Raw genomic sequence first — 72089 nt, 5'->3', positions numbered from 1 at the left:
TGTTTATCCCTGGCAGGTATGAGAAAAACATGTCATTATACACTTTGTGCAATATTTAGAGCTGTGTGAATGCTGGAGTCCAATTGAGTTCACTCCAATCCTCTGTTAGAAGGATGATTAGGCGAAGATGGGGGGTTAGTGGAATCCACCCTTTATTAGATATACAGTCGACAATTGAACAGGAGTATGATAGGTGTGTGTATTTTCTGTACAAGGAAACACAAAGGAATATAAACATTACAAACATGGTATACAATTCTAATATGAGCCGCTAGATGGCGTCAAAACCGTAACAAATTAACTTTCTGGCCCAAATACAAATATAATTTACTAAATTATAAAGAACGATTTTATACAGTGTCAAACCTTTATTCGGGTCTAGAAGGACAACATTGCTCATGGAGTTTGATTTGCATATTCAATCTATTGCTATACATTGCTGGTCCACATATTGCCACGAGATTAATACCTTGATTAGGAATACTTTGTGGCAGGTCATCCCGACAACAATATGCAATGCACAACACACAAAATGAAATGTAAGTCTCTTACTTTGCATTCATGCACACAAAGTTGGCAGAGAAAATGAACTGGCGAACTACACATTAACGAGGAAGCACAAAAAACCGAACTTGAAAACAGTGCAAAAAACTGGGAGGGGGGTTGCGCGATGACGCAGCACGTGTCATCGCCCCAACTCTTCCAATGCACAGGGAGTTTTGCACACACTTCATTTAGTAAACAAACAACAGTTTGCAAAAGACCGGTCTTACAAATCGAACTTCCACTTGAATTGCAAATTATATTCTATCACGCTGAAGGGGCGGGGGGGGGGGGGGGCAAAACTGTTCTTTTTAGTTTTTCTTTTGGATTTATTTGCATTGCATGTATTTACTGTGAATGTTTCCATGTTGTTATTTAACGGAAGGGGAGTTGAAGTAATCTATATTCGAAATTCCTTTTCCAAAGCTTCAGCATTATCTACAAGAAGTTTCTTTTTCTATCTCTGGTGAAAACATGAGCTTTGATGAGAATGGAGACTCCATTCCATCATATGACCTGATAAACTGGCAGACAGATCCAGGAGGAGAAATTCAGTTTGTGAAAGTGGGCCTTTATGATGGGAGCAAACCTGCAAAGGAGGCTGGGAAAGAGCTGGTCATCCAGGAGAAGTCAATCATGTGGCCTCGCAATGAGAGCAAGGCAAGGTGATTAGATAAGTTTCAAGAAATGTGTTTAATTTTTTTATGTTATGTTACCTGCCATAGGTGTGTCACTGTACGGACGAAAGAGCAATGTAAAAATATATGCCTTTTTAAAATTAAGTAATGTTGAGGAAATAAGCAGTAGGTTTTTTTTTGTTTGTTTTTTTTGTTGTTGTTTTTGCATGATTGCATGATTTAATTAATAAGATCTAATCAATATATGAATAATTAATATAATTAATAGGCTTCCTTCACTGTGAAAGCTGCACATTGCATCATTAATAAGGTGTCCATAGCTTACTGTGTACTTGTTGTGGACACAACTATATTCCCTTACATTTAAAAGACTCTTGTTGCTCAGTTTTTGTTGTCCCATATTTGTTACTATTACAATGATCTATGTATAATTAATTTAAGATGACTGTATTCACTGGGCTACAGGTGGTTATGTCTATTTGCAGCGAAAGCTGTGCTCCAGGATTCAGGAAGGCTGTCCGTCAAGGGGAGCCTCTTTGCTGCTTTGACTGTGTACCATGTGACAGTGGCAAGATTAGTAATCGGACAGGTACAAATTTATCATATGTGGATGTGTGTGTGTGTGTGAAATATTTTTCATTCTATTAATCTTTGACCCTTATCCTCATTATTAAAGATTCAATACATTGTATGCCCTGTCCTGAAGATTACTGGTCAAATGCTGCAGGAACAAGGTGCATACCAAAGGCAGTTGAGTTCCTCACCCATGATGCAATGGGGATAGCCCTGACGGTGATAGCTGTGGTGGGAGCCTGCCTCACAATTGCTGTGTTGGTAGTTTTCCTCTACCACAGAAACACCCCTGTCGTCCGCATCAATAACTCTGAACTGAGTTTCTTCATTTTGTTCGCTCTGGCTCTGTGCTTTCTCTGTGCTCTGGTTTTTATTGGAGAGCCCACTTCCTGGTCATGCATGCTGCGTCACACAGCTTTCAGCATCACCTTCTCCCTCTGCATCTCCTGCATCCTGGGTAAGACCCTGGTGGTTCTGGCTGCTTTCACTGCCACTCAGCCAGGAAACAATGTGATGAAGTGGCTGGGACCCAAACAGCAGAGAGTCATCATCTTCAGCTGTACCATGGTCCAGGTGATGATCTGTGCTGCTTGGCTCATCACTTCCCCTCCTTTCCCCTCCAGAAACACCCAGTATCAGCGGTCCAAGATCATCCTGGAATGCACAGTGGGCTCAGATGTGGCCTTCTGGTGTGTTCTGGGCTACATTGGGCTCCTGGCTGGTGTTTGCTTTATTCTGGCCTTCCAGGCCCGAAACTTGCCAGGAAATTTTAACGAGGCCAAATACATCACGTTCAGCATGCTGATATTTTGCGCAGTATGGTTAGCCTTTGTGCCTGCCTATGTCAGCTCACCTGGCAAGTTTACCACAGCAGTGGAGATCTTTGCTATTTTAGCATCAAGTTTTGGTTTGCTTTTATGTTTATTTGCTCCAAAGTGTTACATTATCTTATTGAAACCAGAGAAGAACAGCAAACAACATCTGATGGGCAAAGAAAGATAGTTATATACATCTTTGGCCGCATTTACTTCATGTGTTGAAACCAAAAAAAAACAACAACAACATGGAATTACTGTAAATTATGTAAATAATGAAAATAATAGTAGATGCCAGTTTTGTTTGTAATAAATCACATCTAAATATATTTTAGTCTTTAAGTAGTCAACATTCAAAAATGTTTTTGTCTCTGTTCCTAATGACACATTTACTAAATATTAGTAAATAATACAAATTTTCTTTTTTAATTACATCTATGAAAGCCATATGGAAACAAACAAGTAGTTTCCTTTACATCTTAATATCTTATATTTCCAACCTACTTTCTCTGTATTATGACTTGATATGGACTACAAATAATATCAGTTATGACTTTGTGAATCACTGTTATGCTGTTACAACAACTCACAACTCAGACGTTGTCACGCCCTGGTCCCTCTGTTCTCCCTCTAGTGTTGGGTCTGGGTTCTGTTTTCACTGTTTTCTCTTGGTTTCCCCCCCCGTTCTGTCAGTTTTTGGTTCGGTCCTGTTTAGTCTTTTGTTCCATCATTGCTCTCACCTGTGTTAAGTAATTAGATCTCGTTTTGTTTGCTATAAGTACTCCTTGGTTTCCCCTGTTTCTTTGTGTTGGCATGTTTGGATATTTCCTCCTGGTCACGTTCATGGTCTTGGTCTGCTAAGGTTCTGTTCGCGAGTCTGTAAGTTTTGGAAACTCTTATTACTTTAAATAAAGAGAAAAAATTTATCTGCATGTGCGTCCTGCCTCTTTCGAGAAACGTGACAGACGTAGTGATATGCATATGTACTACTGTAGTTAGCCAAATGGCATGCTCCACAAACATTTTGTAGTCTATGCACTTTTACTAATAAATGATTCTATGCCAAATTAGTGTGTACCAGACTTACCACACATCTAATGTACTGGCTAAAACACAATGCATTTGTGTATGTGCCCAAAGATATAGCATACATGTGTATTGGTGGCAAACATAACACACATGTGCTGCAATACTGAGGGACTTAGTTTGACATACTGTGATGGGATTGTAAATTATTAAGCTACAATATCATAAACATGATATGTGAAGTCATAGTTCAACTCAGATAACTGACATTAAATATGGTCATGTGGGTAGTATTGCATAACTGTTATTTCTGCTATTTAATTAAACTGTGGCGAATTAATTTAAAATGATCATACATTTTCAGGGCAGTCTATTAAAATCTATTTTAAGTCTATCAAAATGGACAAATTAAGTTGATGGGAATATGAGATTCAGCAATCAAGATTTGAATTATTTTGTGCAGTCCATTAAAAAATGTGCAACTCAACTGCAAAAAGAGAAACAAGAGGACATGAAATAAAATGCAATTATGTTTAACAGTAGCAAAGTAAAGACAAACACCAAATATTTAAAAATCTACATAAAACTTGTCATGCCTGATATTGATCGGGAATCAGGTCCAACAGTTGTTTGAAGATACTGTCATAGTTGTTTGAAGACTCTGTCTGGTATTTGTTAGCTGCAACTCCAAGATACAAAGGTATCATAATATTACAACATGTAAAGGCTGGGAGCATCTGGAAAGGTTGGAATGGTGACTTTGGCACTGCTGACTAGCTGGGTAGGTATTATGCCCTGCTGTTTGACTGTAATCCTCTTGACTTTATTAGAGAGCAAAATTTGATGTGTACTGTCACAATTAAATGCTGTTTTGAAATGCTAGGTGTAGCTGCAGCAATGTACTATAGGGGTGTAAAGATTAACTAGTTTGAATCAGTGTATGGGACTCAACAATTATGATGACTGTAGGTGAGTTAGCACGATATGTCACAGTTCTCTTTTTGTTATTATTTTAAAACATTAATCATTTCTTCCCACTCCTCACAGCTAAGTGTTTTTGTTGAACACAGAATGTCACATCAGATGTCAGGTGACAATACCAACTTTATGATGTTCCAGCAAACATCCATAAATACCAAGTGTGAGCCTACTTTGAATTGACTGATTTTTTTTTACTATCTGGCAAAAAAAAAAAAACCAGACATTATGTTTTGTTTTGCCAGATAGTAAAATTGTAAGGATTTTCCAAATAGGATGTTTTCACGACCATCAAACTTGCAAAGGAGTCTACTGTAATGTGACTTACAAGATGAGTATTGTACCAGTTTCAGAAGAAGAGATACACACCCCTAATGTATTAAGACGGAAAAGGGAGTGGAAAAAAATGTTCACACAGACAGGCTGCAGAATATTCTCCACATAGGATGCCCTGTATTGTGATAACTACTTCAGAGTTAGACCACCACCACCAACTACTTCAAACAGCAACCAACTGAGCAGGTGGCCAAAATGGGCTCATCCACATCGATCATTGCATAGCAATTGTGTCTACATTGTTTTAGCAACAGCCATCCTGAACAAGCCATCAGTTAGGCCAGTGACAAATTCTAAGTCCAGTCTACTAGTTCTATTCTGCTTGCATGCTACAGTGCAGCATTACAACAGGAATGCACTTAGGTAAAAATACATACAAGACTTTGGGGAAGCGCAATGGCCAAAACAACATTGCTTTGAAGGAAAGATATTCTAATTAACCTACTCAAAAACAAAGATATAACAAACTACCCCTACTCCCAGTCTAAACATAGACAGGAGAAAATGATATCAAATAAAATGACTACCAAATCCCTACAATTTCCCAACTTATCGGCTCTATATATACTTGAAAAGAAAGTACATTAAAAACATGGAGACTTAAGTCTACACCATTGACTGGTCTACACACTACACTGATCTGGAGGGCAGTGGGACAGAAGGAAGAGCCACGGTGTGACTGCCACAGAGGCTGTTTTACTGTAAGTTTCCTCTCATTGATTCATTCATTCACTCATTTTCTAAGCCACTTATCTTAATTAGGGTTGCAAAAGGCAGGGAAACACCCTGGACAGGTCGCTACTCCGTCAAAGGCGAGACACACAGGCGAGCGTCTTCACACACAGGGAAAATGTAATATCTCCAATTCACATGACTTACATGTCTTTGGACTGTGGGAGGAAACCGGAGCTCCCGGAGGAAACCCACACAGATATGGGGAGAACATGCAAACTCCACACAGAAAGGACTCGCCCGGCCAGGAATCGAACCCAGCAAATTACAACACTCCCCATATTCTGCCAACCTAGAGTGGGGCAGAAGAGAAAGAGCAGCGAATGTGCATGCAGACACACACACACACAGAATGTTTGAAAACTCTTTTTGTGGCTGACAAATACAAAATAGGCAAAAGGAATTTCAAACTCAGGACACTGTCTGAGCCAAAACATATTCTTTGTGCCTATTATGTGTTTTTTATAAGCTGAATTACTGCATAAGTGGTAAAATACGCTCTGATTGATGTTAAAATAATCTCGCTGAGTTCCTAGATCACCACATTCAGTAACTTGGGAATCATTTATCACATACTCAGAGAACAGAAACACAGATGTAAAAATTTATTCCAGCAACTAAATTTAAACAGAACGAATCTAATGTTAAATAAATGGGGATTTAGGTGGTATTAAGACATATCCTCTATACATACACACATATAACGACATATATGCATCACATAAGAAGACCAACAACTAACGATAGACAATAACAACATCCCCCCTACATAAAGTATGTATGAATGAACAACTACATGAGTATGAGGTGTTACTCACGGAGAGGCATGCTTAACCAAAAGAAACAATCTGAGTGATGTTCTAGTGGAGTGACTTGCACACAAAAGGGTAGTGAGGAAAGGAGAGAAAAGGGGAAGACGAAGATCAGGTCCAGCCACGTTAAGGTATGAGAGGCTGGAATTACTGAGGTGATGTGTGGGGTGTCAACAGTAGCTGTCTGTAACCTTTTAACAGGTCTGGCCTGGACACAAAATGAGCATAAGCAACTTTGTTTACACAATATTCTAGGGGTGTAACGATGCATCGTAGCACAATACATCGCGATGCAAATACATGACAGTACACATCATATAAGTTGCACGATTCACATTATGTAAGTTGGACGGCTTTGGCCATCAGCTCCAATCACATTTTTGTATTATCATCATCACTAAACATACATTTTATTTCAAATATCTAGACATACAAATATATGAGTGGTTCTAGCATTGGGGGTACATTTCACATCTCTCATATAAACCTTTTGTTACTTTTCCCCCCAGAAATCTTTATTGAATCAGTTTTGAATAATAATACTAATTTTGTTAAACTTTCATTAATAATAATGCTTGATGTATATTTTAGGCACAATTTATACATAAAATATTAACTGAATGACTCCCACCCCACACATTACTGGCTATCTTCAGCTCCTGATTCATTCATTCAACTTGAATTAATATGAAATAAGTAAGTCTAATTTTCATTTTTTTTGTGCTTACTCTATTAACAGTTATAAAATCAACTGCACAGAATATCTATTTTGTGTATAATATGTAATTCTAGTCATAAAAAATATATTTTGTGTCTGTCCCAATGTTCTTGTCAACTCTGTTACCTCTGTTATTAAACCGCATAAAAATCTGCAAAGGGTTCAACAAAAATGCATGTGACCTGCACCCAGTGATGTCACTTCCTCTGGTGGGAAACATCTAGAAGGCAGTGAGGTATGTCATGCTTCTTCTCTCATTATACACCAACAATATAGTAATTGTTTGTCAAATCTGTTATTGTGATATTGCAGTGAATCTCATTGAATTAAAAAAAAACAACAACAACAATCTGATGAAAATCCATGAAATTCTCTTTTTAGACATGCTATGTGGTGTCTGGTTTGAGGTTAGCACATGGAATCAGGGCACAAAATGGTGGAAAATGTCAGCTCTGTTACAGTCAACTCTGTTAATGGTTTAAACAACTTTGTTGTGGAACTTATTATGGGAAAAACTATGCTGGTTCAGGTGGATGTGGCATTCGCCACTGGGTGTCAGTTAAAACATAGTGCGGAGGCAGGATGTCAGTCTGCTTCCTTTAACAAACAATAATGCAGCACAGTAACACATGGGCACCTTTTCTGGCAGTGCCACAGGGAATTTACAGGTATTCTGTCTGCAAATTAAACAGTCCAGTGTGATATATATTACTTAAACAAATATGCTGCTCATTACAAGAAACACTTCACACATAATCATGCGTCATTTCTAAAAAGGTGACACTGTTTCATTAACATGCATTGCGGCTATCATTTGGAATATCAACTGCGTAGCAACAGTGCCTCCATGTGACCGCACATTTACTTGGAAAGCGCTGAGTCATGCACAATAACAATGTATAGTATACAGTCGTAACTGCCACTAACTTAATGTAATAATGACGATATTTGGCTGAGTAATACACGTGTGTATACTGACATGCACAATGGTAACAAAACTAAGAGGTATACGAATATTCTGCATAACAAGTATGGAACAGCACTTAAACTGATCAATGGTTCACACTTGTTATAACTGAAAACTGCTTTCTGGACTGGTGCAGAGTGTACAATTAGTTAGTGAGTTCCCCTTTTTTCAACTTCGCTGAGTTAAGTGCGTCAGAGGTGTGGGATTCAGCGCCTGCGCAGAGCCTTTCATACAAGTTTAACGATAACAGAGTTGATGGTGAGTAACGGAGTCAATTGTTCCCAATTACATTTAAGAATGTTGCATTATTTTACATTTATTACGGATTCTGAGTCATTTTAATGTAAAGGGTACATTTGTGGTATACCATTCCAGGTTAAGGAAACTGAATAATTTCTGCTCTAGGTAGATGAAGCTGTCAGCAGCAGAAAGGCAATGTCAATACAGGACAAGCATAGGTATTGGAGAGAGGCCCAGTGGAGGTGCAGAGCAAGAAGGCATCAACTTGTAGAGATGACACCACCACACCAGACCTGAACCAGACCTTGAACCACCAATGTTAGATTAGTGCATGGTTAGATGAGTGCATAGGTCCATGAGTCTATATTTTTTTATATAGTTTATATATAAATATAAATATTTTTATATATTTTATATATTTTTTGTCAATTTATTCCTTATGTTTTTAGTGTTTCCCTTTTCCCTGTGCTCCCTCTGTTGGCTTGTCTTCTCTGTTTTGTGTGTGTGTGTGTTTTGGGGGCGTGGCATCTCTTTCTCTACTTCCAGATTGCCTACACACCTGCGATCAGTCATCTCATCACGTTACAGTATTTAAACCCCAGTGTTTCATCAACTCTTCGCCAGATCGTTGTTTCAGCCTATGCGATAGTGCTTGCTTCCCAGTCACTCTTTGGAATTTTCTTACTTTAGTTTTCGTAGATTACTTGTCTGTGTTTATCTCCCTGGGTTTTTTTTGTAAGGATTACTCCACTGCCACTCGGTATTTCCAGTGTGCCCTTCGCCTGCCTGTCACCCTTCAACTCCGGCTCCTTAATCCAGCTGCTCCGCCTCATTCACGGTCTTCAAAAGGCAGGACGCAAGTGCAGATAAGATTAAAGAAAAGTTTAATAACTACTGCACAGGTAGAAACAACAAACAGGTAGTAAGCAAAGCAAAACACGGAAGAAGTTACAGATTAAAAGAGGATATGCTCAGTAAACACGACAGAGGAGAAGACTTCGCAAAGACAGACTAGAGGCAAGGGGTATAAATACAGGGTGGAGACAGGTGAAAACAGGTGAGAGGGATAATGAACAGATGAGCCGGTGATTAGTAGACTGGCGACGCCGATCACTGAATGGTGGAATTGGAGGGGGGAGGTGTCGAAGTCGTCACAGCCTCACTCACAGCTCAACTCTGCAACCTCTCCCATCATCCGCTTCCTTGCCTGCTGCCTTCATCTCCACTACCTCCATTTCCGTCACCATACTACAACGTGTAGTCTCATTCTTCATTCTAATCCTGAGTTGTGTTTCTGCATTTGGGTTACCTTAGTAGACTGCCACATAATATGCTAATAAAAAGTATCAGACAAGAGTACCAAGACACTAAAGAAGAGAGAGTGTGTCAAATGATATCACAAATTGTGTCAGGAAAGATCACAAAAAATTACAAACTACAGAAAACAACACATACCTCACTTGGTTTCTCAATAGAGCGATTTGGTAAGGGGAACCAAAGAGAACTGTCTTTTCAAAGAAGAAAATATCAATCGACGCAAACCAAGTTCCAAAAGAAGGTACAGGAATTCTTTTTGAGAGATGATGTCAGCTGCTTGACTGCATGAAAAAAACAAACCATCACAAGGGGCAAAGCAAAAATGCAGGAAAGGTCTCTGAATGATACAGTAAAAAAATCTTCATCGCAAATCCCTTCTTGAGAATCCATCAAGTCAGCTTTCATATGCACTTTTCTGTTGCACGCGTCCATTCTGGAATGCACGTATGGAGAATGCGCCAAACGCAGAAGCAATGCTTATCAGCTCAACCATGACTATGCTGCTGAGAGTCCAGTGAGATTTGTTCAGTGGACAACTGACCTGGGAAAAAGGAGGAAGAAAAATAGACAAAGTGAGAAAGAATCACAACCAGTCCGAAAGACTGTGAAAAAGGAGATGGAGCGTTCTCTATTAGATATGACTGATATGTTTCAGAACCAGCTGAGAGTTTTCACAAGGCATCAATTCAACATTAAAAGGCAATACACCCACTACCATGAGCTCAAGAAAAGCATGAAGTCTCATGAGTGTTTGATTCACATTGATTTTTCTGAAAATTATGCACGCAAATTGTCAGCAGAGATTCAGGCAGTTCACTTCACATCCTCCCAGCAGCAGGCGACTCTGCGTACAGGAATCCTTTATGTGGGCGGAGTAGACAAACATTTGTGCTGACTATCTCAGCATCAAAAGAGAAAAGTTCATCTGCTATATTGACACACCTGTCCCCCACGCTAGATGAAACCCCCCATCCATCAGTAACTTTGCTTCATTTTTTTAGTGATGGACCATGCACCCAATACTGCCAGAAGGGCAATTTCTATATGTTTAACACAGAGTTATTCAAGAAGGGCTTCAAGAAAGGCACACAGAGTTTCTTTGAAGCAAGCCATGGAAAAGATGCTCCTAGATGGAGTGGGTGGGGTTTTAAATCAGAATCAGAATGTGGTTTACACCTACAAGGAATTTTCTTGGTATGTTGGTGCACCATACAAATACAACATACAAATACAAATACAAATACTATACAAGTACAAATACTATACAAGTACAACACTAAGTACAGTGGCTAGTAACAGTAGTGCAACACAAACAAAACAAAAAAATTCTAGTAGCAGTGCAAGGAGCTGTACAATGTACGGGGAATACTATAAATAAAATGTAAAAAGTATATTAAAGGAGTGTAACGACCTCGTCTCTTCCCTCACCGGTTTCAGCCACTCAACGATCTGCGTCGCCGGTTTACCAATCACTGGTCTGCTCGCTCATCATCTCCCTCACCTGTTTTCACTCCTGTGCACTCACTCACCTCTATATAATCTCCTCTGTTTTACCGGCACTTCGTGAAGTCTACATTTGCCACGAATGTATGCTGAGCGTTTTCTTGAAAGCGTAGCTATTTAACTGTTAATATCTTCTTGTTATACCGTTTGTATCCGGGTTTTGCTTTCTACCTCAAGTTTTGTCTTTTGCCTGTTTACTGGAAAGAACTGTCACTGCCTGTCTTCCCCTGACTATATCCAGTTGGGTTGTTGTAATAAATACCTCGTTTCTCCACACTTGTGTCCAGCTCTTTGGCAATTGTCTGACAAGGAGGTAGAAAAGAAAGAAAAATTAATGTTGAATATAAATGTAAAATGTGCAAAGTGGAATAAAATATAATATAAAATATATTTAAAGAATACTGATTAACTAGAATGTAAGAAGTGCAAAGTGAAATAAACAAATGACTAGACATTTAAGTAATACAGTAATAATAATAATATAACAGATAGGGGGAGGGGGTAGTGTCCGTGTCAGCAGGGGTCAGGGGGCTTATTGATCAGTTCTACTGCTGTCAGGAAAAAACTGTTTTTGTGACCCGTGGTTCTGGTCTTAATAGACCTCAGTCTCTTGCCGGAGGGTAGTGTTTTGAACAGTCCATGACCGGGGTGGGAAGGGTTGGCCACAATCTTTCTTGCTCGCCTCGAGGTCCTAGAGGCGTGCAGGTGCTGGAGGGTTGGCAGATTGCAGCCTCCTCTCTGCAGAGTGGATGATACGCTGCAGTCTACCCTTGTCCTTGGCAGTGGCAGCAGCATACCAGACCATGATGGAGCAGGTGAGGATGGACTCAATGACGACAGTGTAGAAGTGCACCGTCATTGTCCTTGGCAGGTTGAACTTCTTCAGCTGCTGTAGGAAGTACATCCTCTGTTGGGCTATTTTGATGAGGGAGCTGATGTTCAGCTCCCACTTGAGATCCTGGGAGATGATGGTGAGGAAGAGCAGCAGACAGATTGGTCAATGAAGGAAAAGACATTCCAAATGCCAAGCAATTGTATGACTGTCTACTGGCTGCCCACACCTCTGTACAGCTGTTCTATATTGATGAGTAAGCTGTGGACAAAGCTGTACAAGAGATGCCAAAACGACTCCCAGTGGTTCCTTCGATAATGCGCCCCCATCAGATGATCAGTCACACCAGGAACAATCATCTACAGAGATGTCAGCTGTCTCTGCTGCACTAAGCAGATTGTAGAGTGTACATGTCACAACACACACAGTTTTGAATTTGATGTTCAGCCCATCCTTTCTGTCACCACCAAAGAGCACAAAGTGCAGGCAATAAATAAAATCAACTGGGAAAGCAAAGATGTCATTGGACAGGGTAGTGTCATCAAATATGATGATGACATTTATCCTGGGGCCATTGTCAAGGTCAGTGAGACACATGCAAAAGTCATGTGCATGCACAATTTACAATTTAGCATTTGGCAGATGCTTTTAGCCAAAGCGACTTACAATCAGTGCATCGGTCGGATTCCTAATACCTCATAAGCAGACATCGCAATAAGACTGAGCGTCAATTTACTCCTTCGTATTGCGCCCCTGGAATTCTTTAACAAACATAGAAACAAGACTTTTTTTTCTTCTTTTTTTTTAAAAGGAAAGGAGGTTAGGCATTGGGGGATAGGTGGGTTCTGAAGAGGTGGGTTTTCAGTTTCTTGCGGAAGATGGTAAGGGATTCTGCAGTCCTAACTGTATGAGGGAGGTCATTCCACCACCGTGGGGCAATGGCGGAGAAGAGGCGTGGTCAGGAGGAGCGGCTGCCGAACCTTCATACATAAATACATATATACAAAGAATGATGTATTTATTGTATTTATTTGTTTATTTAACTGTTGTTATTATTATTTTTTCCCTTTTTTCCTTCCCCTTTTTTTGTTTTTTTTTTTTGTTTCATTTTGTTTTCTTTCCCTTTGCTCTTGCCCTTTTGACTTTATTTGTTGTTGATCTTGTTGTTATTGTTTTGATTTGTTTTTAATTGTTTATTGTTTGTTAGTTTGTAGTTTGTTTGTTTTGCGTAAATTAGCTGTGGCCGAGAGTAACAAACAAATGCAAATCAGCAACTCAACAGCTGACGTGACAGGAATTCAATTCAAACTCCCCAGTAAAGTAAACTAGCGACGCCACCAGACAGAGCACACAGTTCTGAACTGACAGAGAACCTAAGGTAAAGCGAACCCTGAAAGAATCTAGCACAAAGTAAGTTACAATGGTGAAACAACAACAGAGTACACAGAGCAAGCAGAAATCGCGGCTACTAAGGCAAATAACACGCAACAGAGACAAGAGAGAAACCAGAAATTGCGGCTACTGAAGCAAATTAAGCAAAGTCTTACTAGGATCCTGCTCTGAAGGAGAAGCAATCTGACTGGAAAACGATGCACACACTTGGGATACTTTGTGGTATATCTTCAATGATGTCCTCAGAATCAATCCACAAGTAACCTCAGTGACGGGACGTCATGTAGAAATAAACAAAGAAATATGGGCAGAAATTGCCAGTGACTGATTCGCATGCCAAGGGTAGGAGGGAGCTGGTATGGTGAAGTATAGGGGTGACGCTTCCTGAAGAGGTAGCATAATGACTATGAAAGTGTAGGCTCTCTAGCCTTTGACTAACAGGTTGGACCGTGGTTAGTGTGGTTTCCTATGGTCTAGGCAAGCTGCTTTCAATTCCTGGCTGCCCCTGAGTTTGCTACAATATGATGCCCATGAGAATAAAAATGTTTTGAAAGCTATTTTATTTCCCAGCGCAGTAATGTATGTGACACATGCAGTTATTATTGTTTTTACATTTAAAAATGGTTTTAAAAGTTTCTGATTTAGGCAGAAAATGTTGTTGTTTTTGGTCTTTTAACTACAGGTGGTCAACTCTCGTTCATATCAACTCTGTTACCATCAATGTCAACTCTATTTAAGGTCTTGCTTTAAAAATGATCATTACATATGTTTTATTGTTAACAAATTGATCAGTAGCTGTGTCACAACTAACATTATTACTACATGAAATTTCAAAGCATTTCATTCATTTTTAAAGCTATTTTTAAAGAAAATGCACAGCATCTTGGCAACTTTTCAGTTAAATGTGTTGATATTTTTAAGTCTTTAACTTATTAGACTTTAAGTTGAATTAATGTATGTAGAGACAAATGTTCTCTTAGGGAAGACAGTTTTAAATTGTATTACATTTGTTGACCATATATATTTGACCCAATTTGTCTACAACAGAGTTTTTCTGTTAGTACATTGTTTTTCAGAAGAAATATTTTAAATCTTACAGGTTTAAGATCAGCAATTACTGAACATGTCAAATTTAAAGTTTGTTCTATGAGAATAAAAAAAGTTTAATGGAAAAAATTATTCCTATTTTTGTTTTCTCTCTATGCTTGAAATGTACCCACACTTCTGGAATGGGCCACATACAAACACCAAATATAACTACATTACACTTCATCAGCAGTAGTAAATAAATATATACAACAAAAGTAGTCACCTGTATCATTATTTGTGTTACAAGTGCACAAAGTCATACATCACGGTTCCAGCATTCCTATCGAGGCCTCAAGTTTTACATGTTTCAGTCATAGACATGTAGCCCTCCCACTAAGCTGATTTTTGATATGTCGTTACATATGTGTTGTGGCCCGTTACCACTCTAAACTATACACACAGCAAGGGAGGAGCTTAGATGGAATCCACTGGCAGGATATATGCCAAGGGTGTCTAAGAGGCCTGGGTTAGCCTATGGAAATGGCTATAATGCTGTATGGATGACCTCCCTTGCTTATCTACTATTAAAAATACGAGCCCCCACTTTGATGTTAACCATCAAAGATACAAATGGTAAATACTGTGTCCTACAAATGAAACCAGTTACACTTTAGTTATAAACCCACTAGAATAACTTGCACTCTAAACGACAACCTACAGTTCATTTACCACTTTACCACAACGCACATACAAATCAGTTAACTTTACCAACAATGACATTTATTTGGCCGCTCTCGCTATCAGTAGTCAACAGAAGTTACACACACGCACACACATATACTCACACAATAAACAACCAACAAGGTGACATGAAAATAAAATAAAATTCCCGGGTTTTAACATACGAAGGCAGTCTGGGGTACCCCTTAGTTGGCGCACATGTCGAAATGGTGGACCAAGGCACGTATCTTGTACTCACTGAACCATTTGACTGTTCACAAAAGAGGTACGGCAGGACCTCCACGGCTGAAGAGTGAAGAAGACTACGCTGTCTTTGCTGCTCCGTCCGCGCTGAAATCTAAGTGGCAGTCGTCCTTGACAAAGTCCGAGAAAACTCAGTGTCCACTGTTGTAATCCACAAAATGGCGAGCACTCGAACTCTTCTAATTTCGCCAACACCAAGCAAAAAAAACACCTCCAAAACTGTCCCGGAAAACAAATAGACACTGGGAAAAAAACAACAAAACGACAAAACAACACACGTACTTTGCCTTTCGAAACTTCTGGTTAACTTTGGAAAACTTTTGGGTTTAACTCAACACAATTCAACATTCTCTCTACGCTCATTTTTCTCTCGCCGCTCTCTCTAACTTTTTTTTTTTTTGCCCTCACACCTTCTCGAACTCTCTCTTTAAACGAGGCTAGTCCTCCCGGATACAGTTATATACACCAGCCTTGTCTAACTAGCAGAGGAGGAGGCATTGCAGTTATTTATAATGATAATCTAGGCGTCGTACAAAAACCTTTACATAAATTCAATGCGTTTGAAGTTCTTTTTACAAACATAACGTATATAGCCACAAAAAATAAGTCTACCCTGTCTATCGCACTAATTATTATTTATAGACCCCTATAGAACTCTGAATTCCTCTGTGAATTTGCAGATTTCATCTTAAACCTCGTTATTGCTTTAGACAAAGCTCTAATTGTCGGAGACTTTAACATTCATTTTGATAACCCAGAAGATCCTCTGAGAACAGTGTTTGTGTCCATTCTAGATTCAGTAGGGATTAATCAGAAGGTCATAGGGCCCACTGGCCACACCCTCGATTTTATACTAACACTCGGATTAAATGTAGGAATTATAGTCACACTTCCACAATCTGAAGCTATCTCAGATCATTATCTTATCTCATTCAAAATGTTTCTTAGTAATAATATATGCACCTCGCCACGCTATCGTAATAAACATACATTTACGCCAACTACTACGCAGAGTTATCAACTTTGATTGGATCACTGTCACATCCCACAGAACTTGATCAGGCAACTGAATCCTTAGTGTCAGCATTCCGCAACACCTTAGATAATGTGGCCCCACTTAAAAGGAAAATAATCAGAAAGAAAAAACTAGCTCCCTGGTATAATGAGCACACACGCACCTTAAAACGTACCACTCGAAAATTAGAACGTAAATGGCACCAAACTAAATTGGTATTATTCCAGTTAGCATGGAAGGAGAGCCTCCTGAGCTATAGAAAAGCTCTTAGTGCCACTAGATCAATGTATCTTTCCACCCTAATAGAAGACCACAAAAATAATCCTAGATTTTTATTTAATATTGCATCAAAAGTAACTGGGAATAAGAGCACCTCGGAAACAGGCACACCATCAATATACAGTGGCAGCGCCTTCATGAATTTTTTCATTAGGAAAATTGAAAATATCAGGCAAACAATTCAGACTATAAATTTAAAGGCAGATAATTTGATAACTAACACTGAAGATAACAATATAACTATATCAGATCAGCGATTAGAATGTTTTACTCCCCTTCAAGCGACCGAATTAACCTCACTAATTTCTTCATCAAAATCACCAACTTGTGTATTAGATCCCTTACCTACACGTTTCCTCAAACAGGTACTACCAGTAGTCGGCGAACCTCTTCTAAAAATAATCAGTTACTCGCTTAGCACTGACTACGTACCTAAATCTTTTAAACTAGCAGTTACCAAACCCCTAATTAAAAAACCTGACCCTGATCCCTGTTCATTGTCCAACTACAGGCCAATATCTAACCTCTCCTTTATCTCCAAGATCCTACAAAAGGCTGTAGCACAGCAGTTATGCTCATACTTACATAGGAATAACATTCATGAAATGTATCAGTCAGGATTTAGGCCTCATCACAGCACAGAGACAGCACTGGTTAAAGTTGCAAATGACCTATTACTGGCCTCTGATCAGGGTTGTGTCTCCCTGCTTGTGTTGCTTGACATCAGTGCAGCCTTTGACACCATGGATCATACTCTTCTCCTTGATAGACTAGAAAATGTTGTTGGAGTTGAGGGAACAGCCCTCAAGTAGGCCCTATGGCTTAGGTCCTACTTGACTGATCGTTATCAGTTTGTTGATGTAAATGGTGACTTCTCTACACATACTGGGGTAAAGTTTGGAGTCCCACACGCCTACTTAGATCTGTTTTAGACCCACTGCTTTTTTCTTTATAGATGCTACCTCTAGGTAATATTATTCGTAAACACGGTATTGGCTTCCACTGCTATGCTGATGACACACAGTTGTATGTCTCAGCGAAGCCAGACAAGAGACACCAGCTTAACAAAATTGAGGAATGTATAAAGGATATTAGGCACCGGATGCATACTAACTTCCTCTCACTTAACTCTGAAAAGACAGAAGTACTTGTACTAGGATCCCGTGCAGCTAGGAGTAAGCTTTCCGATCACATAGTAACTCTGGATGGCCTTTTTTCCTTCATCATGTGCAGCAGTAAAAGACCTTGGTGTAATTATTGACTCCAGTCTTTCATTTGAAGCTCATGTAGATAACATTACCAGGATAGACTTCTTTCATCTTAGAAATATTAACCGGATAAGAAATGCATTGTCATTTCAAGATGCTGAAAAATTGGTTCATGCTTTCATTACCTCTAGGTTAGACTATTGTAATGCCTTACTGTCTGGATGTTCTAATAGGTGTATAAATAAGCTACAGTTAGTTCAGAATGCAGCAGCCAGAGTTTTTACTAGAACCAAAAGATATGATCACATCACTCCTATCTTATCCACACTGCACTGGCTCCCAGTCAAATCTCGTATTGATTATAAAATCTTACTATTAACCTATAGAGCACTAAATGGTCTTGCGCCACAGTTCCTGCGGCAAACTCCTGGTGTTTTATGATCCACCACGCCTACTTAGATCAAACGGTGCAAGCTATTTGTTGGTACCTTGAGTTGTGACGGCTACAGCAGGAGGCAGAGCCTTCTCTTACAGAGCCCCACAGTTATGGAACAGCCTCCCAATTAATGTTCGAGACTCAGACACAGTCTCTATGTTTAAGTCAAGGCTGAAAACGTATCTGTTTAGCCAAGCCTTTTGCTAATAGCTCTTTACTAGGTAAAGGAGCAGATCTGGAGGGTTCTCGGGCATAGAATGTTTGGTGAACTGGGATGTTTGGATGCTGTCGCCCCCCCACTCTAACATGTTCACTCAGGTTTGTTGACGGTGGAGTGGGTGGCCGCCTTGTGTGCCAGTGTGACCTCATGTCCGTATTACCTTCTAGCTCTCCCTTTTAGCTATGCTGTAATAGCTAGTCTTGCTGGAGTCCCTGCCTGCACTCGGCACACGATGTACATTTTCCCTTAACCATTATGTGGAGATTAACATCTAACAATGTCTCTCTCTCTCTCTCTCTCTCTCTCTCTCTCTCTCTCTCTCTGTTGAGCCACACATGCTACTCCTGAGATACCAGTGATCCTGACTCCTCCTGCTCTCTGGACCGATCCATCCTGGTGTTATCATCTTTCATCCCCCTGTCAGCCTCCTGTCAGCATCGCCATCCCCTTTGTCCATGCTCTAATTTACTTGCAATTGTAACTGCCTGCTGGGTCAGCACCTATTGCACACCTGTCTGGCCAAGGAGAGGTCTCCTCTCTTTGTGGTCCCTCTCAAGATTTCTCCCATTTTCCCATTTCCCTTTTGGGTTTTTGGGGAAGTTTTTTCTTGCCCGCCATGAGGATTAAGTCGGGGGTGCCGTCCTGTTTTGATTTTGACTGTTGTGTCCTGTAAAGCCCTTTGAGACTGTAAACAGTGATATTGGGCTCTAAATAAACTTGAAACTTGAGACTTGAATAGGATCAGGGACTGGAAAACCAGAGGTGAGCACAGCCTCTGTGGCGATAGGAGCAGGATGAGGACAGACTGGGACAGGGTCAGGAGCAGGTACGGGAAACCCAGAGCCGGGTACGGCCTCAACTGCAACAGGAGCAGGACCTGGAACAGAAACAGGGACAGGGACAAGACCAGGAGAGGTGGGCTGGAGGTCAATCGGGACGTCTTTTTGGACGTCCTCTCAGGCTCTTAGGGGGCTAGAAACAGAATCAGAGTGGGCTCTGGGGCAGCAGAACCGCAGCAAATTGTGGTTTGGAGCACCAAGGTGATAGGCAGCAACAAGGAGGCTTCAGGTGTTGAATGTACAGAGCGCGTTACCCGACCCGGAATTGAACCCCACTTGACAACTCCTCCTTCAAGCCACCCCGGTCGCAGAGTACTTCCAGTTTCTCTAATTTCTCCCCCTAACGCCCTGAACTGGCGGTCAAAGGTGAGGAGAAACTGGGCGAGGAACCCCTCAAAGCTGGCTTGGCAGAAGAATTCTACAAGACATGGTGTGGACGCCATCAAGCATTCCAGTGCCCATGACCCCAAGCAACCAATGATGATAACTGTTTTTTCCTGGTCCCCATGGCTACTCATGTGTGCAGAGTACAGGGCACATTCCTCTATGAACTCCCTGCACTTCTCAGGGGATTCATCATATAAGTCAGGTTGCTGGTCAAACTGATGCTGACTTGCTGCATCCAGAACTATCTCTGGCTTTCTGTCACATTGTGATAAAGAGGGGTGGTTTTAGTGATTTGGAGACCCCAGGCAAAGACCAGTGTGAGGCCTCCATTTTGCTTATGTTTTAAAAATTGAAAGGTTCTGTCTTGCATTGGAAATAGAAACCATTTACAGTAAAGCTATATACAAAAATGTCCTTCAGTTGAAGAGAATAAACTTAAATTTCAATGATGCTGCATTCACGATTCTTCATGTATCAACATTACTGCAGTTTACTAGGGAAACGTGAATTATTACTTTACAACAGTAATTTGCACTGTTGATTCGAGAATTTATGGTATGAGTATGTCAACATAATTAGCACATTTCTGTTGCTATTCTGTTTTTTTTTTTTTTTTTTTTTTTCCAAATCAGATATACAAAAGCTTTACATGAGATTTAACTTTTTAAGTTGATTAAGTGCCATCCACTTTTTGGTTGTCCCAGGACACACACATACACACAGTCATTTATCCCCTCTATCCTCATTGTACAGCTACATACTGTCTCTTACTGTTCCATGCCTATTAAATACCCGAGCAGAAAAGAACCACTGCCAGTTAAGTCCATGCTACTACTGTATATTCCATCACAAAAAAGAGAGGATCACAAAGTAAGAAATGGAATAACATGTTTTGGTTTAATAATGCTGTAGATCACATCCACTCCATACTGGTCCACCACAAAGATCATTTAGAGAAAGTCAGGGCAGCTATACTTAGCAGCATCTCTATATTCACCAGCAGCAGATGAATGAACACAAAAGCTATCTAGATATATTGACTGGACCAGTTGAGATATCCGTTACAGTGCATGCTACATATATTGATTCTACACCTGTGATCATGCTGAATCACTAAAATGCAACACATGTAATGGAGAATAAGAGAAATTAATTATCATATGTGTTTGGCATTTAAGGTAGCTTGCCCTGCTAACTGTATCATGGCTCATTTGTAGGCGGAGGATTACCACTGTGTTACAGTAACAGTGATTATAATTGGTTTGTTAGAGTAGGAAGTACTGTCTGTTCTTGCAGTTGTCAGTTCTTTAAAGCCAATGTAGCAGTGAAATCCATTGTTCCTCTATTTTCTGGAGGTTCATCAAAACTATGCACATTTTTTTTTACTGGTTTTATGTACAGGTATATGTATATATGTATAGAAGTTACTTTGGGTGTTTTCATTACTGTTAAAAGGTGCACTGATTGGTGGAGCACACCATTGCTATGCAACTTGTGCTATAGCGTTTCCACAGTTGCAAAGTGGACGCTGTGAGGAGGAATGGGAGAGAGAGAGAGAGAGGCCGTGCGTGTGCACATATTAACTGCCCCATTCTGTGTTTAGTACGCTGCAGATACCCCAGTCCTGTGTGTTGATTGTTTCATTCAACCCTGCCTTGTCCCTTCATTTGGTCACACCCATTCAACGTCTGCTACACCAATGCAGTTAGAAAGCAGTACCTTTTCAGGAGCTGTGTCTGTATGGAATCATTACCATACTGGTTACACTTCTTCCAGTAAAGTTCACACAACTGTACTTGTACAAATTTCCCTACTGCTGCTAACTGAGTACTGCGCCTTGCCTACTAATTACCAGTACCTCTGTGGCAGACATATTGAACACACTGTGGAAAGGACGTTGATTAGAAACGCAGCTCCATGTTACCCAGAAACTTACGACTGTGTTTGTGTGCGTTGTTGTTTAGTTAGTTTAAACTAAAGTATGTTTAGTTAATAGTCATCACTATTAGGTTTAAGAATTTCTACATCGTTTGATGTTTATCGCATGTAAAGTTGTTATTTATTTATACATTTACCTCAGAAACGTGAAGTCATTTCACTTGCTACCTTATGTGCATTCGATGCTAATATTTGTTGTGATATATTGTGCAATGGCATTGTTACTTTAAGTTCTGCCTTCCTTAATGTATCACTTGTAAGTTATAAATGTGTTTGTGTCAAATATTGCCGCTCTTAATAGTCAGAGTTGACCTAATAACATTTACCACTAGTAATATGCCATGTACCTCATTCTTGCTGTTGCCGCAGAATATAAGCTAATACACCTTTATTTCGTGTGCAGTATTAAACAGATTTTTAGTGGTAATTCTGTGTAATAGCATTGCAACAAACTGTTAAGTGTTGTACTGTACCTTGTTATTCCGTTTCCTCAAATGTCTATTTTTCCTCTCTTTTAGAAATCACATACATTCACATATCTACACCTGTTCTGTACAAATAAGTCATTTGGATTGTCAACTCATCTGAAGCCTGGAATACGCTTCATTTCTCTGACCAGACATTAGACTAGTTTGGGCACAACCAGTATTCAGTAGCGCTACATATTTCACAGTACTATTCACGCAGTTTTAGAAGAGATGCGCCACAACTATCGTGAGATATGGTGTGAATCCTACACATAATCCCTGGTTTGAGCTGCCTACTGATTGAGTGGAATGGCACTCCAAGGAGAGAAAAAAGAAAAGACAAGTCAGAGGGAAGAGAAAAAAACAATACAGGTTGAGCATCCCTAATCTGAAATTAAAAACACTCCCAAATCCACAACTTTTTGAGCACTGACATGATGCGACAAGTAGAAAATTCTACACCTGACCTCACTTGCCCATGTGGGGCTTTGATGCCCTGTTGAAGCCAGTTTTTTACCAACCATTGTCAACACCAGACCTAAGTGCATTACTCACTGTGTTTTTTTGCTCATTCTCTGCTCTGTGGTATAAAGATATCATTGAAAATGTCAAAAAGGGCAGCAGATACCCCTATTGATAACAGTGATAAGAAAAAGAGGAAGCATTTATGTTTATCTATAGCACAGAAAGTCAAGCATATTCGACAGTGGTCCCATAAGATTATGATGGAGCTGAAAAATTCGTATCGCATAGTGAGGTCGTAGCCATCATAACGTCGTAGCGCAACACTTTACTCACATGTTTGTGGTGATGCTGATGTAAACAAACCTACTGCGCCGCCAGTAGTATAAAAGTAAAGCACATACAATTATGTACAGTACATAATACTTGATAATGATGATAAACAACTATGTTACTGGTTTATGTATTTACTACACTGTACTCTTTATCGTTATGTAACCCACCCAATGTCACTAGGAGTACTTTCACCACAGGTTTAGCTATTCAATTAAATGAATAAAGGAAGGGAGGAGACTTGTGTACCAGTATTAACTCACTTTAATAAATTACTATTCAAGCTGAAATATGGGCTCAGAGTTATGTAGTCACAATATATTTATTTATAATACAAAACACAATAGAGATGACAAAGAAACAAAAAAAAGAAAGAAATTAATAAAGATTTATGGAATAAATCATAAGGTGAGCTCCAACAGGTCAGCTGTGGCTAAGATCCCCCAGAGGGATTACACTTGGAATATAACCTGCAATAAGGCAACTACATGGGCAATTCACTACACATTAAAGGAGAGCCAAACCTCTCTAGCAATTCACTACACACCAAACAGGAGCCAGGTCACAATGGCAGTTCACTACACACCAAACAAGAGCCAAATGGCAAGGGTTAATCACTACACAACAAACAGGAGCCAAATCACAAAGGCTATTCACTACACATCAAAGGAGAGCCAAACCTCTCTAGCAATTCACTACACACCAAACAGGAGTCAGGTCACAATGGCAGTTCACTACACACCAAACAAGAGCCAAATGGCAAGGGTTATTCACTACACACCAAACAGGAGCCAAATCACAAAGGCTATTCACTACACATCAAACAGGAGCCAAATTAGTCTAGGCCCCATACACTCAACTCACAACACACATAAGAAGTGCAAAGGCCTAGCGTACTTCCCCCTACAAGTCACCCCTCAGCCACAGCATAGACCCAAAAAAAGTAAGGAAAAGAAAAGAAAACCTCGCCAAAATACCAAACAAAAAATTGGAGGTGGTTTTACAAGTTCATAATTCTACTATGGCAACAGGCTAAAAGCTAGCAAGCGCCTGGTAGTCTGCTAGCCTATCATACATTTCATAATGTGATATGAGTAGGCTTAGCCTAATTAGTGTGTGTGGCAAAACCGCGGTGGGAAAAACAGTGGTTACATCAACCGTCTGGAGAACAAAAATAAGAGCAAAAAGAAATAAAACACATAATCAGCTTCAAGCCCATTGAATGGAAGTTTTAAAAAACAAGTATACATATATATATAAATTACCAGACTACCTTAACTTCTGTAGTCTGCCCTGGCTGTCCGGTTAGGCAGGGCCGACGTGAGTGTTTGTAGCCTAACGGCAGCAATAAATAACATTACGCGCTCAATCCATTAAATATGCAAAGTAGCCATAAATACATTTATAAATAAAGGATTTCTTAAATACACATGTATAAATTACCTCTGTAAACTTATCAGTGCCACAGAAGTTACTAATGTGCTGTCCCCCCTCTGTTCCAACGTCGCCTCAAGGAAACTTTTGAAGACGCTACTTTTCCCCCTAATGTTATAATCCACTAGACCACCAACCCCGTCTTAGCTTGCTGTTTTATCACCGCCGGCACAGCTATAAACACAGATGCTTTTCGTTCCGGCGTTTGCCGCGTGAACGAGATTTAAAACAAACAAAGGGAAGTCCTAAACGCCGTGAGCTACCGGTGTCGCGTCATGTCACGTGACCGCAGTAGAACCACCTGACACATGTAACACATACTGCTGTGAACACCTCCCCCCATCACAGTTATTTTAGAGTGTACTCTTTCTACTTATAAAAAAGGTATGGCAGTATGCCGTGTTACACCGGCAGCAACATCTCGTGCTTACCGTGTCTCTGTACAGGTTTGTAGCCTAGGAGAAATAGGCTATACTATATAGTTTAGGTGTGTCGTATATGATGTTCACACAACGATGAATTCGCCTATTGACGCATTTCTCAGAACTTATCTCCCGTCATTAAGCGAAACACAACTATATTCCAAAATCCGTAAAAATCCAAAATCCAAAACACTTCTCGTCACTGGCATTTTGGATAAGGGATAATCAACCTGAATAATTAAAGCAGAAGAGAAATTGTACAATGAGTAGGAATCAAAAATAGATGCTTTAGGAATGAACATTGGCCTACTTCAAATTTTCAACAGTTCCAAGATTCTTGTTTCGATCTGAGTGTGACATTAAAAATAACTGTTTGGTTTATTAACAGAAGATATAAAGATATATTTGCTGGATATTTATGTACGGTAAGAACAATATATACTAAATTCTGTGTTTAAATTTATGAGGATCAACACTGGGAAGTATGTAACACATTACACATTCTTGCCTCAGGTTGTGAATGCAGTGTAGCTCCACTCATTTCAATGAAGACTTAGCATTGTTTAAGAAATTATACTGAATCAGTCAATTCTTCCAGCAAAACATTAAAAGACCATTATTATTCCTAGACCACTGATAATGACATTTTATAGGTGTACAAGACAGTTGGGAAAATATGTTGATCCAACACGGTCTCTAAGGATTATGGTTGCTGGTGATGTCATATTGCAGTCCCACCTGAGGAGGTACCAAACACAAATGCATGCTGAGTGGTGTACATCTGGCATATAAAACAGAGCTTTGTGTCTCGTTCTTTGTTGTGTGTACCTAAGGATGACTCCTCTGCTCCTGTGGCCTCTTTTCCAGTTCCTAGCTGCCCTCAATCAGTCTCCAAACCCTCAGTGCTCCCTGAAAGGAAACTTCAGACCAGGTTTCTTGGCTAATGGAGATTTTATTATTGGTGGCCTTTTTCCTCTTCACTATAACATGGAGATGCCAGACTTAAATTGTACCTATAAACCAGGGCCAGTGCGTTGCAATGGGTGGGTGGCCTGTTTTCTTATTTTTTCTAACTCATTTTTTAAAGGTTTAACTAAATACAGTATTATTTGAAATTGAAAATGGATTGAAATATTTCTGTGGTGTTTGTTTTCATGTCCATTCACTGTGTGCAGATTTGACCCCAGGGCTTTCCGCTGGGCTTTAACTCTGAGGCTGGCAGTGGACCAGATCAACCAGAGGGAGGATCTGTTACCCAACCACACGCTGGGCTACAAAATATTTGACTCATGTGCCTACCCTTTAACAGGGCAACGTGCCGCTCTGGCTGTTCTGAACGGACCAGCAGAAGTTAACAGCCCTATGTGTTCTGGTTCCAGTCCACTTCTAGCTATCGTTGGTGAATCTGGGTCGGCCCAGAGTATTGTAGTCTCCAGAATTTTGCGACCTTTCAGGATTCCAATGGTGAGTTTTAAGTAGGACCTCACACCACTGAATGCTGGTTAGCTGACTTAATGTTCAGTGACATGTAGCATGGCAGCAAATGTTTGAAAGTAAGAACACAAAGTGTGTGACCATGTGTGATCGAAAAGAAAATGACAGAAATATGTCAAGATTAAGTGAGAGATAAAAAATTAGCAGTAAAATAGCAGTGTAAAAAATCTGGATAAACATTTTAGGAACTTGTATCTTTGTATTTTTTGTGCTTGTCTTGGAGTTATATAAATAGAGATGGCATTTAATGCTATACAGCACTGAGTCTTGGGAACTTGTGGGGGTTACTCCTCATGTATATTCCAGATCAGCTACTTCTCCTCCTGTTCCTGCCTTAGCAACAGAAGGGAATTCCCCACATTCTTCCGAGTGATTCCCAGTGATGATTACCAGGTAAAAGCTATTGCTCAGCTACTCCTGCGCCTCAACTGGACCTGGGTGGGTGTGGTGCGGGGCGACCATGAGTATGGGCGCTTTGCACTGCAGGGTCTGCTGAGGGAGCTGGAGGGCACGGGCATATGTGTGGCTTACCAGGAGATGATCCCCCTGCTCTATAACCGCCAAAAAGCACTGGAGATTATCCATGTCATGAACAGCTCCTCTGCCCGTGTGGTAGTAGTATTCTCTGCCGAAGGCGAACTCACACCCTTTCTAAGGGACTACATGGAGCAGAATGTCACTGGTATCCAGTGGATTGCCAGTGAGGCTTGGGTGACTGCATCTGTATTCACGGGGAGTGAGTACTACCCCTTTCTAGGGGGCACAATTGGATTTGGGATACGCCAAGGACAAATCCCAGGGCTAAGAGATTATCTGATGACAGTGAACCCAGTGACATACCCCTCCAACCCTCTGGTGAAGAAGCTATGGGAAACTCTTTATGACTGCTCTCCCTCCTCCTCCTCCAGCAGAAATTCCATTCTGCCTCCCTGCACAGGCCAAGAGACTCTGAACAAGCAACATTCTGCGTACATAAATACCTCCAGCCCTCGTATTTCTTATAATGTGTACAAAGGAGTATATGCCATAGCTCACTCACTTCATAATCTTATCAGCTGCAGGCCAGGGAGAGGGCCATTCAGCAACTTTTCATGTGCAGATGTCAGGAATATCTACCCATGGCAGGTACCATTAATTGTGCATTTTACAAAATAGAAAAAAAACTGACTACATGTAAATGAAACAATAATGACTGTGTTTCTGGTTCTTTTTCTACATCTCATAGCTCCAGCACTACCTTCAAGAGGTCTCCTTTACTATTTCTGGAGAGATGATGGAGTTCGACATGAACGGTGACTCAATTCCATCTTATGACTTGATCAACTGGCAAAGGGGCTCAGCTGGAAATGTTGAGTTTGTCAATGTTGGCTTGTTTGATGGTGCACAGGATCCTGGAAAGGAGCTGGTCATCCAGGAGAAGGGGATTGTGTGGGCTGGTCACCAAGGCGAGGCAAGCTGCTCACAATGTGTATTTCAATACATGAGGTGCCATCTATTGAAGTTCTGTAGAGTCAAGTGGAGGTAAGTGTGGGATGGCATAGTAAAACCATAAAGCATTGATGTTGCTGGGCAGTGCGCATGAATTTGATATTATGGATTTCGTGTACTTTGTGTGTGTACTTTGTGTGTACTTTGTGTGTGTGTGTGTGTGTGTGTGTGTGAGAAATTTGCACCAATCAGAAGTCACAGCACTCAGTTTCACTGACCAGAACATGAGACCATGTATGTATCACAAGCAGTTTCAGCCCAAGGAAAACTCATTTTAATCTTTATTTGCATACTACACCATTATCTCCATGCACTGCCTGTCTCATCAGTCTATATATTTGGCATAGCTTAAGTCCTTCCCCACCTGACTCTGCCTTAACCAAACATTAAGTCATGTCTTTGTGAGTGACATGCTGAATTTATCTGCTCTGACTACATTCTCTGGGACTACAGGTGCTGGTGTCTGTTTGCAGTGAAAGTTGTGTTCCTGGATTCAGGAGGGCTGTCCGTCGTGGGCAGCCTCTTTGCTGCTTTGACTGTGTACCATGTGACAGTGGCAAAATTAGTAATCGGACAGGTAAGAGAAAGAACAAATTTATTGTGTGTGTGTGTGTGTGTGTGAAATATTTTTCAGCCTACTCATTTTTGCCCCTTATCCTTATTAAAGATTCAGTAGATTGCATGCCCTGTCCCGAAGATTACTGGTCAAATGCTGCAGGAACAAGGTGCATACCAAAGGCAGTTGACTTCCTCACCCATGATGCAATGGGGATAGCCCTGACGGTGATAGCTGTGGTGGGAGCCTGCCTCACAGTTGCTGTGTTGGTAGTTTTCCTCTACCACAGAAACACCCCCGTCGTCCGCATCAATAACTCTGAACTGAGTTTCTTCATTTTGTTCGCTCTGGCTCTGTGCTTTCTCTGTGCTCTGGTTTTTATTGGAGAGCCCACTTCCTGGTCATGCATGCTGCGTCACACAGCTTTCAGCATCACCTTCTCCCTCTGCATCTCCTGCATCCTGGGTAAGACCCTGGTGGTTCTGGCTGCTTTCACTGCCACTCAGCCAGGAAACAATGTGATGAAGTGGCTGGGACCCAAACAGCAGAGAGTAATCATCTTCAGCTGTACCATGGTCCAGGTGATGATCTGTGCTGCTTGGCTCATCACTTCCCCTCCTTTCCCCTCCAGAAACACCCAGTATCAGCGGTCCAAGATCATCCTGGAATGCACAGTGGGCTCAGATGTGGCCTTCTGGTGTGTTCTGGGCTACATTGGGCTCCTGGCTGGTGTTTGCTTTATTCTGGCCTTCCAGGCCCGAAACTTGCCAGGAAATTTTAACGAGGCCAAATACATCACGTTCAGCATGCTGATATTTTGCGCAGTATGGTTAGCCTTTGTGCCTGCCTATGTCAGCTCACCTGGCAAGTTTACCACAGCAGTGGAGATCTTTGCTATATTAGCATCAAGTTTTGGTTTGCTTTTATGTTTATTTGCTCCAAAGTGTTACATTATCTTATTGAAACCAGAGAAGAACACCAGACAGCATCTGATGGGCAAAGAAAAATAGTTGTATACATTTTTGGACACATTGGTTGCATATTCTGAAGCTTAGAAATCAGCACTTTCCCCTCCCTCAACATCCATGGCTGAAGTGCCCTTGAGCAAAGCACTGAACCCCCAACTGCTCCCCGCACGTGATCATGCTGCCAACTGCTCCTGTGCCTGGTGTGTGTGTGTGTGTGTGTGTGTGTGTGTGTTGGCTGCCGGGTGTGTAAGATGGGTTCAATGTAGAGGTCAAATTCACTGCTCACTGCTCACAGTGTGTGTGTAATTACAGAGATTCTTTCTATTCTAGTAAAATATTTATATTAGTATCCATATATACTATACAGTCACCTAGAAAACTCATGAAGAAGAGCAAAATAGGTTGTGCTTATCAAATAAGTCAAGTAATAAAGTATTTTATGGTGAAAAATGAGAGGGAAACTATGTTCTCAATCATATTTCTATACAAATGGCCAAGGAAAAAGTGTTTGAACGAATAATGATTTCCCTTCTTGAAAGTCCACAGCTAGAGTATTTCAAAAGTCAGAGATATCTTGGAATTATCAGGTCTCAACTCAAATGCTATGAACAAATGAGGTGGAAACAGGGCTCTGCCCATGTACAGCAGTGATGACTTTGGTGCAGAAGAGAAGGAAATATACAGTATGTCAAGGGTGGTATGCCAAAAACACATCAAAGCCCACAAAGAAAGGCTTAACTGAATCAGCAGTTTGCAATGGTTATCGTACTGTGAAACAGTGAATGGTCTGCAGACAAGACTGATAGTGAAAAACAAAATAAACAAAAAAATATACAATGTAGAATGGTATATCCCACCTACTGTGTTCTCCAGTTTCATAAATCCCCACAAAAATTCTTGTTTCAGTTATCTTTTTAGGGAGAGGCAACACAATGTGCTGAACACAGTTACATAAATAATTATGACATTTTGAATATAAATGTCAAATTCGGTGATACTGTGATCTGTGTATGTATGTATGTATATGTGTACGTGTGTGTGTGTGTGTGTGTGTGTGTGTGTGTGTGTGTGTGTGTGTGTGGTGTGGTATATATATATATATATATATATGTGTGTGTGTGTGTGTGTGTGTGTGTGTAGTCATAGCCTATATATTATACGTACTAGCAGTAGATGATTTGTTATGTTTTTAACGGGGGGGGGGGGGGGCAGTGGCCAACAGGAGGGATGGCCCAATGGTCACTGACACTATAGAGCAATGTGTCTCAATCCTGCTCCTGGGGGACCCATGTTTTCCATCTTTCCCTGCTCTACCTACCTGGCTGAACTCACCAGTGGCACTTTTGATTTTTTGATAGACTGAACACACCTGATTTAATCAAGATCTTTTAATCAAGCATGTTAATCACACTAACCAGGTGTGTTTGGAGCAAAGACAGATAGAGGATGTGCAGAGCAGGGGTCCACCAGGAGCAGGATTGAGAAACACTGCTATAGAGTATATGGGGGTGGCAGGTTAACAAGGGGGATACATTTGGTGATTTTGCTAACAAGGGGGATGGCATCCCTTTTCATCCCCCTACAAACTGCCTACTGCATATTAGTGAGAGGATATTAATACATCCATATATGCATCTACTGTGCCACTGATTCAGTGAAAAATGTGTATAGAGCTCATGGTTGGCAGATCCATTCAAAGCACGGGATGGTTGGTGCTGCAGGGGTTCCACTTGTTGACTGTTACAGTCCCTCCACTTGCCTTTAATCACTGACCATGAAACACCAATAAACAGGCACACAAAATTGGTCAGTTAGCAATTACTACTGCAAAATAGGCCATTTTTCCACACAAGTATATATCCAGAATGCATATTACAATCAGACACTTTTGTCACCTCATTCCACATCAAGTTCACATTCTTGAATGTCTAGGAAACATTTCAGGGTGAAATGATCTAATGACTATGTTTGCTTAAAACTCGTATTCTCTTTGCTTTACACCAGTCCATTAATCGCGCAGTGCCCCCTGACGACCATACATGAGTACTTCCAAATAAAGTTGCCACAGCAACAGAACACAAACAAGGAACTTGTTTCACGAAGGGACTCCAAAGTGATGGTTACACATTTATGTGTTTACGACAAAGTGCTCGAGTTTATTTTAAATAAATAGAATAATCTGGCTATCTTGAAGTTAGGGAAACATTTCGCTTAAGTTAAAAAAATGTTAACAGCGTCTTCGCTTTATTGCTACTAGTGTTATCATCAATAACTTTCCGCTACAACTGTTGCAAAGCTTAACTGTGTGCCTCATACGCTTTTAATCGGTCCAGCACTCCTTCCTAGCTTCACAAATGGCATCATCTTCCTCGCTCACAGCTCAAGGTAAGTGAGTAGATATCTACATTCAGAAGGAAGAATACCACCATATGTTGAAGAAAGATCAGTTGATTTCCCCTGTCAGTGCCATTAACGTAATATAACCGGCGCATCAGTTTAAAAGACAAGCGATCAACAGAGCAAGAGAAAATGATGGGTTTTTTTTTTTTAGTCATGTCAGTATGACTTAGAGGCAGGGTTGAATCAAACAACATTGTAATTAATATTACTTAATTCAGTGGTTGAATTTTGCCTGATTAATGGAGCAAATCCAGGATAAATCTATTGACTTCATTTGCCATCGTAAAATTGCTGTTTATTATATAGTATATGAGGTTAATGCACTTCTTGTTACTTAGGTCCTGTCCTCGATCTGTCCCTGTTGCTTAATTGTGCATGTGCAGATGTGCATCTGTCGATAGCGAAGTGCAGTGGCGTGAACCCCTTTACGATCTCTGACGAAAGAAGCATCTTCCTAACTGAGACTAAACACGGAGCAAGAAGAAAACTGGTATGTATGTCGAGATGATGTCTCTCCATAACAGTTTTGCCAACACTCCAAATCTACCTCTTCATTACGAATCTCAGACAGAAGACTCAGACAGAACTGAACGTTCTCAGTGTAAGGGGTGAGTCTGTCAAGCCCGAGTGTGACACCGTAGATAAACACAATGTTTATCCCTAAGAACACTGAGCTCCTGCAAAGTGTAGGTTAGTTTCTGTAAATTACTAGTTACATTTAGTGAACCTATTTACAAACACTGCAGTGTAGTCTGTTTACCTCCCCCTATCTTGTGATTCATGACTGGAGTGAAATTTGTTTTGACTCATGAGTGGGATATTTCCTGCAGTTATACGTTAGAACTCAAATGAGACAATGATGATGGCAGGGTCGGATTGGGACCCTTAATATTACCGTTCCAGCGGCCCACTGCTCATTGAGAGGTATTACCATACAGTTACCACGTAGTACCGCGCTCAAGTTTCCAGCATCATGTACGGACCTATATCTTTAGAGTAACCAAATAATTTCTGACAGGATAGCTGAATTATAGCCTAATATTATATAGCGTGTTATCACACACCGGTCATCACAGAATAGAAAACTACGGTTTCTATTTTAACGACCTAAAGCGCGTAGTCTAAGCACATGGTGCAAGTGCTTTTAGTGCGTGGTTATGCCACTTTTGCTATTTTAATGACGGATAAAATGGGCGCAAAGTGTGGCGCATGGTCTAAAGGGGTTGTACTCGAGCACTTAATTAACTCGTAGGTGTGTTTTGGGTGTAACGTGCAATACACCAATCAGTGTCATCTCTCATTCCCTTTAAAAGCTACCTACGCTTGCACTTTGGCGGCTTACTAATATAACGTCGGAACTGGCAAGAGCAAGAAACTAGGGGATCATAGCGGTGGAGACAGATTTTCTCAGGGGCGAGGTGAAAGCACGAGCACTCTAAACAGCAGACAGCTCCCCAAGAAGAAGCTAGCTTATCCTCCTTTTCTGTGATTTAAAAATTCCAAAATAAATTAAATATTCGGTGGACAAGTGTGGGAGAGAATTCTCAGCCTGGGCCAGATATGACCGAGAATCCAGCCGCACCGTTCACCTCCTTAAAAAAGACGATTAAAGTTCTCAGAGTCTGGTGCGGTGTATGCTTATTGCATGAACTCAAAGCAGCATAGAACAAACGGATCCGGTCCCGGGAGTGGCTAACTGACACACATCACCTATAGTCAAATCAAAGATTATCCAATGGTAATCAAGACAGTCATTTGAGGACTTCCCGTCTTCTTTGCCTATCTTGCTGAACACCATCATTTCCTAATGACTTAGTCAGAAACTAACACCTTGACCGAGGCGTAATTAAAAAAAATAAGTGAGAATACTGTCTTACATTAGCACCTGCATTGATAAAGAAACAAAAATTAATGAGCGCTTGTTAGAGAATACAAAGAATGACTGAGAGCACTATTTCATCTTATCATAGTGCCCTTGGCTCCATTCCAACACAGTAAGTCTTCTCATTTTCTCCAAAAAAAGCTCACACCATGTTACCTTGAATGTCTGATCATCAGCACTTTCTGCACAGAGACAAACTCAAAGAACGTCCTATTCCTCCATTTACAGATCACATCCTTATAAAAGAACTTTATACATTAAATGTAATATAAATGACCATGTAGTTATGAATTCTTAATACAAAATGATTATGTTGATTAAGTCACGCAAAAAATAGCTACATAGCTGTTACAATGTTTTCATAAACCAAAGAAACGTTTTATTTCTCCAACACGAGGTTCTGGACTTTTTCTCAATCAAATAAGGCGTACCATTTACTTACCAGGCTACAGATGAAGCATCTAATAAACAGCTCTCCAAACGTTCTCGATATTACAGTGCATTTTTTTCATATTAAATGACAGAAAACACGTTTTGGTCTGAATGACAATTCAAGCACTGTTGTTGGAAAGATATTCAGGAGGTGACAGTTGTCTGTTAGAGCATAGATAAGCATAATTCACAGCGGCATTCCTCTTTGTTCTGGGATAGGTGAGGGATGAGGTAGCATAAAAGTCGTTAATTTAGACACTTAATCTGTGATCTGTACATAGTTGCTGGCACTGTAAAACGTCCCTCAAACGAGTCTGATTAAATGCTTTTGTCTATTGCCATAACTGATCAAATAAATAGCACAATTTCATGCGTCTTTACTCTTATAACATGTATCTTCAGATATAACATGTATCTTCAGATACATCTTGATGTCCACAATAATATTTCACTACTATATTTCACTGTGGCCTATTTTTTCTATGCATGTTAGTATGTGCCGCTGTTATGAACAGGGTTAAATTGCATTGCAAACCCATGGCTTATGGGTGTTCTGTGCATGTTCACTAACTGGATCGTAATGTTGATCTGAGAGGTCCAAAATATCATGTAGACATTCATTTAAAAAAAAAAAAAAAAAAAATTATCTTTAAAAAGTAGTACTTAATTTTTTTTTTTGTAAGAACGAAAGTTTAAATTTGAATTTAATTAGGTCCCATGTAGTTTTGCAGCCTACTAATAGCAGCGACCCACTGGGAAAAGTCCCCGCTTTCCCGATGGCTAATCCAAGCCTGGGTGATGGTCTTCAGATAACCAACAAAATGAAACAAGGCCAAACCTAGAAAGTCAGTAAAAATCAGTAAAGACCAAAATTTAATATTGGGAGCCCAGTTTCCAAACTCGGAGTGCCGTGTTTGCTCTTCAAAACTAATGAAAATGTACATGATCAGTGTAGCTTTTAAAGTACATAAAATTAACAAGTAAAAATACAAGCACCAAAAATAGAAGGGAAATATATAATTCAGTGTATTGATGGTGTCTTCACACAATATAGCTTCTGCTCAGGTTATATGCAATATGACTTCACCTGCCGCATTGTTCTTGAGTGAAACACTTTATACAACTAGCTAAATGCATGCCAGAGGAAAGCTCTGAAGTGATACAGGCTCTGATGTCTCCAGTTTACTTAAACAAATCTGTCAAATGTTGACATAAAACCAATAAAACTATCCATACATAAATATACATGTACAGTATCTTCATCTAAAGTTCTGAAGCAAACAAAGCAGCTTCTGTAGATTATATTACAGCTAATGTATAATTAGGTTAAATAAAGTGTAGATATCTTATAACCTGAAAATCTTCTAGAGGAACTTTCTGAAGTAAGTATTCCACATAAATATTTATATGCAATTACAATGACTAACCATGTAGCTAGATAACTTGATGCTAACTGCTAGATGCTAGATACTAACTTTTTCAGGCAAAGAGACATTTTGCAAAGGCATTCTTAAAAACTGATCCATTTGTATTCATCCTCTTAAACCCTGTAGGGCTTGCTGGTAAGCATCAATTTATAGCTATGGCCTTTAGTATGTTCCAGAGAAAGAATTAGAATAAAACATGATTAGAACAAAACAGAGAGCATTTTACAGTGTCAGCCACTCTCCACAGCTGAAAACCTACAAACGTAGATTTCAGTTAACAATGTATTGCCACGTTCCGTCAGTAGATGACAGAATTCATCTGAATAAAAACAGAAGCGACTAACTTGTCCTAAATAAATTAGATATTGGCACAGGAGAGCTATGACATCCCCCACTTGGTATCTTTGAGGGGACAGGACAAGTTCTGAAACTGGTCTCCACAGTTCTTATGCAGGGTCATCAAGTGAAGAGGATAGACTGATTTATGGGAGTACTAGTGAAGATACTTCTTAGTGGAGACTGGATCACAAGAAAGGTACTTGAAACTAGAAAAGCATTGTACGACGTTAGCCCCCATCTAACTTTTGGAAGCCCTAGTGATATGAACTGACACCTGTGGATGAATCTCTCTGTCTGCTGCAGGTTTAACAAAGTCAAAAGATGTCAGTTGTGATGAGGTAAGGGTAATCAGGTTGTGTTTCATAGCAGAGTAACTGGTACTGACCCATGATCTATTGATAGCTGATGTACTAGAATTTGCTCAAATGGGACAGACCTCCACTTGTCTGCGTACACTGATTGCCTGATCTGCTGAAACTGGTTCCTCATATACACATAAAACCTTGTTGTCTCATTATGCATGTAGTACAGCACTTTTGCTATCTGAAGGAGGGTAACTGAGTCTCACAAACTGCAGGCGCTGTAATCTCCATAGCAATTACCTGCAGCACAGAGTTCATGGCATAGGAAAGTAGTATCTTGTAGAGGCACCTTCTTAGATGGGTCAAGACAAAACCAACCTCACTATGGCCATCTTGATCAGTGACCCTCAGGTATGCAAAGGACTGACACCAGCTTCACAACATTTTGATTAACAATGCATTGCTACTTAGTCTCTAGATGGTAGTGTTCACCTGAATAAAAATTGAAGAAACTAACTTGTTAAACTAGTTCTTGACACATGAGTGCCATGACTATGACTTCTTACTAATTAGGTCTCAAACCAAATACACAGACATCATCAAATTTTTCACTGTTCTGTCGACTGCACTGATAATTTTCTGATTTTTTTTTTAAAAAAAAGAAAAAAGTAACTACTCCCCCCAACATCAGATTCATATACTGAATCAGAATCCAGAATCATGGTACATGGTACATGAAACTGCATGGTACAGAGAAGATAAATGGAAATGAAGTAATAAAATAATAAAGTAATAAATATCCGTTTCCCAGTTTATTACATTGCCTTATTAATTTATTTATTCCTGAACTGATTGATGTTACTGATTGCATTACTGAGTGATTCTTTCTGTATTGTTTTTCTGTGTTTAAGTTTATTATGTAGCTTTGTGTACCTTTTCACTTTATTTTCTCATTTTCTAATTGTTTGTTTGTTTGTTTGTTATTTACTACCATTGTATTACATCACAATCCTGATCTCCATACAGGAGAAACAGCCAGAGCAGACTCTCAAGACTTTTATGAATTCAGCTTGTATGGAGAGATGGAGAGCCAAGCAGAGTGAGGGGAGGAGGGAGCTGAATGAGGAGAGATGGAGAGCCAAGCAGAGTGAAGGGAGGAGGGAGCTGAATGAGGAGCTACATGATGACAGAAAGAGTACTTCACGGCTGAAACACACCACTCCCATACTTCAGAACAGATACAATAAGAAAATGGCCATGATCAGAGGTGAAGGGCTCCCACCACCTCTTCCATGTAGTCTGCTGAATTTCTGCCAACACTCAGAAATCAGGCTTAACTGTTAGTTATCAATCATGAAAACATACCCAAATGGAAGTGCATCTTTGTGTTACAGTGTTCTGTCCTAGTTCAGGGCAGTCACGTTTACTCCTATACCTGCATGCCCTGTATAAATTGAACCATGCTGTTCCTCCTCAGATCACAATATCAGCAAAGAAAGTATGAGCGAGTTCATCGCTGGGAAAAGAGAGATTTTCTTAATGGAGGTAAGGGAGATAAGTCACAAGCATAACGAACAGTTGGTTTTCATTTAGTGTAATTCTTAAATATTTCTCCATAAATTATAGATTATTGTCATAGAATCAAAAAGAAATATTTTAAAGGATTGCAGTCTGTTTTGTGTGTGATCTTGTCAGTAAGTGAAAGTAATGGATTGTTGAATAGGCTGCAAAAGCTATAATGAGTTGAATGCAGAGAAGTGTACCACCACACTGGCTGTCACATTGCTATCCTTCGCAATCCAGTCAAACAAACACAGAGTTATTAGATTAACTTGTTCCATAGAAAGTGAAGAAAAATCCAATTTAAACTAGAGGTCGCAGCTACCTCAATGCTCCCCAGCATGCAAAGTTAATCAAACATATTAAATTAAATGACTAACATGACATTACGACTCATACATGAAGTATGTGTCTCCACAGTATGAACAGAAACTGTTTCTTTGCATAATAAGATACCATAAATCCCTTCACGTTTTCATTGGTCAGTCTTTTTAGACACGAGTGTATGTAATGACTTATTTTGACACTGATAGTCACGTCACAGTTAGTTGAAATAAAGCTTAAGATGATAAGATACCATAATTCCTTTATCGGTTTCATGGTTAAGGCATTTGAATCGATCATGGTTAAGACGATTTTCCATCAATGACACAAGTTCATATGTAATGCGTTAGCTAGAGAGAGAGAGAGAGAGAGAGAGAGAGTTACATCGCAATTAGCTCAAACAGAACTTGGTTTATATTCGAGATCCCAATTTATCTCAAATGCTTGTTTGCAATACACAAAAGATCAAAAGATTGAGAACACAAGGAAAAATGTTGCAGAGATAGTTTTACAAATTGTAGATGAACAAGAAAGTTACAAGTGTAGAGTTACGATTGTTGTTGGGAGAAAGATGGTTGTTGGGCCATACAGATAATGTGGTCACTGGAAATAGTAAAAGAAAGTGCGGGGCTTGTCATTAAAGTGTCATACAGTTGCATTTTGCTGTGTTCTAAGTGTTGAAGGTTGTTTTATTCGAAGTACTCAAGAATTGCTCATGTGGAGACTTATACATGTGTGTTGTATTGCGGTTTTGCTGTTCAGTCATTTTTAAACAGCAGTTTTCAATGACACATTTGTATGTAATGTACTACTTTGACAATGATAGTGACATTACGATTAGTTGAAATAAAGCTAAATGATGCGAAAATAACGAGATATCATAATTCCATTACCGCTTTCATTGTTAAGGCATCGTAATCAGTGAGGACACAATGCAACAGCCTACTATAAAGGAGCTTACACATGACTAGTGTCAAAATCTAAAAAAGCGTTATGCCTCCCTTCTGACCGCAGCGCAGCGTAGTGTTCAAACCAGGTGTTGTAACGCTCCGCTCAAAGTTCAAATTGGTTGAACTTCGAACCCATTTGCCGCTGACCTTTCCGAGCATAACCAATAATTTTACAGTGTGACGTAACATGGGCAGTGCGATACCGGTGCGAAATACAAACATTGAATTTAAAGGTGTTCAATATCATAATGGAGGACAAACTGGAGAAACTTATTCTGTGTGTGTCAGGCTTTTCGGAGTTGTATGACACCACTTCGAAGTAGTACCACGACATTGCAAAAATAAAAGATGCATGGTGAAAAGATAGTATCGAGATGGGGCTACCAGGTTTGTAGATTTGGATGTAATAATTTATAGTTATTAGCTACATACCTGGCATATTCAGAAGCTTGCTATGTCCCTGGTTATTGTACACGGCTTTGTTGAATACTCGGTTCTGATTGGTCAATTACGGCATTCTGCGGTCTGTTATTTCTGAATAGCAGACCCCTGCTATGAACAACAGACCGTTGCTATGGACCTTTTTTTTTAGTGGAAGCAAGAAAATAGTTTTTAAATCAATAAAATCATTTTTGGATCAATATCTTGTGTCAAATTATTGATTTCTTTAGTAAGTAGCCGTGTAATAAGCGGGATAATGTCAGCTTCACGTCGGAGTCCTGCATCACCCTGTTGGGGTTTATTTCGCAATAATGACTGGCTCGCCCTACACATATTTCAGTGTTTTGTTATTCATTTGCAGAGAAAGATTGTAGACCAAGATGGAAGAGCTCGAGGGACAGATAGAGAAAGGAGAAGAGGTCAGAGAATGACATTAAAAAAAGTGGTGCTGAAGGAGGCGACAGGAAACGGTGGAGGTTCATTTTTGAGTTTCCTTGAGCCATTTATGAAAGACAGGGGAACAAGTCGAAACATGAGGGAGGAAGAATATGTTACATTGAATTTGATGCCAGTTCTGTCACCAGCATCTAACCTCTCTCAAGAGGAGAGTTTTTTCGTCCAGTCTCAATCATCCCAGCCAGCTTCTCAGCTGAATATTCCATGTCTCCAACAGCTCGAAAACGCCGTCAGAATCAGGTGTCTTCTTTCAATTCCCCACAAGCAGCTCAACCCCAAGCAATTCAGCTTCCATCACTGAATGTAACTCCCGCCCCCTATGACCCACTCTCAATGCTCTACAGTCACTCAGTCAACAGCAATAAGTCAGCCTGCAATTACTCCGATTTCCCACCTGCATCCTCAACCCCAAAGGGCAATGGCCAGAAGAGCAGCTAAAAGAAAACGTGACAGCTTCAAAGAAAACATCATGTCTGTTCTTAAAACAGGAGGAATTATTCCCCCTGAGCCTTGCCCCTATGCTGAGGAGTCTGGCACCTGAGAGAAGGATGGAGGTCAAAATAGAATTTTTAAGTTTATTACAGAGAGCCCAGTCTGCTGCTGCTGTTTGAGCTCACCTACGTACTTGCCTAGTTAAATGTTCGGTAATCTGTTGAGTTTAGGTTAGCTCCATACAAATTCTAACACTCACTGTTACATACGTTCTCTTGCTTAGCCTTTTGTTCAGAACCAAAAAGTATTATAAGTGTACAGATGTTTATTTTTTATGTTTTTATAAATGTGATGTTCAGGTTACTCATCAGTGAAATTCTCACTGATAAAGGTTCTGGTAAGGTGCTCATATACTGCACTTAATCTGAATGAATGTGTATGTCTGCGCTTGTCTTGTTAACAAATAAGAGATGCAAAATACTTATGCTTATTTTTATTTAGATGGACAGTGAGACATTAACACATTCAACACACATTCTGCTGCACACGTCTACTTTTACTTGAGGCTCATTGTTTCTATCATTCATGCCAAGCTGTGCTGCCACGGCACTTCACCAGCAGCAGAGGAGAAGTAGCTGCAATATGTCTCACTCACAGCAAGTGCCACTGAAGAATAATTGTCAAGCTCTGGAGGGCAGCAACTGGGCTGTCAGCCTCTGGAAGAGGGCAGTGGGTTGGTCGATCTGCCTTCTCCCATCGAAGGTAGTTGTGGAGGATCACTGTAGCCATCACCAACTTATCTATATTAGTACATCCTCCACTGAACTGCAAGGATACCAAAAGCATTCTCTACTATCCGCCTGGCTCGGGACAAGCGGTAGTTGAACACTTGCTGTGGCGCTGTGAGCTGACGTCCTGGAAATGGACGTAGGAGGTCTTTCCGCAATGGAAACACCTCATCGCCCACAAAAACATGTGGGACTGGCCCAAGATGCTCAGCATTGGGAAGAGGACTATCTGCTTGCCGTTAGTTGCACCTATGCAGTTAGGGAAGTTCCACCTCAGCTGGAAATCAAGGGCAATCTCCCTCCACTTACTCTTTTTACGGACAGGCATATACTCTTCCACCAAACAATCCCAAATTGCCTTGGCAACACTGGGAACTATACTTGCCACTGTGGAGACTCCCATGCGGTAGCTGGAGGCAATGGTAGTGTAGGAGTCTCCAGTGGCGAGGTACCTGTAAATAATGAATAAATAATTATTAAATGAGCTGCAGCTTTTTTCACCGATACTACGGGGTTAATCATAGCTGATTAAAATGTATACTTTCAGAGTTGCAGAAGTAAACTTAATACAACTTGAGCCATTCTGCCCTGACTTTACCTAATAACAACTATCATGTCACCATCACTATGGTATCATCTATGTATAATATTCTATTTTCACCATGGGTGTGTTAAAACTTATTTATATTCAGTTAAGTAGTTGGCTTAAATAATAATTAAAACGCTAAATTAAATGAACCTCTATAAGTCAGTTAATTGCAATTTTTAATTTGATAAACTGATGATTCAGGGCCCATACACAAAGCAGATGGAAGTGTAGGATATTTTTGGGCCGCATAGGAACTCAACGTAATTTCGTTTGCTTGAAAAAAGATAAAGAACACTTTGCCAACTTCCATAGTCCATAATCAGTTGAAGAAGAAGTCGCGCACAATGATTTGTTTACGTGTGAACAATGAAATGGAAATTACTTTAAGCCTTCCCATTGCGCGCTGTCGACTGCTGTCCTTGGTACTGTTAATAACGTTACTTTTCGACAGCTGTTTGAAAGTCTGTTTCCCCTGTCTATGGGTCCGGAGTTACCTGTTATGCCACTACAGTAGGCCTACAGGAACTAACACAGTGTTACTTATGACTGATAACAGGTTTGAGTTTAGAATTCTTATGTTTAATCACAGACAGATTGCCAGTTGTTCATCAGGACTGATGGGATGGCAAAATCCAATATCCATCTTAGCGATGGAAGGCGCAACCTTGTTAAGGAGAGCATCAAATTGCTGTTTGTCAAGTCTGAAATACGACTGAAATTTATCGTTATGCTCCATCAGCTTCTTGACCAAGTTGAACTCGCCATAAAGATCCCAAGATAGTAATGTTTTGTGAACCTTTCTACGGGCTCTTTTCCTCCTTTGGCAAATTATTAAAGCAGTTGCCAGGGCTTTCTTCTGCTGTTTGCTTAAATACATGATCAGAAGACTTGCTGAGATACTTTGGGTTCTGTCTTTGCCTTTTTTCTCCCCCTTCCTACTTTTTAAAATAATGCTTCTGTGAGTACATATCTAGGACGCTTGTTGTGTGGAGAACTGAGCAGTGCGTCAAGCCTGTGCTGAGCGTTGCGTTGACGCATCAACACTAGTCATGTGTAAGCACCGTGAAACTCGCTATGTAACGTATATTCAGGAGAAGAATGTACTTGTTTATAAAGTCCATGCACTTTGATTAAATAAGAGTTGTGTGGGAGAGACTCCCAGGTCTGGGCCAGATATGACCGAGTCCCTCTCCACACTGAATGCTGTACTTCTTATGCTGAGTTTAAAATAAATTCCAAGTTTTCAAAAAGCAGTCAAAGTCTTCAGGAGTCCGATGCAGTGTAAGTTTATTGCATTCAGCAGTGAACAAAATACAACAAACTGAGTCAGGTCCCAGGGAGTGACTGAATATAATACAGAAAATCATGCACTTATATCTAAAATTTTACCTGCATGCTAAATCTGTGTATCCAATAAGCGCATAACACGGTTGTATGGTAACACCCCTTACATCATCTGTGTTTTGCATGGTCCGACCCATTCGCTTCCAGAAATTTCCCCAAGTTTTCCCAGAATTCATTATTCCATACACCATTATTTCCAAAGTGTCCTTTTTTGGTTAAATAAAAATAATATTCAACCATGTCCTCATCTTACCTCGGCTACTCAACCATGTCCTCAATCTCACCTCCGACACTTTACCCTTAATGCAGGTGTTAACTATCAAGCGTTGGGCTAGTCCATGCAAAGCGGATGCTGAAGCAACTACATCCCGACCGTTACTTATGCTTCCCTGTCACTATAATCTAGGTTTTCCCCCTTTTATGTTGCCTTCATGTTTTCCTGACCTTGCATTTTCCCTTTTTGGTATACCGAGGCCTTCTTCCGTTGGTTTCAACTTACAGAGGCCTTCTTCTATTTTAGGGGCCTTCTTCCATTTCTCCAACAGTTGTAAACAGAAGTTGAGGCCAAAGAAACATTAATTTCTAGAGGTGGTCACGTATTCCACCATGTTTAGCTGTCCGCTTCTGGATATCTGCTCCATATGCACTTTAGTGGCAGATTTTCCAGTACTACAAACATTCCCATTGACTCCCAATTGAGCTCTGGTAGTTGATGTCACACAATCCGGCATTGAATGGTCGAAATCAACACACCGCCATGTTGGCAGGAAAAGCTGAGCAAAAATTAATGGCGCCAGCGTATGTTTCAAGCCGACATTGAACGCTATATTGCAAAACTTTAAACATTACTGTAACTACAACAATATACTAAGACACTATATTATATTCTAATATATACTATAACAATAATGCCCCGGGATGTTTTTCACGAGTATTGAAACAGCTGGAGCGGACAACGTTCCAGACCTGAAGTATCCAGACATTTACAATTACTTGATCAACTTTCCCTCATCCTACACTGGAGAGTCTTTGAAAGCATACAGAAGCCTGGAGAAGTACAAATGGACGAAATCTGGACTCGCGATGAATATTCAGCTTCAAAGTCTACCAGCAAACAATTGCTTTGTAGTCACTGGAGGGGTAACGTTAGCATAAGCAACGGGCAGTGTAACGTAGCTAATCGGTGTGGTAATTCGAAGATACAGATTATCGTAATGCTACATACGTTGGCACGATTACATTAGCCAATTTGTATGTAGTGTTAAACTAGTCTGTATCTTCGATGTACCACACCGATTACACTGCCCGTTGCTTATGCTAACGCTAACTAAAATAAAGTGGTGCTTACCCTTTCCTTTCAGTGACGGCAAAGCAATTTTTAGCTGATGCCTTTTGCAATACCCATGAAAAGCACCCGAGGCATTATAAGGGGTTAGTACTGATTAACCTACAAAGTTTTGCAATATAGTGCTCAATGTCCTTATCATTAAATTGTGTGGGGAACTGTAACAGCTTGAAATCTACGGTAGCCCATTCATTTTTGCTCACGCTTTTCCTGCCAACATGGTGGTGGATACAAAATATACAAATATATTTTGATATCATGTTATATTGAATGTTTTATGGACAGGGGCTTTTCCCCCCACATCTGGGGCTGGTAGCATAAAACTGTTTTAGACTAGTCTTAGAAGTTAGTCGTCTAAAATTTTCCTTTAAGACTGGTCTTAGCTTTTTCAGTCAGTTGCATAAAAACTTAGACCGGTCTAATCTAAGACCAAAAAGTAAGACTCCCTACCCCCGGGCTAACTTTTAGGCATTGTATTTACCATTGCCGGGGCAGCAGCCTGTAGGTGACTCCGCTCTCTCTAGGGATTCCCCAAAACATTGGAGATTCATCACTGTATATTTTAATAAATTCATATTTTAATTTCTGTTGCTCTCTTCAATTATGTTCTTGGACCTCCTCTTGTGGTTGGATTTTTATGCTTATATATCTTCTTCTTTGCCTCCTGTACTATGTTTTTAAATTGTTTCTGTAGGTTATGTCTTTAATGGTTCAGGCCACAGACGGATTAAAACCGTTATCTTTTTTAGTTATTGTGCTCCACACCTTGTGTGTTTTTTTTTTAATAAATTTGTTCATTAAAATACAGAGCGCCTGCTGTTGGCCATTTTGTGCTGACTTGATGAGTGTCTTACTTTTTCCGCAATGCAATGCGAATTAGTCTGTTCTACAAAAGACAGCTGGGAGTTTGTTTTGTGCAGCGGCTGTGTCCGAAATGGCACACTGCATACTGGCCCAGTATACAATGTGTATTGCACACTACTCCACACCCTAGTATACAGCATGGTATACAAGTATGAAAGCCTTCATGTAGTGTACTACACATTTGCTATCGGTTGGGCTATTTGTTCTGTTAAAACCGAACAACACACGGCTACAACGAGCATCCACCAAAAGCAGCCCTATAAGAAAGCATAAGAAGACTTATTACACCAATATGCAACTGATACATTTATATCTGGAACTGCAGCTGGAGTTGAAGTTGGAGCCACTTCTATCGCTGCCTGTCATGTTTTTGAAATTTTTGGCACTTGCCAATCACCGTGTTGCATCATGGGATGCAGTACCCGACGAAGTAAGCTCTGGTTGTATACTGCAAATATTCGCCAGAGTAGTACTCATCCAGGTAACTGGCGTGTACTGCAAAATTTTTATTTTTCGTGTACTGCAAACTACTTATTACATTTACGTCAAGATCTGTATACGAGTAGTATGTGGTATGCTATTTTGGACACCGCCAGTCTTACTTAGGCGTCTTTACTTAGTCTGACTGACTGTTAGTCATGGTCTTAAGTTAGTAGGCGCTTTCCCACCAGAGGAACTTTTCCATAGTTATTAGAGCTTTTGGAGAAAGTAGCCCCTTTTTTGCGTGTTTGCACCGCAGGAACTTAGAAGGGTCATAGATCTTAGAACACCTTTTTGAGGGGCTTTTTTAGCTCCTACTTCAGGGTAGGTACTTTTGCAGCACAATAGGAACCTTGTGACGTAGGTGTACGGCCATTGATCCAGACGTACGTATATGATAATTGCAACCACCATTTTTAAAATCAGCGTAAAAATATAAAGTCTCAGAACGTCTTAAATTTAGTTTTGATATTCAAGTCTAAAATGTCTTAAAATGTCATGAATTGTAGGAGGGGAGGCATGGTCAGTTTTTCTGTTTTATTTTAGTGGTATTTTATATCCCACAACAATGACCATGTCTGCAACATCCAATATGATAATAATAATAATAATAATAATGATACTATTTATTTGGAGCCCAATATCACTATTTATAGTCTCAAAGGACTTTACATGTCTATAACAAAGTCAAATCAAAATTATATTATGCATAAGATCGAGAAAATCTTATGCATAATAAGTCTTTAGTCTCGTTTTAAAGGTATTTAGAGAGTTTGCCTCTCTAACTTCTGTAGGTAAACCATTCCAGAGGAAGGGACAACGGTAGGAAAAGGCTCGGTTGCCAGCAGACTTCTTTTTAACTCTTGGAATGACTAATAGTCCAGAATCTTGAGAGTGCAGGGTGCGAGGTGGATTATAAGGTGTAATTAAGTCAGACAGGAAGGAAGGCACAAGCCCATGTAAAATGTTATATGTTAAGCAGAGGACCTTAAAATCTGCCCTTGCATGAATTGGGAGCCAATGAAGGGAAGCCAGGACAGGGGTAATGTGATCAAACTTCCTCGTTCTGGTCAGAATTCTAGCAGCAGCATTCTGGACCACCTAAAGACTATTGGTACTAGAGGCAGGCAGGCCACAGTAAAGAACATTGCAGTAATCGAGGCGAGACGTGACGAATATGTGAACAACGGTTTCTGCATCAGCCATACTTAGAAAGGGCCTAGGTTTAGCAATGTTACGGAGGTGATAAAAGGCAGCTTTGGTTGTGTTCTTGATATGAGTGACTAGCAAGAGACTTGAGTCAAAAATCACACCAATGTTTTTAGCTGAAGAGTTTTGAGAGATGATGCAGTTGTCAACATTTAGGGTAAGATCACTAAAAAGATGCTTATGCGTAGGGGGACCAATCATCAGCATTTCAGTCTTGCCTGCCTTAAGCATCAGGAAATTTGAAGACATCCAACCCTTAATAGCACAAAGACATGCCTCAAGGTTAGCCAGTTCAGAGCGGTCATTGTGCTGGATAGGTAAGAAAATCTGAGTATCGTCAGCATAACAATTGAAGTTAATGTTGTAACTACGAATAATGTCACCCAAAGAGAGCATGTAAATAGAGAGTAGAAGAGTGCCAAGGACTGATCCCTGAGGAACACCATAGTTAAGCTTACGGTATTCAGAGGTCACATTATCATAGTGGACACACTGCTTTCTATAGAGAGATAAGATTTAAACCAAGAGAGCGCCAGGCCACGAATGCCAATTTGGTTTTCCAGGCGCTTTAACAATATAGTGTGATTGACCGTGTCAAATGCTGCACTGAGATCAAGCAGAATAAGAATAGAAGTAGCACCAGCATCCATGGCTAATAAAAGATCATCAGTTACTCCGGTAAGCGCGTTATTAGTAGAGTGAAAACACCTGAAGCCTGACTGAAATATTTCAAACAGACTGTTAGAGGACATACGGGCTATCAGCTGTGCTGCTACAATTTTTTCAAGTATTTTTTGAAAGAAACGGGAGATTAGAGATTGGCCTATAATTATTTAAGGCTTCAGGGTCAAGGTTCGGTTTTTTAAGTAAAGGCCTGATCACGGCTGTTTTAAAGGTGGAGGGTAAAACACCAAATTTAAGTGAAATATTTAGTGTTTAAGATTGTTGGGCCGAGAACCGAGAAAAGCTCTATGTAAAGTTTAGGAGGAGGCAAGAAGCTGGTTTAGCAGAGTGCACCAATTTGGACAGTGCGTCTAGAGAGATAGGGTTAAATTGAATTAAAGGGTACACAACCTGACAACTCTTAGGCGCAGTAACAGAGAGTGTGCAGGCAATCTGATTGATAAATTAATTTGAATACTATGACAAATTAAGTCTATTTTTCGCAAAGAAAAATTCAACAAATTCGTTTGCAGTAAAAGGGCTAGATTGAGGGGAGTGATTCTGGGTAAGTTTAGATACTGTATCAAAAAGGAACCTGGGGTTATTTTTGTTAACATTAATTATTTTCCAGTAATACGTGGATTTGGCTGTGTAGAGAGCACGTTTATAATCTATCAGGCTGTCGTGCCATGCGAGGCGGAAAACCTCTAGTTTGGTTGCCTGCCAGTTTCGTTCCAATTTCCTACGCTTCAGCGCGCGGGTTTCATTATTAAACCAAGGTTTACGCCTATTTTTTTGTAGTTAATGGTGCTACCATATCTAGTACATTACGAAGGGTAGAATTTATGCTGTCTGTCAGGTCGTTCAAAGATCTTTGCTGATCATTGAAAGAGTTGAGAGCAGTAGGAAGCAGATCAGCGAGCGCAGCAGTGGTGGAAGCATTAACGCGACTGCAGCGACGAACCGCAGTAGAGACAACTGGCGTGAATGGAAGAGTTACTTGGAAAGTAATAAGGAAATGGTCTGAGAGGGCAGCGGAGTAAGGAGAGACAACAACATGAGGGACATCTAGTCTGCGAGCTCAAATAAGATCTAAAGTGTTGCCACTGAAATGAGTTGGTTCGTGGACATATTGGTTAAAGTGAATCAGAATTGTTATTATTTTGAATGTTAAAGTCCCCCAGGATCAGGATTTTATGCACTCTAGGAAGAATAACAAAGATAAATTCAGAAAACTCATCTAGAAATTGACTATAGGATATTTCAAAGAGAGCGACGGTTTTCTCGTTGTTTCTGTTGTCTCTGCCTGACCAGTGCTCCAGCTCTTTTGCCCCGCTTCCTTCTCCGGCTCCGTTTACAAGGTGTAGCAGGTAGGCTAAACAATGACCCCACCCCCCCAAAAATTCCATGCACAAGTTCATGTCATTCCTGACATGCCTTTCAAATTTGGTTAAAATCAGACATATATCTCTGTGAGTTTAGCCTGAGAGAAAATTGGAAAGGAAAAAAAACCAAAAACAACTAAGAATAGTGAGAACATTGCATGCTGGGAAGTGTAAAAAAATAAAAGAAGATGACCAATATAGTGTTCATTTTCTCATTCAGATCACATATAGAAATAAGCAGCAGAAAAGCTTTGTGAAATAGGCTGTGAAAGTTATCATTTTAAGAGACTGCCACCCTGCAGCGGTAAAGCCCCTCTGCATGTCTAAAAAAGCTGGAAAGGCTGTAGGTTCCATTTGAAGATAGGTTCCATGCTGTGTGGAGCCTGCCACTCAAAATTAAAGGTTGAATTATGCTGCCTGGCCAAAAAAAAGTAGCCATTTGGATTTGGAGCCTCTTGAGGCAGTGTTATGATCTGGGGTTGCTTCAGTTGGTCAGGTCCAGGCTCAGCAACGTTATGTGGCAACAAAATGAAGTCAGCTGAGTGCCTGAATGTACTGAATGACCAGGTTCAACATCAATGGATTTTTTCTTCCCTGATGTCACAGACGCATTCCAGGACGACAAAGATTCATCAGGCTCAAATTTTGAAAGAGTGGTTCAGGGAGCATGAGGAATCATTTTCACATATGAATTGGCCACGACAGAGTCCTGACCTTAAGCCCATTGAAAGTTTTTGGGACGTGGTGGAGAAGTCTTTACGGAATGGTTACATTCTCCCCTCGTCAACAAGATCTCGGTCAAGCATTAATGCAACTCTGGACGAAAATATATGTTGTGACGTCGCATTAGGTTGTCGAAACAATGCCACAGTGAATGTGCACCATAATCAAAACTAAAGGTCCAACGAAATATTAGAGTGTGCGACTTTTTTTTTGGCCAGGCAGTGTATAATAAAATATGATGCGGACTTACCACATGTATGAACAGGTAGAAGAACCTCGACCCTTGACCCCATCATCTCAGCATATGGCTGAAACTGATCGTGTTAGGAAATTACTTATCTCGTCTCATTTCATGTCACCATCTGTGTGTGTGTCTCTCCCTCTCACAGTATGCTCTGTGTGTGTGTCTCTCTCTCTCTCTCTCTCTCTCTCACACAATATGCTCTGTGTGTGTGTCTCTCTCCCTCTCACAATATGCTCTTTGTGTGTGTCTCTCTGTCCCTCTCACAATATGTTATGTGTGTGTCTCTCTCTCTCCCTCTCACAATATGCTCTGTTTGTGCATCTGTCTCTCCCTCTCACAATATGTTTTGTTTGTGCATCTGTCTCCCTCTCACAGTGTGCTCTGGTGGTTAAGAGAGACGAAATTGAGCAGTTACAGAGAGTCGAAACAGTTAAGGAGAAAAAGCTGTCACGGACTGAGAAGCTCCTAGAGGATGATGCAATTCTGTTTGACTCATTTCTGAAGGAAAATGACAAGACCTCTGTGGAAGCCATCAAAGTGTAACAAACACACACACACACACACACACAATAATAATAATAATAATAATAATAATAATAATAATAATGTAGGTACAATAGCAATCCTAACATGGAGGCACCAAAAGATGTAGGTGTGATAGGATTATCAAATCAGTCTCATATAAATCAGTCTAATAAAATTATTAACCATTAATTTTGGTGTTCAATATTGTATAATTAAACGACTAAAGGTATAACACTCATGAACAACCAGGTGAAGGCAACTGGGAGTACTTTGAAGGCAGAGGTTGGCATTCAGTGAATATCGCAGCAGAAACAGACAGGACAACAGTTTATTCCAAAGATACTATTTATTAATCAACACTACTTGGCAAACTAATACTGGTATGGTACAATCAATAATCAGCAGCAAATAAAATGATCAAAGCACAAATGGTAATATGATGGTAATGAGGCTATGTACAAGTATTCAGTGTAAGACTGAATGAGCGAAAAAAGATGCATGAGTGTGTGTGAGAGAACGTGCATGTATGTGGACTATTCCCATCTGCCCACTGAAAAGAGAAGGAGGAGTGAGGGAGAGAGGCTGTGCGCAGGCACACATGCAAGAGGTATGTGTGGTATGAGAATGTAGTGCGCAAGCGTGTGTGCAAGGCACCAATGAGAGTGGGGATGGGCAACAAGAAGCGCGTGTGTGAGAGAGAGACAAAGGATCTTCAATTTGACAGCTAGTCTCAAGTAGGCCCTAAACCCCACAACTCTACCCAACCCTTAACTCGCACTGTAATCCCGAAGTTGAGGTGTGTGTAATCAGACAAAGGGAGTTAGAGAGAGGGAAAGAACGCATGCAAGATCTATCCTTCATGAGTCGTAAACAAAAGAAAATAACAAGCAGCTAAAAACCGAATTGTGCGTGAAATACAGTGTACAATTAAATTGCCAAAGAATTAAAATAACGACACGTTCTTCACGTTAACTACATACAACATTAAGACTAAAGTCTGCCCAGATGCCAGCCTTACTTTGAATCTACTCTTGATGAGCAGTACGACGTGCAGGTCAAGGGAGAAGTTCTTTTCCTTGTCGCTTGAAGATCTTTGGGGCTCCGTCGCTCGTCCAATGATCTTGAAGGGTTCTTGATTTAGTTCGTCGACGTTTTAAGAAATGAAAAGGGATCCGGTCGCCTTTTCTTCCGTCGAATACTGCTTGGGTTACACTGTAACTGTTACAGTATAATTAACCGGTGAAGTTAAAGTCACAAGTGCAGGAGAGAAAGTACATCAAACTGAAGCTGGAAGTTCGGTACAAACATCCCGCTTCATTGTTTCTTAGCTCTTTTCTTCTGCAGAGAGAGACGGTGTCTCTTTAGGCAGGGAGGGTCCCATCCAGAAAGGAAATCCTCAGCCAGAGATAATGGTGTCTCTATGCAGGTAGGAACACCCGGTAGAGGGAACCACTGCCAGAGCGAACCGCTGCTAGAGAGCCACTTCTAGAGAGCATCACTGTATCTGGTATCTGGTTTCACTGCTGTATCCAATACCATTACAGTGAAAGCTGAGAAGATGGGTTCAGATTACCCATGGGGTCAAGCAGGGAATTATGGGTAGTACAGTCTACGGGCCTGGCAACCCCTACAATAATAATAATAATAATAATAATAATAATAATAATAATAATAATGATAATAATAATAATACAAGTTCATTTTGAGCCCAGTACCACTATTAATAGTCTCAAAGAGCTTTACATGTCCATAACAAAGTCAAATGAAAATTATGTTATCCATAATTTAGAGAAAATAGATAAGTCTTTACTTTGGTTTTGAAGTTATGAAGAGAGTTTGCCTCCCTAATTTCTGTAGGTGAGACTATTTCAGAGGAAGGGAGAGTGGTAGTAAAATGCTCGGTAGCCAGCGGACTTCTAGGTAAAGTTAATTATACTAGATAAAGGGAAAAGATCAACTGTGACATTTAGATTTCCTCATCTTAGGATTCTAGCAGCAATGTGTAGTACTAGTTGTAGCATAATTTATCACTCAAATATAGCACGCCCATTAAAATTGCACTGCAGTGATTTAGGCAGGAAATCTGCACTGAAAGTGTATCAGAAGAAAACCTGTGCATATTTTCTAGGCTACATTGTAAATATGTTTGAGATTTCTCTTTTTTCCAGCCATTAATATTAGTTTTTAAAAGGTGATGCATGTGTGATTCCAGAGTGAATAGACCTCTGTCCTCATATGACCCAGATGTGCTACATCTATGTTCTGATTTAGCCTCATTGTTATGGAACCAAAATGGCGGTTCTTGCAATTATCTATAAGAAAGTTTTTTGTCAAGATCAGCAGCTAATTCACCAGTTCACTGTGACTAGGTCCTGAAAAAAAGAGCAAAAGTCATAGTTTTAGCAGTCCGTGCAGCTCTCAATGGCATGTCTGAAAAGACAGATCAATGAATGCAGGTGTTCTACCATTGCTACCCTCTGTATTTTTTATAGTCATACCAAGGCATAATTAACAGTTACCTGCCACTCAAAAGGTGAACTTAAATAGTTTAAGAATATAATGCGTCTTTTGTCATTTGGATTGACTAGAGCTCACATGGCTTTGGATTCAGATTTTGTACCACATACATATAGGGTTGAATCAAACCTGAAAAGATCGTATGAACAGTTTTTCTTTTCTGTTCGTGTTGCTCTACACTGTCGGGCAGACACTGTGCAGCTTTCAGAAAGAAAAGGACATTTGTTAACCTTAAGTGTTCCTTAGTAATTAAAGTTGCAGTTGTGTAAACTCTCTCCCTCTTTTTCACCCTTCCCTATCTATTTCTATCACTCACACTCTGCCTCTCTATCCCTATCCCCTTTGATCCCAGTTCTCTCTTCATGGCCCAGGCCTCCCTGCATGCAGGACCAATGCATATCAAAGCAGAGACTACTCGTTCTAACACCTAACAGACGCCAGGCTTGATGTTTTAGCGCAGCAGCCCCCAGACCATTTGTTCAAATGCTGATAATGTTTAATTGTGAGGGAGACTAGATCACCTCGGGAGGTTAGTTTCCCTGTGAGAATGGAATTCAGACCATGTCACAGGCCTCATCTGCATTGCTCCACTCGGGCACAAACTATGTAGAACAAAAGAAAAACAAAACTAACCATACGATATTATCAGTTAAATACGCATAACTATTCGTATAGTCATAAATGCGCGATAAAACTTAAAAATAGCCAGGAGCCAAGTCATGAGCAGCTAATTGTATGACCATCGGTGTAACTGTTCTGTTTTTAATGGTAAAGAAACCATATTTGGTCTTGTTCGGGAGCATAAAATGCGGTAGATTCAAGTAATTTTAACGTAATTTTACTATTCTTGAATGGGGAAAAAGTTATGTAAAATCATTTCAACCGAGCTCAAATTAATACTTCCCAAATTCCAAGGAGTGTCTCCTCCTTTCAGGCAGAGACACCCCCAAAAGGATAGTAGCACCCCCCCGTCTGCAAACCAGATAAAATGCCAGACTCTCTGCTATCCTACAGCTCAGTTCAGCTGCACTAAGGTTCAGCTCCAGTTGAGCTCCGGTTGTATCAGCCGTAATGTAAGTCCGTCTGTTCCGTCCTGCTCGTCTCCACGAAGAATTGGCCCAGGCTCACTGCTATGGAAGATCCGCGACGCTAAAAGACTTTCCCGGCACCGACACGAAGTCTCGCTCACGGTCTCCTTCTGCCAACCTCGGTAACTCCGGTCTCTCACACCTGAACGTGGCTGGGCCTGCTCTTCTTCTTCCTCATTCCTTTTCTCTCCCTTCCTCACAACCCCTTTTTTGTGTGTAAGTAACTCCACTAGAACATCCCTCAGGTAGTTCTTTTGGTTAAGCATGCCTTCTCGTGAGTAATGCCTCATGCTCGCGTAGTTGTTCATTCATACATACTTTAGGTAACGAGGATATTGTTATTGTCTACCGTTAGTTGTTAGTCTTCTTGTTAGTAGTTTAGATGCTGTTGTATGTGTGTGTATAGCGGATGTGCCTTAATTCCACCTGATTTCCAATTTATTCAACATTAGATTCATTCTGTACCGTTTGAATTTGATCGTTGTAATAAGCGTGTACATCTGTAGTCCTACTCTGAGGTGATAAATTATTTCCTAGTTGCTGAATGTGGTGATCCAGGAACTTAGTTAGCTAGAAGTATTGAATTCAAAGAGTATTATTGTACCTGCTACTTTAATGCTGTTATTTATTATATGTACGTCTAATGAAGAGGTATTCAGAATAATTTCTAGGTTCAGTGTTCAGAGCGCTGAGCTATAAATAGAGTTTTTCAAAATATCTGTAATTTCACTGGGTTCAGGTTCCAAAATAAGGTTATGGTTACAGCAAAGTGATATTAGTATTAAGTTTAATATTCACAGTGAACCATTAACCAGATTATCCTCATAACATTGGCACGACGACACACATCCCATATGTGTCATGCATGAAATGAAAAAATTGGGATCTGTGTACAGGCAAGACAGTAGAGCTCTCAAACGGGCTGAAAAATTACATTTGTATTTTTCCATTTACAATTCCCAAGAATTTACCACAATTTTATTTTATTTTATTTTATTTTATTTTATTTTATTTTATTTTATTTTATTTTATTTTATTTTATTTTCAGTGAGTAGATTGCCCTTTCCTTGAGGTCTGCTCTGTTTCAGAGTTTGTATTCAAGCTTTACTTTAGTGTATGTGCCTTGTTAATTGAGATGTTTGAAATTACCAAGGTCCTCAGAAAATTAGGCAAATGACAAAGAGGGCACATTCACTTTCACATGTAGTAAAGGGCCGTGGGAGGAGGCAGACAGGTGAAAAGTTCAATCCTTTTAAAGGATGGCCTTAAGCTTCAATTCAAAGTGCAGATCATATCATAGAGTGGAGAACTTGGCTAAACACATCTACTGTCATAGAATAGGAGGGTGTTCGGTGCCAAGCTCTTGATATGGAAGGTAGGGCTGTTGCATCAGCTACTGCATCTTGACAGCTAGGAGGACCAGTTTGTGACTGCTGCAGATGTTTCTTCAATGCTATCTGTCCATCCTTGCATAAAGGAGAAGAATGTAATTCTTGAGGTAAAGGACCAGATAGGAGCAGATAACCTGCCATGTTAAACCATTGACCAGTATAGATGTAGAAGGTGAGGAAAATAATGATGAATGTGATCTCTGAGCAGTCTTTGATTAGCCAAAAAAAGCCAGCGAAGTAAGAGCTGAAGTGAGGTGAGTCAGTCCTTTTTGTAGGTGGCCAGGCGGAGTGCAGCATTGAGCTGGAGGGGTCAAGTGCTATGAGATGGCCAGCAGAGGACTCTACACTGCAAGAGGAGATCAGTGCTTGTAGACTGATTAACACTGCAGCTCCCATGCAACTGCAGCCCATGCGATATCCTCAGGGTCTCATCTTAAAGTCATCTAGACTTGAGAATGTGACCATGTATTTTGCTTTTGATTCCTTATTTTAACATTGTGCGACAGAGCTAGAATTCAGATTCTGCCACTGGCATGCCACTTTCAGGAATACTGTATAAATCATGAGCAAGGTAACAGGCAACAAAACAACCAGTGTGATTAAAAGATCAAGGCTGACAACACTGTCACAAACATAACACATTAAAGAACTGAGACAAACACTATGTAAAAAATGCTTTTTATGGCTTTTCAAAAAATATTGTATGTTTTATTTCAGTGATCTTTAACCATTTCATATAGTAACTTGTATGGAAATGTTCAATATTTACGTTGTGTAAAATTGGCAGTGCAGTGGAACTGTAACTTTAGATGTTCTTTGCACACTTACATCTAAGGAGATTTTTGACATATTCCCATGTTTGAAAGCATAATGTTTAGAAAAATGATTAACCGCCACAGTAATATTAAGAAGGTAGATATTATTCATTTGACTTCACTCGTTTGGCTGATTCAGCATCTTGCAACAGTCTCAGCAGCCAAACTTTTACGTTACCAAGTTAGCATAATAGTCTTGTATTAGTTAGAAAGCAAGCTTTAGGAGGGGTGGGGGGAGTATAATGTGAATAATAATGGCTAAATAAGTTCATCAGTAGTAATAAAAAATGCAAATGCTTAATCAATATAAAATAAAACACCAATACAGAAATAATTTTAAAATAAATAAATAAATAAACACTTTGGGAATAGATACATTAACAGGGCAGTCAACAATCAAGCAGAAATAAACGCTCAAAAAGTATGTCCATTCTTGATAAAGTAATATGATAATCATATTACTTAGAGACCGAAAGTCAATAAATGCGAACTAAATGCTCTAAGAACTGTGTATGTCTAATAGGATATAGCTGTGTTCCTCCACTGCCTAGTGGTGCCTCTACTTATGACATGAAATGGAACTGGGTTGTGTTATTTGGGGCCAAGCAACGAAGCTGTGTTGGCACCCATTGTGATTCTACCTTTTAATTATAATAATAATAATAATAATAATAATAATAATAATAATAATAATAATGTATGCTATTTTGGACACAGCCAGTCTTGCTTAGGCATCTTTACTTAGTCTGACTGACTGTTAGCCATGGTCTTAAGTTAATAGGCGCTTTCCCACCAGAGGAACTTTTCCATAGTTATTAGAGCTGTTGGAGAAAGTAGCCCCTTTTTTGCGTGTTTGCACCGCAGGAACTTAGAAGGGTCATAGATCTTAGAACACCTTCTTGAGGGGCTTTTTTAGCTCCTACTTCAGGGTAGGTACTTTTGCAGCACAATAGGAACCTTGTGACGTAGGTGTTCGGCCATTGATCCAGACGTACGTATATGATAATTGCAACCACCATTTTTAAAAATCCGTGTAAAATATAAAGTCTCAGAACGTCTTAAATTTATTTTTTGATATTCAGGTCTAAAAATGTCTTAAAATGTCATGAATTGTAGGAGGGGAGGCATGGTCAGTTTTTCTGTTTTATTTTAGTTATATTTTATATCCCACAACAATGACCAAGTCCGCAACATCCAATATGATAATAATAATAATATTAATAATAATAATAATAATAATGATACTATTTATTTGGAGCCCAATATCACTATTTATATTCTCAAAGGGCTTTACATGTCTATAACAAAGTCAAATCAAAATTATATTATGCATAAGATCGAGAAAATAGATAAGTCTTTAGTCTCGTTTTAAAGGTATTTAGAGAGTTTGCCTCTCTAACTTCTGTAGGGTAAACCATTCCAGAGGAAGGGACAACGGTAGGAAAAGGCTCGGTTGCCAGCAGACTTCTTTTTAACTCTTGGAATGACTAATAGTCCAGAATCTGAAGAGCGCAGAGTGCGAGGCGTGTTATAGGGTGTAATTAAGTCAGGCAGGTAGGAAGGCGCAAGCCCATGTAAAATGTTATATGTTAAGCAGAGGACCTTAAATCTGCCCTTGCATGAATTGGGAGCCAATGAAGGGAAGCCAGGACAGGGGTAATGTGATCAAACTTCCTCGTTCTGGTCAGAATTCTAGCAGCAGTATTCTGGACCACCTGAAGACTAATGGTGCTGGAGGCAGGCAGGCCACAGTAAAGAACATTGCAGTAATCGGGGCGAGATGTGACGAATACGTGAACAATGGTTTCTGCATCAGCCATACTTAGAAAGGGCCTAGTTTTAGCAATGTCACGGAGGTGATAAAATGCAGCTTTGGTTGTGTTCTTGATATGAGTGACTAGCGAGAGACTCGAGTCAAAAATCACACCAAGAGAGATAAGATTTAAACCAAGAGAGCACCAGGCCACGAATGCCAATGTGGTTTTCCAGGCACTTTGACAATATAGTGTGATCAACCGTGTCAAATGCTGCACTAGAATAGAAGTAGCACCAGCATCCAAGGCTAATAAAAGATCATTAGTTACTCTAGTAAGCGCGTTATTAGTAGAGTGAAAACACCTGAAGCCTAACTGAAATATTTCAAACAGACTGTTAGAGGACATATGGGCTATCAGCTGAGCAGCTACAATTTTTTCAAGTATTTTTGAAAGAAATGGGAGATTAGAGATTGGCCTATAATTATTTAAGGCTTCAGGGTCAAGGTTTGGTTTTTTAAGTAAAGGCCTGATCATGGCTGTTTTAAAAGTGAAGGGTAAAACACCACATTTAAGTGAAATATTTAGAGTGTTTAAGATTTTTGGGCCGAGAACCGAGAAAAGCTCTATGTAAAGTTTAGCAGGTAGGGGATCAAGGAGGCAAGAAGCTGGTTTAGCAGAGTGCACCAATTTGGACAGTGCATCTAGAGAGATAGGGTTAAATTGAGTTAGAGGGTGCACATCCTGACTAATCTTGGCCGCAGTAACAGAGAGTGTGCAGGTAGTCTGATTTGATAAATTAATTTGAATATTACAACGAATTAAGTAAAAGGGCTAGATTGAGGGGAGTGATTTTGGGTAAGTTTAGATACTGTATCAAAAAGGAACCTGGGGTTATTTTTGTTAACATTAATTATTTTCAAGTAATACGTGGATTTGGCTGTTTAGAGAGCGCGTTTATAATCTATCAGGCTGTCGTGCCATGCGAGGCGGAAAACCTCTAGTTTGGTTGCCTGCCAGTTTCGTTCCAATTTCCTACACATCTGCTTCAGCGCGTGGGTTTCATTATTAAACCAAGGTATTAAGTGTTTACGCCTATTTTTTATAGTTAATGGTTCTACCATATCTATCTTTCTTTTTGGGGGCCAAGCAGCGAAGCTGCATAGGCACCCATTAGGCGCTTTTGTACCGAGCAGTTCTAGGGTCTCATCCAAGAGGAACTACCCTCTGGAAAGCTCCCCCTAGAACTACATACGTTCTAGGGCTTTTTTCTGTTTGCATTTGCACCGCCAGTAGGAACGCTGAAGTGAGGTAAGCCGGCCAACGGTGTTATACCAACATCACGCTAAGAGCTGTTATTTACATGTCTAACCAGGGTAGCTGCACATTTTTGAGAACAAATTTAATGACTTTTAAGATTTTTTTAATACCTCTAAAAGGAAAAAAAAATAATACCATTACTACGGCAAAATAACTCAACAAACTAGACCACAGTATACACAGTTATTAAGTTTTATTGAATTTGAATGACAGAAATATTCAGTGCACATTAGATAAGATAACTAACTGCCTTCTCATTAACGAAAATAAAACTGTATGGTGATAGACTCAGTCCAATGGAAAAAAAAGTCCTGCCTTTACCACCGCAGTAGCAGTGAACGACTCGACAGGCATAGTGCTTTTCGGGTGCTAGCATAGCGCTTGTGTCTGACCCTTGCTCGCAGCGTCATGCTTTTGGTTTTTTCCCTTTCCTCCGCCACAGCCCTCAAATCGTAAGCTGGATAAACACATTCTTCTTCTAAATTAAAATGTGGATCACAGCCACAAAAGTGGACACATAAGCACCTACCAAAGCGGAGTGTACGCTACCTCTTTAACATACAAACAGATATTGGATGTTGCGGACATGGTCATTGTTGTGTGATATAAAATATAACTAAAATAAAACAGAAAAACTGACCATGCCTTCCCTCCTATAATTCAGGGCATTTTAAGACATTTTTAGACCTGAATATCAAAAACTAAATTTAAGACATTCTGAGACTTTATATTTTACACGGATTTTTAAAAATGGTGGTTGCAATCATCATATACCTACGTCTGGACCAATGGCCGTACACCTACGTCACAAGGTTCCTATTGTGCTGCGAAAGTACCTACCCTGAAGTAGGAGCTAAAAAAGCCCCTCAAGAAGGTGTTCTAAGATCTATGACCCTTCTAAGTTCCTGCAGTGCGAACACGCAAAAAAGGGGCTACTTTCTCCAACAGCTCTAATAACTATGGAAAAGTTTCTCTGGTGCGAAAGAACTGATTGTGTTTCTACCTTTTCTCCATCTCCGTCTTTTTCTTTTTCTTCTTCTTCTGCCATTGGAGTCTATGGTAGCCCCTAGAACCATATGATTAAAAAGTTTTGAAATTTTGCACACTGAATGGGGACAGGCCCCTGATTATTTTCCCCAAGTCACATGTCTGCATCTTGAATGCTCTAGCGCCACCATCGGGTCAAAGTTGGAGGTGTGTTTACATGCGTAACTCTCAGACTGTGTTCCCAATTTGCAAAAATGAGGTACCATTCGATTCCTTGGATCAACCCGAGTTCAACAGTTTTGTCCAGTTTTCCCCAAAGTTGGCACAGAGGATCTAAAGACCAAACCTCACAAAAGTCATTTGTTGGCTTTTCGATTTGCGAAATCATTTGTCTGTCACATCCAATCGAATTCAGCAGCGAAATCGCCAAATGGGAGGTGAGTTCATATTTCAGTAATGCTTTGATGTATCAACACCAAACTTGGTGTGCTGATTCAAGACACCACCCAAATGGAGTCCAGACCAAAATTTTCCCACTTTACCACTTGGGGGCGCTATAATAATTTTTGCTCATTACTCCTCATCACTTTGGTCTAAAATCTGTTGATGTGTTCACCTTAAATAATTGATTCATGTGTCTGGTGATGTTGTGGGAGGTCCCAAGGCCGAGACATGGCAACTTGTCTTGTCAACCTAATTGATGCAGCCGCCATATGGGATCTTATCAAAATGTTTAAAGATTTTTCACAGGCCACCAAATTTGCCCAGTCTTCATCAAACTTGGCACAGATGATGTTCAGACCAAACCGCACAAAATTTATTGGATGGATTTTGATTTTCAAGAGCGTTCATCTGTCACTGCCATTGCTTTCATGTATCAATGCCAAACTTCACTGACTCAAGACTGTGTCCAAAGGGAGTCCAGGAAAAATTGCCCCATTTTACCACTCAGGGGCGCTATACTAAAAAAAAATTAAAAAACATGTTTTTGCTCATTAAATCATGATTATCAAAAATCATGATTATCATTTGAAGTCATGCCTTTGTGGATGCTGAGGTCTGGACATGTTTCCTGTTGTGCAATCGTATTCGATGACAAAGTCGCCAAATAGGAAGTGAGGTCATAACTCAGCCACATTTTGATGTATCAAAAGCGGACTTGTTATATGGACTTGGGGCCTCATTCTGAGGAAGCACAAAAAACTCTCCGTCATTTGACCACTGGGGGGGCGCTATAATAAACAAAGATGTGTTTTGGCTAATAACTGTTGATGTGTTTGCCTTACATGGCTGATTCACTTGTCTGGTGATACTGTAGAAGGTCCCAAAGCCAAGGTATTGCAACTTGTCATGTCAATCTAATCATTGTCGCCTCCATATTGGATTTTATCGAAATATTTAGAAATTTTTTCACAGGCCACAAAGATTGTCAAATCTTCCCCAAACTTGGCACAGATAATTTTCAGGCAGAGTCTCAAAAAAAATATCTTAAGAATTCTTGATTTTAGAAACCGTTCATCCATCACTACCAAACAAATTCTGCAGTGAAGCTGCCAAACAGGAAGTGAGGGCATATCTCAGCAACGCTTTGATGTGTTGATACCAAACTTCGTATATCAAGTCAGGACTCCTTCCTGAGTATGTGCAAAAAAATTGGTGTCATTTGACCAATACGGGACGCTGCAATAAGCAAAAACAACTTGCTGCCTTGTAGGTGTTGATGTGTTTCTCTTAACAAATGTGCTTCTTGTATCAACTGACATAAATCTTGGTATCAGTACCAGCTATGTTTTTAACATGATCAGATCAAGATGCCATGGCGACTCTACCCTCCTGGACTGTTTGGCCCCCTCATTGTTGCTTGCAGCTATATTATTATTATTATTGTTGTTGTTGTCGTTTTTGTTGTTGTCCATGTTGTTGATGTTACCACTCGCAGGGAAATGTAGTATCCCTGTGTGTGAAAGGAAACCAAAGAATCGATTTCCGCCAGGGTTCTGGTGGCTTCCGAGGATAATTTTCTTCACCATTGCCAAGCAACTGATGATCATTTAATGAATCATTAATTAATCATTTGCCTAAAACAACAGGATTTATAAAAGAAGTTTATAAATATTTTTGAGCTGTTTTATAATGGTCGGTTTCTCTATAATGCAATCAACTGTCTGCTGTAACGTAGTTAATGGCAGATAATAAGGACGGTAACACATGGTGAGACATCATAATATACACCATCGAAAGTACTAATGGCCTGTTCAAACCTTTTCAGTGTGGAACAGGAGACGAAGGAAAAGCTAGAGAAAATGGAAGGGATCAAGAAAATTACAACTAAAATGTTTACCATCAAAAGGTACTGATTGTATTAAAAATGTGTTTTCTGGTCTATATCTTCCCTATCTAAATGGAAATTACTTCAGATTAGATGTATGTAACTGTGTGTATCTATTTGTAATTCTTTCTTTCTTTCTTTCTTTCTTTCTTTGTTCCTTCCCTCCTACCTTTCTTTTTGTTCTTTGCCGTGAATACAGTGATATCTCCGGGTATAAAGACATTCTGAAAGAGTACATGTTGTATAAAGACTTCCTATGCAAGCTGTCCCCTGTCCAGTGGCAAGAGCAACAAGCAGCCAAGAAGTCACTCAAACCCACTTTTGTCACTAATGAGAGTGGTGGAGACAAGAGCAAGCAGGGAAGGACTGCTCTTTCAGAGCCAGGTTTGTAGCCTGCACCAGAAACAACCAAAGCAAATTTCAGGTTTCAGATGAATTGAAGAGGAATTTAAACACCATGTCCACCCCCCACCCGCCCCACCCCACCTGTTTATCTCTCCTCTTTTTTTATCTTGTTCTCACACATATACAGATAGACAATATCAAGAGCTGCCCTCACTACCTGAGGCCAAACACGTGAAGTCTCTCCCACAGAACAAGATACTGTGAGTGAAGACATTGACATACACTCATGACACAGCCATAATATAATGTACACTGATCCTAACTAACTGTTCTGTTTTGGGTTTTTTTCCTTAAATTTTTATGTAGAGATGCTGTATCAGAGACTGATCATGACAGTTCTGAATATGAGGTCAGTACCTTGGCACTGGTTAAAAATGCAAGAAATGTTCGTCCACGGCTAAAATTCCACTGAATGATAAATCAAGATGTTGACATTTTAGCAAGTCTAACTCTCTACCATGTGTGTTGTTCTTTGGCTTGACCTGTAGGTAGAGCCTGAGCTATACTTCACGCAACCGCAGCAACTGCTGGACCTCCTGACAGAGCTGGAGGAGCAGAACCTCTCATTGATCCAAAACTCCCGTGAGACTGAAGAGGCCCTTGAGGAATTCAGACACACTATGGAGCAAACCAGAGAAAAAATGTGAGTAGGTCAGCAGAGTTCTCGAACATCCAAAAAGTTTGTTTACAATGGAGATAGTGCTTACCACAGTTTCAGACACAAGCGTTATCCCGTTATCCCCTTTCCATTGCATAACTTCAGTCTGTAAAGTACTGAAACACAGAGGTCAATGCAGAATGGAAAAAATTCCCACAACAGATAGTAATAAATGTCCCAACACAGATGGATTTAGTATAAAATTTCATTTAAAAAATTCCTTGATATTCCGAAAACATGATTAAATAATATTTTTAATGATGCATTTGAAAAAGGAATTCTGCCCTCCTTCTCTTGAGCATCCTTATTTTAGAAAAAGATGACATGTTACTAACGAGACGTTTGTTCATAGGGACAGACATTTATTGCCTGTGCTCATCTTTTCTATGACATGGAGTTTAGCCTCTTCGATGATTCTAAAGTACACAAACTTCTGCACATGCAACACTGTGTTTAAGTAGTGCAAGGTTCATTATAGGGTAAAGGAGGGTCCTTGACTTTGCTCGCACTCTAGATGGGCTTGATGATGGGGCCATTTTCCCAGGAGAAAAAGCCAGAGATTTGTTTGGATGTGAACGCCACCTTCAATTGTTATGCTGACGATACTCAGATTTTCTTACCTATCCAGCACAATGACCGCTCTGAACTGGCTAACCTTGAGGCATGTCTTTGTGCTATTAAGGGTTGGATGTCTTCAAATTTCCTGATGCTTAACGCAGGCAAGACTGAAATGCTGATCATTGGTCCCCCTACGCATAAGCATCTTTTTAGTGATCTTTCCCTAAATTTTGACAACTGCATCATCTCTCAAAACCTTTTCAGCTAAAAACATTGGTGTGATTTTTGACTCGAGTCTCTCGCCAGTCACTCATATCAAGAGCACAACCAAAGCTGCCTTTTATCACCTCCGTAACATTGCTAAACCTAGGCCCTTTCTAAGTATGGTTGATGCAGAAACCGTTGTTCACATATTCGTCACGTCTCGCCTCGATTACTGCAATGTTCTTTACTGTGGCCTGCCTGCCTCCAGCACCATTAGTCTTCAGGTGGTCCAGAATGCTGCTGCTAGAATTCTGACCAGAACGAGGAAGTTTGATCACATTACCCCTGTCCTGGCTTCCCTTCATTGGCTCCCAATTCATGCAAGGGCAGATTTTAAGGTCCTCTTATTAACATCTAAAATTTTACATGGGCTTGCGCCTTCCTTCCTGTCTAACTTAATTACACCCTATAACCCACCTTGCACCCTGCACTCTCAAGATTCTGGACTATTAGTCATTCCAAGAGTTAAAAAGAAGTCCGCTGGCGACCGAGCCTTTTCCTACCGCCCTCCCTTCCTCTGGAATGGTTTACCCTACAGAAGTTAGGGCAAACTCTCTCAATAGCTTTAAAACGAGACTAAAGACTTATCTATTTTCTCAAACTTATGCATAATATAATTTTGATTTGACTTTGTTATAGACATGTAAAGTCCTTTGAGACTATAAATAGTGATATTGGGCTCTAAATAAACTTATTATTATTATTATTATTATTATTATTATTATTATTAGCAATGGAAATCCAGCTAGCTATGGCCATTATGTTTTTTGATTTCATCATCACTAAAGGTCTATGGTAGTCACTATGCTAACACTGGGAAACAGTTCAATCCATGTGATCTCTGGCAAAAAAAATGATGACCTTTTGGTATTCTCTCCATGTCTTTCCTTTTCTCTGTGTATACAGGGAGCTCGAGGCAGATCAATTGAAACAGCAAATTGATACAATGAACCTGAGCATCAAGAAAGAGAGCGCCAGAGCAGCAGATCTAGAACTCAAAGCCAGACTCTTCAACTTCGGGAAGGACGAGTCTGAGGACCAGGTCAGGGAAGAGTTCATACTGTATGCTAAAAGAGAAGGATCTTTTAGGAACACATTATACTTTTAAAAGACTATTGGTTAATTTGCTTTGTTACAAGCAATAATTTATATAAGCTTTTATATGAATTGAGAATACAGAAGAATCAAGGGGAAATGAAGCCTAGGAAGATGAGATCAATCTGGAACATTTCTAGGCAGAATCAACATTACTGCGTATTAGGCATATCTGATCAGTAGTTCTGCCTAGCCGACAAAGCATAAGTAAAAGAGGGGGTCAGAAGGCTACACAACCCCAGAAATTCCAGCACACCAGCACACAGTCAACAAACAGACACAAGTACCCTGCCAACACACAGACACTTGACAGGACACCAACACCCTACCTACACACAGTCAAAGTCCACGAGTGACTTTAACATGTCACGTAAAGTTTACAGCACTGAAAGTCCAGGTCACCAAATAACTCCGTGTCATTGAACCACATCCAGCTCTGATGATATGGTCATCTGCTAAAGAATATCTAGCTTTCAACAGTCCCCATGTAGGCTTCACTAAATAAGTATATTTTTAGCCTAGACTTAAAGATTATGAGTGTGTGTCTGAATCTTTGTTGGGAGGCTATTGTCTCGCTGGAGAGTTCTGTGAGGCAATATTCCAAAGCTTGGTCCATTGTCTATAAGAGAGTATTCCACAGCCCTCTGTAGCTTTGGTAATTCTAGGAGCAGCCACAGGACCTACACCCTGTGAGTGAAGCAGGTGTGATGGATTAAAAGGACAAAGGGTAGCACAGCAGAGGACAGTAAAGGGGTGGACAGGATGTCTTAGCCCCCCCCCCCCCCCCCCCCCCCACACACACACACACACACACACACACACACACCCCTACCATTCCCTTTCCATATGCCTTTCTCCCTTCAGGATGGGGTTTTGACTGCTCTGAGCCATAAGGTGGAGGTGGTGTACAGGAGCTGTGTTGGGAATTGTGAGGCTAGTCTAAGCGCCCTGCAGATGCTGGTGGCAATAGAGGACCGACTGGGGGAGCTTCTGGAGAACATGGAGATGATCCCAAAGGAGCGATTGATCATAGCTGAGAGAGCCATGGAGAGGGAGAAGAGAATCAGGTGTGATCAGTTGTAAAATGGGGAATATGGTGTTTATTGAACACAACATATGGGAGAAAACATACATCAAGTGATGAATCAGAACTGATCCAGATCACTGGCAGGATTGGCCCCACTGATATTTTGTTTAACTCAATGGATCTCAACTCTGCCATGAAGCACTATGCAGAAATGAATAGACGTGGTGATGCACTACAACTTTTTGGGTTTGTGTGCAATTATTCAATCATTATAGGAGATATTGGTTAATTGATATTCATTGGCGCCGTAGTCCCATGCATGTTCTCCCCATGTCTGTGTTGGTTTCCTCCCACAGTAGAAAGGCATGCAAGTCAGGCAAATTGGAGATACTAAATTTCCCCTCGGTGTGAATGTGTTTGTCTGTGTGTCTGCCCCACGATGGACTGGAGACATGTCCAGGGTGTTTCCCTACCTTTTGCCCAGTGAACGCTGGGATAGGCTCCAGCACCTCCCGCGACCCTAATTAGTGTAAGCAGCTTGGAGGATGAATGAATGGAGCCATAGTTTAAATTTGTAATAATAAATATCTAAATCGTTTAAGAATTATGTTTAAGAATTAAGAGCTTGATTGTGAACATAAGAGAGAAAAGGAGTCATGCTAGTTGTAGCATAGTTTATTAGTCAAATGCAGCAAACCCATTAAAATTGCATTACAGTGATCTAGAGATGTGAATCTTTGGCAAGGATTCAATTCAGTTTATGATATTCTGGCATGTGATTCAACACAAAATTGATTGGTGTTCATGTAGAACAACTGAATTCAAGCTCAGTCATTCACTGTGTTCAGGCATGTAAAAGGTATCTGTGTGCACATAATGCAATTGGTCTCAACATTGTGTTGATCATGAGACTTTCCTACACCTAAACCATAATATGTTTTCTGGGTTTTTATAGATTGCTGAGCTGTGCTAAGATGAGTTGAGATGGACTACCTTATGAAAAACATGGTCACACTATGTATTTCACTTAATGAATGAAAATAAGCTAGTATCTGTGAACAGACAACTGATGCATCCAGAGTTATTTTTCCAGGTTGCGTGATGAAAAGATCCAGCAGCAGAAGCACCACCAAGAGGATAGGCTGAAAAAGGCCTTAGCGAGAGCCCAATCTGACATCAAGAAAACGGTGAGCCACAGAGAGGCTCACTGAGTGAATGAGTGTGATTTTGGGTTAGAAGTGTACCGGGTTTCTTTAACACTAGAAGCGCCGAGCGCCGGTCATTTGACCGCTGTGACGTCTTACTAGAAGCGCCGTGCTGGTTTGACCTATTTATACCTAGAAGCGCCGAGCGCCGGTCATTTGACCGCAGTGACCCAAAAAAAAATTAAATCTTTGCACTCGGTCAAATTTCAGGACCGTCCTTCCATGACTTTTCCTAAATTTGTGCATTTTATCACCCAGTATCCTTAAATTTTCAAAATCACCCCGGTACAAGCTAATTTAAAGCTATTTTGCTTCTAATTCTGTGAACCTGCTGTCAGCCTCGCGTTCGGCCATGTTGTTTCCTGCCTTTCAAGGCTGCGATTCTCTTTTCTCGCAGCAGATGGCGCAAGGGTTCGCTCGTACTAATTTTCTGTCTTATATATATATATATATATATATATATATATATATATATATATATATATATATATATATATATCTCGAGAGTTATAAGAGTCATAAATTAATATTACATAATGTGCGAAAATGACGACAATTTAATAACTATGAAGCGCATTTTTATTTCATTTGGCGTATCAGTTGTCACTGATTTTTGCACTAGCCTACTTGAACCATGCGTAATTAGCCATCATATGACTGATAGTTCGTGTGTAAACTACGGTAAGCTTTATTCTCATGTCATGACATTACATTATTTTAAAGCTGCAAAAATAATTACAGTATTAAAATGCAAATGTTTTGTAAAGCGGATAAACGTGTAATAAACGCATTTTTGTTTCACGTAGAGGGGCGTAACTAATTATTATATGACCTAGATAGTGAGCAGGAATTTTTCGAATGCTAATTCACTCAATATAATAACACCCTACGCAAGAGACGGCACAGTATGGGTTGAACAAACTGCTGGCGCGAGAGTGCAATATCATGAGAGAAACCCCAGGGCCCACATGTTATGCCAAGGACAATATTACAAGTCCATTGGGCAGTTTAGTGTGTTTGACTGACACAGAAATGTGGTGAAAGATTCAGAAATACTCTGAAGCAGAAACTGATCGAAATGATGATCGAAAATAAGTTCAAACTGCAGGTCTCCTTTATTTGGGAGGTATTACGGGCGGTAAAATCATAAACCCGGACGACTACTGGTCTGCTAACGTGGGAAATCCCATTTTCAGAGACGGAAATCCCATTATCGAGATTCCACGATATCATGCGCTATCTCCGCTTTGATGACAAGAATGCAAGGGCTGCCCATCTTGTGACAGATAAATTAGAATTTCGATAAAGTATTGCTTCTTACACACCTAGTGAGAACATAGCTGTAGATGAACAACTGTTCTCTATCAAGTTGTTACTGTGTCGTTTCACACAGAACATGGCCATTAAACTAATTTGCTATTAAATTCTGGGTGGCCGATGACGTTGAAACAAAATACATGTTGGACGCAATTCTCTGTCTAGGGAAAGATGACAGTAGGCCGGCAGTAGGCCGAAAATTTCTTCACCTCGTTGGAACTAGCAAACAATCTTTTGGTCTACGTTGAAGGGAACTTCTGAGTTGGTTGACCAAGTGATTCATGACGCGGTCGTTGGGAGGGGGTTGGGATCACACCTAGGCTATTGTTCTAGGATGTCGGTCGAATATCTCTCCACTTGAATTGAGAACACAAAACATCGAGGTACAACATTCCCTACTTGGACAGGCTGTATAATAGTGGTTACAGCATCCCGACACACAGGATACTAAATAGCTCGAAAAGTACTTTATCTGTTTATTTACTTAGTGCATTTCACTGTATACACTATCTCGTGTATCTATCGTGTGTAATGTATATCTCATTCTTTCTTAAGTATTTACTGTAAATAAACTACACAGCTGTCGATTTACCAAAAAGAAGGGCTTTTTTCGAGCTGTAATTTAGTTTCAATAAATGGTAAAAATTCGGCCGTCTTATGCTACGTTATTTACTCTAAAAACCTACACACCTGACACAGCTTTGTTTACGAAAATCCATTGCGACATACATATTTTGTATAAACAACATCCATTCATATTTATTCATTTTCAAGCGGTGCCTACATTTTCTATTACATGTGTGGAATTAGATTTAGCTGAGACTCATGATAGACGGCGGTAGGCTACTCGTGGTATGAACTACTTTTGGCCAAATCATTCTAGTGCGGGAGACTAACAATAGACTATGGCACTTTATTGGAGGGGGTTGGGAGGTGTTACTCGTAGGTTACTTGGCAGGCTAGGTGTTAGGCTTCTCATAGCCCACTGAGTGCCTTGAAAAGTCGTAGTGTTTGCTTCTATCATGGCATAGAATGATCTGTTAGTTGTGGTAGATAATTAATTTATTAAAATGCAAGTGTAAAGCATTGATATGCTCGGCTGGGCTTATTATGTGGTATAAGCGATAATTTCACGGAGACAGACGAGTTCGGAACTGAAACGCTTTAGTCTACTCCTCCAGCGCCACCCAAAGCAGTCTCACACTCTAAACTTCCACAAGTTTTGATTTACACGCATTGTAATTCTCAACCAATTATTGCCTGTCTTGTCATTCCGATAGGTTGTTCTGTTGAGTAAGCATAGTCCAGTTTATAGCTTACTCCGTCACCCGACATGCCCAACAATTAGAATGTTCAAATCTGTAATCGCTCCCTACAGTAGTTAATTTACAATCACAATTGTCTCTGATTTTTGCACTACCTGGACCGTGCCCTTACAATAAATTAATCACTAGGGGCAACGACGTGATCATTGTCAGTCGACAACTGAATGTTGATACAGTCGGGCTACGCATTTCCAGACCAACCGCAGTCTAACTCGCAACGTGTGTGACATCCCGTATAATACACTAATTGTCCAATGTAGAAGATTAAATGTTAAAAAAAACAAATACTATGAAAAAGATGCCTGAACTAGTCTTGTTCAGATTGGTTTTCCCAGTCGAATTTGATCAAGACTTCCTCCGGAATTTATGCCTTTGAAAACACGGTTACCACAAATAAATAATCAAAACATTATGTTGCATGATGGAAGGGCTGGACAACAAACGTTCTAATGAAATAATAATCGACGGCTAACACTGAAATGAATGATACATTGGCCGAACGCGAGTTGATCTTGTAAGCAAACTATTTGCTTCGTGCAAGAAGCGCCATCTAGCGATCATTATGTGTCAGTAACAGTGTCCTTGTCTAATGACTCGGCGGTCATTTGACCGCCTAGCCGCGCTTTAAGTAGGTAAAACCAGCACGGCGCTCCTAGTAGGTCGTCACAGCGGTCAAATGGCCGGCACTCGGCGCTTCTAGGTATAAGTAGGTCAAACCGGCGCGGCGCTTCTAGTGTTAAGAGACTCAGACTGAATCCCACCCTATACATGAACAAAATGAACATAAGTATCTGATGGGAGGAAAACCTTTTTTTCATGGTGCACTTGCATTTAAAATGAAAAGAAATTGTGTTAAAATGGTGGTGCAAGTGGTGAAGTAGCAGCCAAAAACACCAAAAAAAAAAAAAAAAAAACCCTCAAAGAATTTTGATAAATCTGCAATGTAGCATTCTAGTTGCATGTTCTATTTTGGAAATCACAGCTTCAGACACTGGGTTAATCCTGAAGCAGTTTTAATAATTAAAAAAGAGACCAGATAATGCTAAGGGCTTACAAAAACAGGCCTCCTTATAGAAGAAGAAAAAACAACCTTTATTTGGTGCTTTGCCTATTGAACTGGACTGCTGGCGTCTTCAATTTGTGACCTTCACAGGCTTGCATTCTCTCTGTGTTCTCCAGGTGGGTAAGAAGCTGATGCCAAGGTCTCAGCCCCCTGTTCGTAAGCTGAAGACCTGCAACTTCAATAACAGCATCGACAAGGAGAGAGAAGAGCACCTTTACTTCTTCACCTAAAGCAGGGCCTCGCAGATCACTTGTGGCCTTGTCCAAACCTTAGACTCAAATACAGTCGCCCATATTTCTACCCTTTAGATTTAATGAAGTGTTTTGTCTTAATGAGATTATATAAATTTGTTAACACTTCTGTGTGTTAGAAGATAGTATTTCTTACAATACTGTGGCTTGTGCAGACTGCAATATTAATATGGATGGAATATTAAAATCTTGCCTCATCAGATCTTGGTGAAGAATAAAACTTGGAGACATTTCT

General features: G+C 40.1%; 3 protein-coding genes across 3 annotated transcripts in view; all 3 read left to right on the top strand.

Moving 5' to 3' along the window:
- LOC115830089 (vomeronasal type-2 receptor 1-like) overlaps positions 1-2756 on the top strand; it is a 4843-nt gene extending 2087 nt beyond the window's left edge. The window contains exons 4-7 of the mRNA XM_030794129.1: positions 1-16; positions 970-1180; positions 1648-1770; positions 1858-2756. The exon at positions 1-16 is cut by the window's left edge and continues 192 nt beyond it. Coding sequence (XP_030649989.1) covers positions 1-16; positions 970-1180; positions 1648-1770; positions 1858-2756 — 1249 coding nt within the window. The remainder of the gene's footprint in view (positions 17-969; positions 1181-1647; positions 1771-1857) is intronic.
- Positions 2757-25709: 22953 nt separating this feature from the next.
- olfcv3 (olfactory receptor C family, v3) lies at positions 25710-29423 on the top strand. Its single transcript, XM_030765252.1, has 6 exons — positions 25710-25918; positions 26051-26339; positions 26676-27494; positions 27595-27819; positions 28311-28434; positions 28525-29423. Exons 1-6 carry the CDS (start codon positions 25710-25712, stop codon positions 29421-29423), a joined length of 2565 nt encoding a protein of 854 aa, XP_030621112.1.
- Positions 29424-36520: 7097 nt separating this feature from the next.
- cfap100 (cilia and flagella associated protein 100) lies at positions 36521-71833 on the top strand. The gene is made up of 11 exons (XM_030765251.1): positions 36521-36574; positions 50336-50499; positions 62627-62707; positions 62886-63070; positions 63219-63291; positions 63398-63440; positions 63580-63734; positions 65478-65613; positions 66531-66733; positions 67787-67880; positions 71720-71833. Exons 1-11 carry the CDS (start codon positions 36521-36523, stop codon positions 71831-71833), a joined length of 1302 nt encoding a protein of 433 aa, XP_030621111.1.
- The last annotated feature ends 256 nt before the right edge of the window (positions 71834-72089 follow it).

Source organism: Chanos chanos, chromosome 2 (assembly GCF_902362185.1).
Source record: "Chanos chanos chromosome 2, fChaCha1.1, whole genome shotgun sequence".
NCBI classification, from domain to species: Eukaryota; Metazoa; Chordata; class Actinopteri; order Gonorynchiformes; family Chanidae; genus Chanos; species Chanos chanos.
The sequence above is the reverse complement of the archived record's forward strand: the minus strand, read 5'-3'. Positions and strand labels throughout refer to the sequence as shown.

What these genes read in the sequence shown, in the direction of transcription:
- olfcv3 (XM_030765252.1), top strand. Translation starts at nt 25,710, where the DNA reads ATGACTCCTCTGCTCCTGTGGCCTCTTTTCCAGTTCCTAGCTGCCCTC. An exon ending in GGGCCAGTGCGTTGCAATGG is followed by an intron (nt 25,919 to 26,050) that starts GTGGGTGGCCTG and finishes CACTGTGTGCAG; the next exon opens with ATTTGACCCCAGGGCTTTCC. An exon ending in GGGCTGGTCACCAAGGCGAG is followed by an intron (nt 27,820 to 28,310) that starts GCAAGCTGCTCA and finishes CTGGGACTACAG; the next exon opens with GTGCTGGTGTCTGTTTGCAG.
- cfap100 (XM_030765251.1), top strand. Translation starts at nt 36,521, where the DNA reads ATGGGTCAAGACAAAACCAACCTCACTATGGCCATCTTGATCAGTGAC. An exon ending in TCTTGATCAGTGACCCTCAG is followed by an intron (nt 36,575 to 50,335) that starts GTATGCAAAGGA and finishes TCCCTCTCACAG; the next exon opens with TGTGCTCTGGTGGTTAAGAG. An exon ending in GACTGCTCTTTCAGAGCCAG is followed by an intron (nt 63,071 to 63,218) that starts GTTTGTAGCCTG and finishes ACACATATACAG; the next exon opens with ATAGACAATATCAAGAGCTG.